This window comes from Embiotoca jacksoni, unplaced genomic scaffold, assembly GCF_022577435.1.
Source record: "Embiotoca jacksoni isolate LCO1_2020_lvr unplaced genomic scaffold, fEmbJac1.0.p SCAF_6, whole genome shotgun sequence".
NCBI lineage: Eukaryota > Metazoa > Chordata > Actinopteri > Embiotocidae > Embiotoca > Embiotoca jacksoni.
Window position 1 is genome coordinate 3,487,727 of NW_027185414.1, and position 72,089 is coordinate 3,559,815.

The 72,089-nt window shown below is 42.0% G+C and overlaps 4 protein-coding genes across 6 annotated transcripts in view; 2 read left to right on the forward strand and 2 right to left on the reverse strand.

Moving 5' to 3' along the window:
• Positions 1-17,726: 17,726 nt before the first annotated feature.
• Positions 17,727-22,737, reverse strand: LOC138213328 (lactoylglutathione lyase-like). Its single transcript, XM_069174361.1, has 6 exons — positions 22,605-22,737; positions 19,692-19,774; positions 19,446-19,586; positions 19,049-19,116; positions 18,414-18,503; positions 17,727-18,153 (listed from the first exon to the last, which is right to left on the reverse strand). The coding sequence occupies exons 1-6, from the start codon at positions 22,671-22,673 to the stop codon at positions 18,062-18,064; spliced, it is 543 nt and encodes a 180-aa protein (XP_069030462.1). The 5' UTR covers positions 22,674-22,737; the 3' UTR covers positions 17,727-18,061.
• A 1,106-nt stretch (positions 22,738-23,843) lies between these two features.
• Positions 23,844-46,228, reverse strand: eprs1 (glutamyl-prolyl-tRNA synthetase 1). Of its 3 annotated transcripts, XM_069173479.1 has the most exons (36): positions 46,067-46,228; positions 44,034-44,118; positions 43,805-43,904; positions 43,568-43,724; positions 43,319-43,455; positions 42,964-43,058; positions 42,732-42,858; positions 42,429-42,621; positions 42,148-42,319; positions 41,133-41,366; positions 40,941-41,025; positions 40,627-40,686; positions 37,725-37,745; positions 36,260-36,370; positions 35,727-35,863; positions 34,523-34,730; positions 34,259-34,371; positions 34,059-34,176; positions 33,117-33,284; positions 32,867-33,034; positions 32,396-32,626; positions 31,057-31,287; positions 30,692-30,964; positions 30,352-30,614; positions 28,224-28,275; positions 27,926-28,135; positions 27,548-27,620; positions 27,351-27,430; positions 27,136-27,237; positions 26,827-26,982; positions 26,516-26,713; positions 26,197-26,370; positions 25,888-26,048; positions 25,186-25,264; positions 25,030-25,094; positions 23,844-24,784 (listed from the first exon to the last, which is right to left on the reverse strand). In XM_069173479.1, the coding sequence occupies exons 1-36, from the start codon at positions 46,107-46,109 to the stop codon at positions 24,634-24,636; spliced, it is 5,031 nt and encodes a 1,676-aa protein (XP_069029580.1). In that variant the 5' UTR covers positions 46,110-46,228; the 3' UTR covers positions 23,844-24,633. The 3 variants fall into 3 exon arrangements, with proteins under 3 accessions (XP_069029580.1, XP_069029581.1, XP_069029582.1); XM_069173480.1 differs by lacking the exon at positions 37,725-37,745; XM_069173481.1 differs by lacking the exon at positions 32,396-32,626.
• A 2,980-nt stretch (positions 46,229-49,208) lies between these two features.
• Positions 49,209-52,279, forward strand: LOC138213382 (coiled-coil domain-containing protein 42 like-2-like). The gene is made up of 7 exons (XM_069174449.1): positions 49,209-49,384; positions 49,482-49,605; positions 50,230-50,322; positions 50,437-50,625; positions 51,596-51,817; positions 51,937-52,092; positions 52,187-52,279. Exons 1-7 carry the CDS (start codon positions 49,209-49,211, stop codon positions 52,277-52,279), a joined length of 1,053 nt encoding a protein of 350 aa, XP_069030550.1.
• Positions 52,280-70,967: 18,688 nt separating this feature from the next.
• LOC138213383 (spore coat protein SP65-like) overlaps positions 70,968-72,089 on the forward strand; it is a gene marked incomplete at its 5' end in the record, with an annotated part of 11,167 nt that continues 10,045 nt past the window's right edge. Inside the window, one exon of the mRNA XM_069174450.1 lies at positions 70,968-71,045. Coding sequence (XP_069030551.1) covers positions 70,968-71,045 — 78 coding nt within the window. The remainder of the gene's footprint in view (positions 71,046-72,089) is intronic.

Consider the following 72,089-nt stretch of genomic DNA (forward strand, 5'->3'; position numbering starts at 1 on the left):
CAATCAGGACGGGGCAGACAATCATAGAGGCAGGAAACATATGAACGCAGGAAGACTAGACTATGAAACGAGAGAAAATGTGAGTCACAAAAGGAAATAAAAATACAGAAAAATGTGAAACCACAAAAGCGTGACTTAATGTGACACCGAAGTAACATAAGAATTGTGATGTGTGCTTTATAGGCACTTGAGAAAAAACAGTATGTGCAGTCGCTGATGAAACCACAGTTAGAGGATCAAGATTTAGCAGCGAGATTTAACCGAACCCCGTCTTGTTTCCTTTTTAATGGAAATATAAAAAGTGCGAGATATGAAAAACTGCCTCAACTGAAAGAATTAATGGCCCTTTTAGAAATATTTCCTCCCTTTGCCTTTGCATTTATCTCTACAGAGCAGAGAGATGGAAATAAGGATGAGACGGGTTGACATTGTGGGAGAGGTAGTGACCTGGATTCAAACCAAGTACGCCATGACCTAGACAGCTAAGCTATCAAAATTCATCTTTGCCGCTACATGATGACGCTTAGGCATCTGGTTTTAACAGAGGAGAGAAAAGCATCTGTTCACCCCCCACTGAAAGTTGCACCTTAGCAGTAGAACAAGAACTAAAGTAGCAGGTGATGCTTTTACAGTAAGACCCACTTTGGTTTAAATCTGAAGGGACCTACAGGATACGTGCCTGCTGGTATGAAGCCTTCACTGTGCCTCAGAACAGAGAAGAGTACTGATATGTTTGTGCATCTTTGTTAACCATCAGGCAGGAAACCACATAAGGACTTTCAACATAATTTCATACATTAAACCTTCGTTAAAGTACCAAGCGGTCGTCCAAACTGTCTTTAAAAAAATCAAATGAGAGACTCGGTTATAGCGCACTGTCCCTTCATGCAGGTGGAATAAATTATTTGATATAATCACAGCAGGGCTAGATTGGAAATGTTCGTAATAAATTAGATAAATCAAAGTACATTTTAATTATCAGGGATGTTGGGCTGTCGTCAGGCATTGGACAGAACACACATATTGCTGGTACGTCATTGCCGTCTTCAGGTCTTCAGTGGATGATTATCAGCTGTTCAAAGTGATGGAACAGCTGATTGGCTTTTGGTTTATGGAGATGACAGACTCTGGGCTACTGTCCAAACGGGCCATGACCTCCACAGCTCCACAGACATCAGACTCATTTTCAGTTTAATCCACAGTGATTGTGGTGGTTGTATTGAGGTTAAGTATTATTATTATTCATTCCGTCACTGTGATCCAGCTGGAATCCATCAGCTTCCAAAATCACCTGCCGGTTTTACAAACCTGAGATAACTGTCCTCTCTCCTGTCCTGCTGCTTAACCGGGTTTCTGCAGTAAAACGGTGCAATACTGGTGGCATGGCAGCAGATGCAGACACACAACCAGAGCCATAGAACCATCTTCAGCCACAGGAATTACTGAGGTAATGACAGTTTGACTTATAATTGACTGGGATGTTCTGTGTGGATCACATGGGGAGGACATCAACAGCATGATGGACTGCATCACAGAATACATTAATTTTTGTGAACAGACCACCGTACCATCCCGGACTGTACACTGCTTCCCCAACAACAAGCCGTGGATCATCAGTGACCTGAAAGTGCTTCTTAATAAGAAGAAAGCAGCCTTCAGGTCTGGGGACAGAGACAAGCTCAGGAGAGTGCAGCGCCACCTGAAGGAGAAGCTGAGAGAGTGCAAGGACTCCTACAGGAGGAAGCTGGAGGCAAAACTCCAGCAGAACAACGTGAGGGAGGTGATGAAGGAGATTACTGGGTTCAAGGGGAGAGAGAGACAACCAGGGGTCTCCCTGGAGAGGGCCACACACCACACCTCCCAAACACCTCCGCTGCCTTCCACCCTCCCCCTCTGTCCCCCCTGGTGAGCTGCATGGACACAGAGCCCTCAACTCCAAAGGGCTTTTCCACCACTGACCCCCCCGCCCCCCTGTGACAACTGGCCAGGTTAGGAGACAGCTGAGAGACTCCACCAGAGCAAGACTGCAGGGCCTGACGACATCAGCCCCGGGGTCCTGAAGACCTGCACTGTCCAGCTGGCTGAGGTCCAACAACACCTCTTCAACCTGAGCCTGAAGCAGGAGGAGGTCCCGGTGCTGTGGAAGACATCGTGTCTGGTTCCAGTCCCCAAGAAGACGACTCCATCTGGCCTCAACGACTACCGACCGGTTGCCCTCACATCTCATGTGATGAAGGTGCTGGAGAGGCTGGTCTTGGCCCACCTCGGACCGCTGGTGAAATCTTCTCTGGACCCGCTGCAATTTGTGTACCAGCCTCGTGTGGGAGTGGACGACGCCCTCATCTACCTGCTGCAACGAGCTCAGTCTCACCTGGATGGAACCGGTGACTCTGTGAGAATCACTTTCTTTGATTTCTCCAGTGCATTTAACACCATTCAACCACTGCTGCTGAGTGAGAAGCTGCGGGTGGTGGGGGTGGAGGGGGGTGGACATGTCCACCGTCTCCTGGATCACTGACTACCTGACAGGCAGACCACAGTTTGTCCATCTGGGCAGTGTGCTGTCTGATACGGTGGTCGGTGGTACTGGAGCTCCTCAGGGAACTGTTCTGTCTCCTTCCTGTTCACCTTATACACCACTGACTTCCCAGAACAACTCAGAGTCCTGCCATCTGCAGAAGTTCTCTGATGACTCTGCAGTGGTCGGATGTATAAGGGACGGACGGGAGGATGAGTACAGGGCAGTAGTGGAGGACTTTGTGGAGTAGGCGGGAAGAAATCACCTCCTTCTGAACGTAGCCAAGACCAGAGATGGTGGTCGACTTCAGTAGGAAGACGACGGCTCCACAACCGCTGAGAGTTCTGGGAGAGGAGGTGGACATGGTGGAGGAGTACAAGTACCTGGGTGTGTCCATCAACAACAGACTGAACTGGAAGACCAACATCAACGCTGTCTACAAGAAGGTGATGAGTCGACTCTTTTTCTTGAGGAAACTTCGATCCTTCAATGTGTGCAGCGAGATGTTGGAGATGTTCTACCATCTGTTGTGGCCAGTGAACTGTACTTCGCTGGGGTCTGCTGGGGGAGCAGCGTTGGAGCCAGAGACACCAACAGACTTAACAAACTGGTTAAGAAGGCCGGCTCCATCATTGGCTGCAAACTGAACAGTCTGGAAAAGGTGGTGGAGAGGAGGACGCTGAACAAACTATTATCCATATTGGATAATCCTGACCACCCTCTCCACCACCTGCTGCAGGGACAGCAGAGCACTTTTTACAATAGACTCCTCCAGCTCTGCTGTCACAAGGACCGATACAGGAGATCATTCCTGATACAGGAGCTCATTCCTGCTGACCGCAATAAGACTGTACAATAACTCACCTCTGGTTAAATCCATCACCTAACGATATTACTGTTGGTTGTATGTTTGCTGCTAAATCTTTATTTAATTTATTTAATTTAGTTAGCACCAAATCATAACATAAGACATCTCAGGGCACTTAAGATCGGAACCCAATGATTTAACAAATTCAACATGAGCAACAGCTGCAAGTAAAAACTCAATTTTACAGGAAGAAAACCTGCTATGGTGGGAAGGAAAAAAACTCCCTTATAACATGAAGAAAAACCTCCCGAAACAGGAGGGAAAAAAATATTTGAACATGAAGAAACCTCTTACAGTGATAAGGGGAAAAAAAATCCTCTCTTGACAGCAATAAACCTCAGACAGAAGCAGGGTCAGGGGTGGGCGGTTATCTGCCTCAACTGGTTGGGAAGATCGGAGATGACTCATGAAACTGATGGTCTGAAAAGCACAAGCAGAAAGATCATTGGGCAAGTACGGTGACGACAAGATTATGAATGAGTGACTTGACATTGTGGGAAAGCGGAAGTGACAAAGAAAATGGAGCAGCAGGATAAGCAAGCCCATAGAGATGAAGATTAAATGTCAGTGAAGAGATTTTCCTGATTGAATTTACCCTTACGCTTAATTTAAATCTAATAACAACCACTCAAATTTGATGAGCTATGACTGGACACAATTGATGGTGAAAATGAAAAGTAGCTGTCACAGGAAATATAACTTATCATGTTGTGTGTAAATGATAGACTGTCTGAATGGCTGATTGTTTCAACCAGAGAGGAAAGGTTCCTCTAATGGATATTACCTGGAGGCTGTACTCAACTGACCTTTGTCCCTGATTTGCTTCTATAAAATTGTACTTTTTTTTTTTTTTTTACCTTGAGAGCACTGAAGTGACCATTCATGTTCAAGAATGCTAAACCTGATCTGATAAAGAAGCATGCTAGTGACTGAGCATTTCACTTATCTGTACACAGGCAGTTCTTCCACTGAAGGTCACCTGAATCCAACCACTTTATTGGATAATGTTACAGTCAATTTACTGCAGCAGAGTCAACCTTGACAAAAGGCTGAGCTGACATGTATGAAGACACTGAAAGCACACTCAGTGTAAACAGATTTGCTTTAGCCTGCAGTGTAATCACATTGAAGATATGACCAGCCGGGACGAGACAGATGCTGTGCTTCTGGGTAGGACCAAGAAACTGTAGGTCTGCAATCCTCTGATTGTGAACACGTCATTGTTCACAGCACTATACAAATTGTAATCTGCTGTTGGTTTCCAAAGGATGTTGTGAAAGATGTGTTTCATTTCACCACAGCCATCATTTCCTCAGATTGGTTTTATTTCAATTGGGTTCTTGTTTTCCCTTTAACAAGTCTTAATGCACTGACCTCCGACCTCTGACTACTGCTTGTTACCTGTAATGTTGGTGATTTACTGTAACCAAGGATTATAGTAGTATTTATAATGCAGCGATTTAATAATGATTTTACAGTGTTTGCCACATTGGCATCAAAGTGTCCGCTAGTTATCATAAAACAATATTGATAAAATCGTCAAAAAATTAAGACGTGTAGAAGAATCTGGTGCCTCTGCAATGATCTAATATGAACTATGTCTCCCAAATATAATGAGAATCTGACTGTTTGAGGACATAATTGTTGCAGTATTTAAATATATGGAAACATAAAACATGCTGAACAATATAATCAAAAGTATAAGAACAGCTCTGCAACAAATCTTGTTGCTACTGTTGGAAACATATTGTGTTCAGTTAATGTTAAGACTGGTGTGATCATTGAACCGTACGGTCATTTTATGAGTGTTTTTTATCAAGACAGCGCAAATGCAAACATTACATCTGGGAAATAAGTAGGATTCCCCAGACGTGAGTTTTGTCCCTTTCTTTAGGCTCCTCAAGTGAAAGATGACGTTTTTCCTTTTCTTCGACAAAAGTATAAAAGCAAACAGGCTGCTGGTAATTCTGTTTAAGTATCTGCATGTTTAAAGTGATCTGCTGTATGTGAAATACAAATCCAAGAGAGCCACACAAACATATTCCATGCATTTGCAAAGTGACAGCAGGATAATGAGAAAACAATCTAAAAGAAAACAAACAAACAAACACTTACCAGAATATTTCGTATGCAGAGAAATGTTGTATATTGTGCATTGTTGCATTTTCTTGTCAGAAGTCAAGACACTGCACAGGTGAACTAGGTCTAAGCTGTGAGCAGTCTGATGGGAATTGAAGGGTAAAGAGCAAAACACAGCTTCCACTTTCTCCAGTGAGTGCATGCTAAAAATATCTGGAGTGGCCCTCCTTAAAACTAGGTCACTAATGATGTTTCTTCTTCTAATACGTAGCAAGAGGGTTGTTCTCGACTGTCTGTCATCCTGGCCGAGTCAGCACATTTAGCACCAAGTACCTCAGGCATCCGGCAAGCCACTTAACAACGGGTAATGACAGCTCAGGACTAAATGTTTCAGTTTTTATCAGTTTTACACTGATTGATAATTAATGCCCTGTTGGTACGTGGTCCAGCACTACAGTCAGTGTTTTGAGCCACGCTAGCTGCATTTTTTTAAAAGATTGCAAAGTCTGTAGCTGTTGTCCAAATGGCATACTTATGTACTGCCATTCACTATTTTGATTGCATCAGTGCGTTCACACTGTCAAGTATGGAAACATGCAGTGCACTACAAATACCCGGATGATGCACCAAAAATTGTGTGAGTGTGAAATGCTGGACGCTTTCCACACTCAATGGTCGCCATCTTGGCCACGTAGCAGAAAAAAAGGGGAAACATTTTTTTAAATCAAGATTTCTGAGGACGCTGCAGCTGTTGCAGAACACTGTAAGTGTTTATTTTTCATTAAATACCACCATACTGATGCTGGACAGGACGCCTCTGTATTTTTATTGTGTGCGTTAAAAAGAGGGCACAAGAACACTTTCATTTATGGATGAAATAATAAAAGCCGGCAGATATGTTGGCAGGTGATTCATTCAAATGTTATTGTTATTTCCATTAAGTGCAGAACAGCAGCGTGCGGTTTGGGACAATGTTGAAATTCAAGCACTACACAAATAGGAGTCCTAACATGTAAGCGTTCCATATCTTAGTGTACTAAGGGAAGTACAACACTGGGAACACAGCCTGTATCTTTGTTTGTTCACAACTTCGGTCCTGACGAACTTATGTCAACAACTTTTGGATGGATACTCATGAAATGTTGTACAGACATCCATGGTGCCCAGAGGATGGAGCTGACTCATTTAGATGATCCTTCTACCCGTCCTTGAACGCCAACATGACATTGATGTGGTGTCGTGAAATTTGGCTCAGATATTTGTGTTGCCTACGGGATATATTGAATTCTCTGGTGATCTGGTGCCATTATCATGTAAATTTCAGCCTGTCCTAAACTTTTGCTGCGTTCAAATGGAACTCGTGAGGTTGTGATTACAAGATGGGAAGTTGGGCTCACGCTATGCTCGGCGTTCAAGTGGTTAAGTCCTGGGAACACCGGTGCTAAGCAACGGCAACATGGATGGTGTCTAGAAGCCACAGAAGCTAACAATTTAGCAAGCTAACAGCATGATGACGGAGGGAGAAGATCAGGCTGTTGTAACATCAACATTTTCCTCAGATGCATTATTTAAGATATGATGAAAAACTATACGTGACTAAAATTACAACATATTAGCTTAACATCCAAATAACTTCCACGGCCTGTGCCATTTCCCTAAACCTCAGCAAACACGTTACAACTTGTGGACTCGAGGCTTGTAGAAAGTTTCAGATAGAATCTTCTTTCTCGTGCACACGGTAAATACGACCCCATTTGAACGCAGCATTTGATTTACCTCCACCCTCAGTTGTGCTTCCAGACATAAGGGTTGATATATCTTATTTATGTATTCAGATTTTAGTAACATGATGAATGATGTAGTGTTGACCGTGCATCTAAAGTGCATGTGTGGTCTGCTTGAGGCTGTTTTAAAGTGAACTGAGAACACTGAATCACTGTTTCCACTGAATGAACCAGCAGCGTGTAGTGTGCGATGCAGAACATCGCTTCCTCATTAAACGATAGCACCAGTAACAGAAACCATCAGAATCGAATAAATCATTGGACACAATTGGCTGCTCAGCAACTCATGTTATTTACAGAGTGTGAAGCTCTGGACTGAATGGATCAGCTTTGACAAGAACTGAACTTACATCTGAAACAGCAACAGGAAGCAGTGTTTGTGCATGTATTGTTGTTTGTCCTGAAGAGCTTTGGAAAGATTATATATTCATGTTCTGATGAATGTATTTAAACTAACAGTGATGATGCAACCACCTATCCTTAGAAAAAAAAAGTGAATGAACTGGCCATGATTCTTTGAACTGAATTGAATAAAATAATTTTAAAAAATGAAGTGATAAATGATTTCCATCTTTAAAAGAGACTGCTATCCATTTATTTGTAATATGTGGAGGGAGGACAATTTATGATGTTACGACCACAAAAAATAAAAAAAAATAAAAAATAATTTGGACCCGATGGCCAATAACATAAAAGAGGACGCAAAACTGAGGATTCACAACATCTAGAATAACTTCACATTGCCAAAACTTAAGTAAAACTTTCAACAGTCAAAATGTTGACGTCAAAACTCTGAAAGAAACTAGACTGTATTCTTCTGGGCAGGATTTGAACGAGCAACCTTCAGCCTAGGGCATTTACACCCATGAAGCACTTGCTTTGACCACTTGGCTACCAGACCACTCAGCCATGTGATGATGTAGTAACCATAGTTTTTTTCTTTTTTCATTCTTATAAAAGCATATAGTTTATATTATTATATAAACTGTCCTCCGCTGCCACCCTCAGACAATTTACAGTAACTGAAGTTTGCTGCTTTATTTCATGTTAAAAGTCATTTAAAAAAAATTATTAACAGGATTTTGGGGGATAAAGTTTGTGGTAGTTCAGAGAAATCCAAGAAATTGGTAAATATTAGATAAAATGTTAATAATTTACAAGCATAAATGGTAAAAAATAAATAAATAAACAGGTTGAATCTTTTCGAAAGTAAAATAAACAATAAAGCTTATTTTAAATAGCATTTTCACTGTCAATTATCTAAAAATAGTTTCTTTAATTGTAAGGATGAACTTAGAAAAGTACCAAATAATATTATAATGTTTTTGCATCATGGGTAGCAGCCTTTCTGAATGTAACACAATGATTGTGACAGAACTAAATAATCCTGTGTGATCAATAAACTCATTTGGGTACATAATATATTATAATTTCCTGAGGTCTTATAATTGTTTTTTGTACCTCTTTTCTGTGACTTGAGGATCATTAAAGTTATTTATTTGCTGGTTGTTGTTTAATATCATTTTTGTACTTGTTTGTATCAGAGAGCTAATGAGCTAACTTTTTACCTTCATATAAAAAAATAATTAAAACATTTTTTTTATTAGGTTATTTGATTTAGGTTTTTAGGTTGTATTGTTATGTTTTAGATTTTTTGTTGTTGTTGTTGTTGTCATTTTGCTTGGTTTTAGTGCGTATGTGCATTTTGGTTTGATTTGGAAGTCTCATCTACCTTCAGCAAGACTCCAATTACCATCCTCATGTAGTCATTTCCCGCTCTGAAGCTTTGTTCGTAGACCACTGGACTATCTTCAGCGCTGAAGAACAAGTAGCGTCAGAGAAAGTGAAAGAGGACACAGAGTTCACAGAGTCCAGCACTGCAGTCGTGCAGAGGAGGAGGCAGAGGCAGATGGAGGTTTGTTATGACGAGGATTTACTACATCTGCAGTCGCAGGTAGAAAGTCAAACAGTTTGTTTTCTGCTGGAAAAGGTCACCGCCACCAGGGTCACCTTTAGGCCAACTGGTGTAATTTGTTATGCCTGAGCAGTGGGAGCAATTTGCAACCTACATTCCAAATTTGGTGAGTTTTCACCACATGGGTTTTTGCTGCACAATCACTTTAAGGGGAGAAAAATAAGAAGAAGCAGAATAATAATGGGATCAAAGACAAAAGGTCCCGTGCAGCTATGCTGCTTGGACCCCTAAATGTATAGCTCTCTATCTTGAGGTCTACCTTTTTGCCCTATTAAGTATCAGCTGGGGAGCATCTCTGCTGTGGCGAAATCACAAGACAACCCCGACAGCATGTGGTATGTTTCTGTAAGAATTCAGCAGCACAGAATTATAAAGTGACTTTCAGTGTTTGTCAGACACGTAACGCAGAAACCATGTAAATTTGCATGCGTTTTATATTCACTCATGTTTGCATATTCTCCATTGTGTTTCATTTATTTAGTTCAGCCACAAAACAAAACGATCAAGACTATGTGTTGACTGTGATGAGCTTCACAGCTTCAACCATTTAATGACGGTGACCATTTGTCCCTCTAACTCACATTATCTCCAATGAGAGAAGAAAGCTTTCTGACATCCATCCAGATAATTAACACACACTTTTCAACACTCGCCACAGTCAAGAGGCTCATCTGGGCATGAAAATCACAGAACAAAATCCAAAGGCATATGGAGTCTTTTCCATTGTGTGGCTCTCTGCTGCAGGCACACGGAGTATAAGTACTCGTTAAAAGTTTTAATCAAACTGAACCTCAAGCCTGTGATGGAGGCAAAGAGAGCCAAGTGTCAAACCCAAAAGAATCCATGATGATGATGATGATGATGAATCTCAACAGACAAACACTGAACACCATGAAAATCTGAGAGATTCAATCAGGGGAAATCTGTTTTATATTATTTATTTCACAGTCCAGACAAACACATTAATAATTCTTCTGTATAAGGTCTCGCAAGATGGACCTTCAAATATAAACACAAATGTATGTTTCTTTTCCCCTCCTCCATCACTTTTTATGTCCTCGAACTGTCTGCTACATCACCTGGTTTGTCTTTTGTAATGGTAATTCTCCGAACCATTATATTCTGTGTGATACATATATTCTCTGTTTGCTAACACATGACGTTTTGTTTTCCTTCCAGCACACCCACATATTCCCCAGATGATTCCACATACTCTTTATGTAACACAAATGTCTTCTTTGTTTCTTCATATCACATATGTTTTATCTCATTGTGACCTCGACCTGGTACAGAATGGTCCCTCCAGCAGTAGGGAGTGCAATGGGAACCAGACAGGAGGATTCTTCCCATGCAGGGGGAGTTCTCCACCTGCCATGAACAGAGACAGCGGACCTTCCCATAAAAAGCCTCCTGTTTTCTTCCTAATGGGTGTCTCACACTCACTTTCTCCAGACTGCTCATGTACTCTGTGACTGTGATACTTTCTTTGCAAAGAATAAACGACGACAAAGACATTTGGCGTCAGAACCTTTATTTCATTTTCTCACCAAGAATTAGATGAAGAGAAAATCATCCTGATGATGACGTTAAATTGTAAAAGCTTTCGGAGACATCCTGCTTCTTTGACTAACACATTAAATCATGCGGAAGAGCAAAACAAAATGTTTTCCTCCTGGGAGAATTAGAAATGCCACAGCACATATGAATCACTTCCATTTCATCAAATGGATCAGTATTAGCAGTGGTGAGAAATTAAATATTTTGCCCTGTCTTTGTTGAACACCCAATGGCACGATTCAATTCTTCTCACTTCAAATTGAATGGACAAAAGAGTGGCAACAACCCACAACACAAAGTGCACACCATCAATAAGACTTTCACATGTTGTCAAACAAGTTAAGGCCCTCTTGAAGGAAGGCTGTGTGGTATTTATGAATGGCATGAGGAAAACAATTACATTTCCCCATCGATTCTGCAGTAAAATAACTACAATTAAATATATTTCAACCCTTTCCAACCTGCAGGTGTTTGTGCTGGATCTGTTGTCAAAATGATACCTGTTCACATTTTCAAAAGGTTTGAGGTAGAGTTCTAGTTGAACAATGTCAGCAGCGTCTGTGTTTTCTGACTCATTGTTATGATGATGTTATTTAAACTCTAAAGTGCAGTTCTGAATAGGGAGAAGTACAAATATAAATCTTTGGAGGAGTTTTTCAAAAAATAGTACTGACCTGAAATCTAATTGTAATGTGTTTACAAAAGAAACTACATTACTGCATGGCTAGAATCAAATTCAAACTGATGAAATTGGTGGACACTGAAATGACTGATTACAGCTTCTGTTGTAGTGCGATGAGGTCACAGGAGACAAACTACTGAGAAATAAAATACAAAAACAGCACTGCCATCCTCTAAAATACACCATATCCTTGGCCAGTATAGAATTTACTGTCAGATTGTGAGTTCAATGACACCCAGGGAGACGGAGGCTGGTTACAGTTTGCACTTACACAAGGCAGCCAGAATGGTTTGTGAACAAAGCTTTGAAAGGCAGAGCAGATTCTGTAATAGACCAAAGAGAGGACCTGAATACATGACACCAGAGACAGCAGGGAGAAAAAAAGAAAGTCAACTTTACAGACAAGCTGCAGCAAAAACAAGAAACCAAACCGCAATGACTAAAATACACAGCAGGCAAAATTCAAACTGTCTAGTAAGTAACAGAGGCAGGAATAGTCTGTCCACCACGACAGTCTAGTCACCTGTAAATTGCAAACTGGGAGTACATATAAATGTCCACATAATCAGCAATCTGGCAGCAGGTGAGGGGGATGTGGAGGACAGGACACAAGAAAAGAGACACGTCACCAGCTGCAGCTGGGTAACTGGGGAGCATGTTGTTTGGGCGTGGCAGGCAGGAGACTGGGCATGGTGAGGGACAAGATCTGAGGACCTCTGGTGGGTGGAAGTCGTGACAACGGGGAGCAAACCGAACAACAATAAATTGCAACGGGATCAAAACTATTGCTGTGTTGCAAATTACATTCTTCCCTTAGTACACCAACAAATAGTGCTCTTACATGTTAGGACTCTGACTTGTGTAGAGCAGGAATTTTGACAGAGTAGTGTTGTTTCAATGTTAAATCACAAGCCAAAATATCTGCAGCTTTAATTATTTTTTTCCCAGGAATTAAGATGTTTTCGTGCCCTCTGTTTAACACACTCAATAAACACACTGATTATTCTGTCCATCAGCAGTCGTGAAAAAGAACCACTTTTGTGCAGTGTTTGGGAACATCTGCAGCTTCATCAGATGCTTTAATTATTTTTTTATTTTTTTAAATGTACGTCTGTGGCCCCTGCCAAGATGGCCAGTGTTTCACACTTCTATTTTGGACCGTTTTGAGTGCATCGTCCTGGGACTTGTAGTTCGCTGCATGTTTTTGTATTGACAGTGTGAACACACTTAACATTAAAAATAGTGAGTGTTACGACACAAGTAGGCATTTGGAAAACAGCACGTGACACAGCGCTGTAATCAGATTAATTTCAAAATGTGGGCAGTCATCTCGAGTCTGGAACCAGATTACACAGACGGTCTTGTGGAAGAGTTAATGTGTGTGTTCATTATCGGACAATTTTAAAACTACTCCTGAGCAAAGCACAGTTTTATCTAAAGTCCGCTAAACCTCTACATCTCTCCACATCAACAGTATTTAAATGTAAAATATGAACCTTTCTGGTTTCACTCTGCTGTAGATGAAACCGTACAGGAAGTGGTTAAGGTTTATGAATTAAGAAAAACCCTTTCAAAATATTTTTAGTCTCGTCTCACTTCCTCCAGAGTGCTGAAGCTTGTCCGGCTGTCTCCCCTCTGTGGAAATATGAAGAGCAACTCAGACAGAGGAAGTCATCTCAGGATCACCAAGACAGACAATAAACGGCTGAGCTGGACGTTTCGTATCTGGAGATGAGTCACTGCGGTCGGAGCACTGGTCATCTTTGTCATTTTGTCATATAACAAGCAGGAAGCTCAAGTCAGGCTCGACATGACTGAGGAATGTTGAGAATCCTTAGCCTGACAGGGATCCAGTTATCAGCCGGAGGAAGGGGAACAGTGATGAAAAATGTATGATGTGGCTGCTCGAGGATTCAGAGCGGACATCTGAGTTTTTTTTTTTTATTATTTTTTTTATCATCCTAATGTCAGTTAAATTAGGCACAAGCACAATTATTTTAGACTCATAAACACACACGGTCATTTGCCTGTTTGAATCATACCGACTTCAATCTTCACCTGCCTGAGAACATGAGCACATCTCTTAATAAGAGAGGTGAGCGGACAGTCACGCAGCAGGTAAATTACCGGCAGAAAAAAGTCCTCAGTAAAGAAACGGAAGATGTGGTTTCATAATTAGTTACAATATTGCATTTTGTTGTATTTTGCTTGAGAAAAAGCTGATCATGTTTTCACCTTGAAAGTATAAATCTACAACACAATAAAATGTGTAATGAGTGAAGAGGTCTGAATACTTTCTGAAGGGACTACACGTTTTGATCTACTCAATGACAGTATTTGGGTTTCACATAGCCTACTGTGGATTAATAATTCCTATTTAGTCAGTAAAAAAAAAGTAACTGGAAAGCAACCGGCTAATTTCATGGCAATCCAGCTCGTAAATGGTGGACTGACTGACCATCTGATGGTCATTGCTGCAACCATGACTGTCACATCATGGCAAAAATGCACCTGTGGAGTCAGATGGAGATGAGACTATATCCAGGTGAAATTTGCTTTAAATCACGAGCCTCACCATCTCATGTAAGAATGAAAACATTCCTATTCACACGGAAGCCAGTAAACTGATGAACTGATGAGACTTTCAGCAGAGCTCATCTCCTGCTCCAGTCCATTCACCTGTAAAGATAAGGACACACAGCCTCTCAATCAACGGGCTTCGTGGCTTCTACATGCAGGAGGAGAGTTACATACATTTAAACCTATCATTCTTCCTGTGGCACGAGAGGTCACATGGATGATAGTTGTCAGCAGCACATGAACTGAGGTATAAATGGTTTTGGGATGTCTGGATGAGGAGCTGACTGCAGAACTGATGAAGCCTATCATATGAGACGATGCTTTGAGGTTAAGGGGAGCTGCAGAGCAACTGTCTTGTGAAATGTTGACTGGATAAACGCTCTGTGTCTTTGATCTCACGATATGCTTCAGTAATTACATTGTAGAACTTTTACACTTTCATGCAGTGGAGATTTGGGCACATTTCAATCCAAATCTAAAGAGATAACATACTAAATGTATGAAGGGAGACTGAAGGGCTGATTCTTGAAGAATAGATATTCATTGTCAGAACTCTTCACTAAGCCTGTTGTTGCGTATATGAGCATATTAGAATACCATATAGATAAAGAATTGAATAGGAATCCTGGTACTGTTTGCAGAAATTAATATACATTCATAACAGTACAGCAGATCTCTGCAGCACAGTCGTGCTGTTTCTATTTGACTGAGCTTCTGTTATTTGATTAACAGTGCCCTCTAGTGACAAACAAATCAGACAGGAGATATTTGAATATAAGCAGCAGTCATTGAACCAAAAGTATCTACTTATGCTTCTATTAACACAATCATTGAACTCAGAGAACTCAATAAGAGTATACTTTGTGTAATTGACGTGTCATTTTAGACTATTTTTTTCCCAAGGTGTACTGCAGATGTTCACCATGTACACAGAGAATGAAGTTCACATGCTGTTCTGAAAGTTATTCATGAGCCATGTTGAGCGTCAGATAGCTCGAGGGTGGAGTGTGTCCAGACATCATCTCCTGCATTTCTATGTTAATGAGATCCGGGGATCCAATTGCAGCATATTATTATTTAATGTTATAAACAGGCTGAAAGTAGTCAGAGGGTATATTTTAAAAGAAAACGAAAATATACTGCTGATGTGCTGGTGTACTTATTCTTTTATTTTATGCAAGAAACCTCAATGATTTAATCTCACTGAAAGCAAAAATACATACACCCTCTTTAAAATCAGATGTTTTATTATTAAGAATTATATGCTCATGAAATCAAATAAGACTTAATTTAATTCAGGTGTAAGCAAGCACATTAACTTGTGACAAAAACAAGCAGGGCCAAATATGTGTCTCCCTCCACCTCACTTCACATCAGAGCTGTCATTAGGTCATCTTTGCCTGCACTGATCAGTCAAAACAGTGTCAAAACAACAAACAAACAACTTCCAGTCCCAGTGTGACAGTCTGAGTCATTCTCCTGTTCATCCATCACATATACAAACAAAATATTTAACAGTACTCATCCTCGTGAGTCAAATATATTCAGTGGAGCAAAGCAGAGTGAGTTCACAGTTTTGATTAATGAACAACAGAAGCATCGTGTTTTATTTCTCTTAAATTCCTGTGTAGATTTGTATTTGAATTAAAATCTTTATTTACTTGGGTGAATAACACAAGATAGAGACTCATGACAACACTTTAACACACTGGAACATTTTGGGTAGCATGAATTTTATTGTGGCTGCACCAACTGGGAGCATTGCTGTCATCAAGGAAATGAAGAAAGACTCAGAGTAAAGGCACCGCTGGGATTTGAACCCAGGATCTCCTGTTTACTAGACAGGCACTTTAACCAACCACACCTCCTGTAAGAGCAGACCTTTGAAAAGTATTTTCAGATTTAACTTTTCATTGAAAGCCCGTCTATAGCCCTGTTTATAGAACAGTTCTTAAATAATGTATCCAGAACTGACAGCAGACAAATACTGGTGTTGTAACTGTATGTACTTGAGAGGGTTTTAAAGGCAACGCCAGCAGACTATTTTCACTGCAGACGTTAATGCTTATCAAACGGAAAAACACAGATAACATTCATGATGGCTCGGTTCCATTAAAAGTCCCAGTGAGCTGAGACAGTGAAGCATTATGCACAACAGCAGCGCATCTCCTACAGGGGAGGTAGCCATCATGAATACAGCCGTGTCAAAACATCTGCAGAGAAAGAGGTCCATCAGCCCCAAAGAACATCTGAAGGCAAAACAAACATCATTAATATATAAAGTGATGTCCTATCTGTCATTACAGTTTCTCCTTGAGGCGTTGTTGGGATTTGAACCCAGTATCTGCTGACCAATTTAGCCACAGCGCCTGTTTCCGCAGAACATAAAATATAGTTTTATCACAACGTTTTGTACATAATTGTAATGCTTTACATTGTATTAATATGGCAGCTTTATCATAGATTCACAGTATCATTTATGTGGCTGTGCACTTGTCTTGTTTTAATGTATTTGCATGTGTGCCTACAGACCCGCTAGTCTACGAGAACAAACACTGCTGCAAAGCGGCGCTAACACAACGACAACAACACATGCTGTCAGGTTCAGAGAACGAAGGATTGACAGCACTGGTACAAATCCAGGGCTCGATGCAGTTCGACTGCAGTGACAACTGTGACTTCATGGTTGTCATGCTCCAACAACACACACACAGAACAATAATACAGTCACATCAATCCAGGGTGGGCTGGAATCCCAAACCTGTGACCAGCTAATATCCTCAGTGAGAGTCCTCTGGCAGGGTTCAAGTGGCTGTTAAAGATGAAGCCAAACCAGACTTCACTATGTCAAAAAAAAAAAAAAAAAAAGAGCTTTAAAAGGGCTGCAGTGGGCTTCAGCTGCAATCTGCAAGTAGAAACGAACTTCTACAGCAAAGTAAATGACATCGTCTAGTCTCTCTGGAGTAGTGGATGTAAATCAGGCCCTGACTGAGTGTTCACAATGATCACAGCATTAAAGAACAAAATCCAACCAGCATGATGAGGCCGAACATCAGCAGTTAGTTCTCTGAAAAGTGTCACTATATTTAATGAAGTCAGAATTATGGCACGTGAAACGTGTCTAAAAAGAGTCTTGATCACTGTGATAGTGCTTTGAACATTTAAAAAAATATATTGACAAATATGCCTGCTGATTAAACTCGGTGAGATGAATTCACTAAAATGTGCTTATCACTCATTATCATCCCAAAATCTAATTTTGTTCTTTTTCAACAACAGCGAGTCCAAACTCAACTGAAATTTGTTGTTTAGCATAATATGGAATTTACAATTCCCATTTTCACAGAATTGTGTGTGCATTCAGAAATGATCTAAAAAGAAAAAACACAACTTTTTAATGTGAATTTAATATTTTCAACATTTAGTGTGCATTTTTTTATGCTAATCATCAAAGGTAGTAGGAGCAGTTTAGTCTTCAATATTATTTGTAATTTTCTGAATTGATTCTGAGTATATCAGAAATATTAAATCACATGTTTGCTTTCATGACTGAACAGATAAAAAAAAACAGGTCACCTTACTGTAACTATCTGTAATCATCACTGACTGACGCTGCTTTTCCTTTTTCTTGACTGCTTTGGAAAAAAAAATCCTGTACAATACGTTTAAAAACGAAAATAAAATAAATCACAAATCCATTTTTATTTCAACTGTGGCTTTCACATTTATTACACAGTAATACCGCTTTGTTTCAGCATCACACAAACAACCCCATGATGGCAAACAAACGCAACAGCTACACAAAGTAGTTGCTTTTCATAGCAATAACTCGTGTATCTACTCGAGTTGCTCATCAGCTGTCCAATAGAAGTCCGGCTCATGCCAGGGCACACTGATTGTCATCGTGCACGTGATCCCGCTTCGTTCGCCCTCAGCTTCCCGCCGCATGATGCTAAATTCTTTGCTAAACCCTCAAACGTTCTGCACGCGCTGCAGCAGGTAGCACGTCGGTGGGTTTTTAGGACGTGATGGAAACCATGTTGTTGGGACTCAGGATCTCAATCCAGTAACCATCAGGGTCCTGAATGAAGGCCAAGCCTTTCATTTTACCTGAGAATAACAGTAACAGAAGGGAGTGAGGCTCATGAATGAAGTGTAAATACCGCAGGAATAAATCTGTAATATACAGGAAGAGAAAGTTTAGTTCTGAAATGTAGAAAATGGCAAAAATGAAGAGCACTTGGGTCTTTGAAAGAGTAAGTGTGTCTAAACCTTTGACTGGTTCAGTATATTTACTCAAAAAGGCCATCAAGACTGTAAACATTCATCTAGTAAACCCGTCTATGAGCCTCACACTCTTCACATCTTACCATCATCGGGCTTCTTGACGAACGTGACTCCTTGTTCTTCAAACAGTTTGCAGGCTGCATAGACGTCAGGAACTGCGATTCCAATGTGTCCTGTCAAGTATCAGGTCGACACACAGAGAGTTCACTGTGAATACACACTGCGGTTACACCTTTCCATCTAGTAAGCCCATACATACAGTATACATACGGGGATGCATGTATCATCAAACAGGCCTCTTTAATACATTTAATGAGTCACAGAAAGGGAAAAACAACACTGGCACTTTCTTCCTCTTTTGCACTTTTTTGCCTCTGTATTAAATTACATTTTTAGATACCAGATGGCACCGAAGCAATTCAGTTAGTCCCATAAAAGTATTGAAGTCTGGTACCCAGCCTGGAAATGACCAGAGGGAATTATTTAAAAAAGACTTTAGACTTCTGGAAAAAGTGAAAGCTAATGCTCAACATTTAAAACACAGGTCACAACAACTGAAATAGTGCTGTTTATGCATTATACACTATTATTTACTTTTATAAGTAATTTTTTTTTTTTTTTTTTTAATTTTAGCTTTTACATTTGGGGCAAGAATTTGATTAACTTAGAAACCATGACGTCCTACTGTCTGTTTGTACAACAAGTGAGCGGATCTTACCGAAGCCACGAGGATCAGAGTTTCCATTATGATAAGACTGACTCTCATCAGACTCGGAGCCCCAGTTACTGAAAGACAGGCGGGACAAGAGGAGGGAGACACGAGGTACGATGATGAGAGGAAGGAGGAAAAGATCATATTCAGAGAGATCAGATTAATGTATATACCTAAACTGGAGCTTTGAAGGTTAATAAACATTTTATATTAATCACAAAACAAACTGTGGCTCAAAAGCAAGCTTTTAACCACGAGAGGTCGTTCTGAAAAAAAAAAAAATCAAAGAGATCCTTTTAAAGATTCCAACAGTGCAGTAAAGTGATTTTGTTCGTCCTGTGACTGAACTGTAGCCGAATAAATCCAGGCATCACTTCCTGTTCTGTACGACATCCCTCCTTACTGTGTCAGCTCGATGGTGGCTCGTCTGGAAAAGGTCCAGGCCGTTTTTTCCTTCACGTCGGAGGGGATCTCCTTCTTGTCCTCGTAGCCCAAGAAGAAGAGAGAGAAGCGCATGGAGGGGAAGTCAAACTTCTGCAGGAGCCTGCGAGATATAGCACACCAGAGAGAAAGCGTTTCACCAAGTCCGGTTCATGCAAAAAAAACACACACAAAAAAAGTTTCAACTGAAGTCCTCACGGATACTCACGTCATGCCGAGGATCCTGGTGTAGAAATCCAGGGATTTAACCGGATCTTTAACCCTCAACATGGTCTGCTGCATCATGAAGTCCTGCAGCACAGAAACATAATAACAGAGCTTCACTGCTTAAAGTCAAGCAACAGCAACACTATTAACCAATCACACAGATCACAGGACGGCCAGTTATCGTTTCTTTAGAAACACTCAGCAGGATCAGAATTCAGACTTTCACTGAATATTAGATTTTGGTTGTTTAAATAGCCATTACTGATCATGACTTAACGGAGGTCCTCACAAGAGGAGGAACAACATTAGCGTGTTGAAGCGCAAATTTGAATGTGTTGCACCAGCGTTGGTTAATTTGTGGGTGTGGCAGAGGAACGGCGCTCGGAGCTGACAGGTTGCTCTGAAACACGCTGCCGCTTTCCAACAGCCAAACCTCTGTTCACAAACAAGTAAGAAAACCACCGTGTCAGCCACGATCAGTAGACTCGTGACTGGTCTTCCTTCTGTACACGTGTGCATATGTTCTGTTCACGCCAGTGAGGCGTAGACCTGCTACCGTATCAAAATATTTGAGATGTGAAGTACAGGGACAGTTAAAAGATGTTGAATCTTTCAGATAAGTATGAAGGAGTGTTTTATATTCTTCGTGTGAGAGCCTGATCATGCAGACAAAAAAAAGATCTCACTTAGGCAATAATAACAGTGTCAGGATAGAAATTCCTCTCCGCAGGGATTCAGCCAAATGGCACCTCTGTGCCACCGAACACACACACACACACACACACACACACACACACACACACACACACACACACACACACACAGTGTTACGTGTTACAATCGGATTGAGTTACATTTACTTCCTTGTTTTCTATGGAGAAATGTTGTTTCCGTGCTGTGGAAGTCACTACTTCATGGTGACGACATCACATTTCATGAACGACTGTTGCTTGTAAATTGCAGATAAAACTCCTGTACAGACGCCACAGGGTGACGAACGGGTCATAAGTGTGGCGTGTTTTGATTAAGGCCCGACTGATTTATCGATTGGTCACGGCTATCGGCCGATATCAGCTCATCACAGATAAACTGGTATCAGCATATACGTTGGTCGATAATACAACTTTTTTTTTGACAGAACATAACAGACAAAGATGCTCCAGGTGATTTAGAAATAGCTTTATTTGTGCTTTTTTTATTCGTAGTTATTTTGAATTATTACATTACCAGTGAAGTTCCTTGTTTCAATGCACCAATGTCACATTTGACAGTAAATTATAGTGTTAAACTGTAAAATATCCTGCCTCCATTATATATCTTTGTCACAAGTGTTTGATAACCAGAATTTAGTTGACAGCTGAATTTTGTTCAATCCTTAATATCGGTATGTTGGTATCAGCCCAAAACATCCAGTATGAGTCGGGGTCTGGTTTATATAAATTAAATGCATCATAACTAATGCAAGAAGAAAACATCTCTGAAAATCACAGCCTGCATGTTACAAACATGGTAAAGCTTGCGTCTGGTTTCTACCCTGAATATTGTTTTTGTTTGAAGTGTACGACAACCGAACTTCTGCTGTGTGAGTGCGTGTTTCACAGTTGGACCTTATCTCTGTTCCCCTTTCCTGCGCTCTTCCTCCTCCAGTGTCACGTTTTCACAACACATCCATAGAAACTCCTCAAACACTGCAGCAGCAGCATGAATGTCTCCACTTAGCTGTATCCATCAGTGCCGAGCATCGCCGTGTTGCCGACTAAATTCACTGCTGGAGGAGCACGACTGACGCTGGACTTTTGGGGTCAATACCAATATATGTATATACTGCAAGGCAACCTTCAACCCTCACGAAGGGTGATGTGATGACTAACACCGGGCGATATATCAATATTTGTTTGTATCGTGATACGAGACTAGATATCGTCTTAGATTTTGGATATTGTGAGAAACTACACGTGTTGTCTTTTCTTTGTTTTAAAGGCTGTATTACAGTACAATAATGTGATTTTCTGAACTTGAACTGCTCTGGCTGTTCTATTATTTACTTTTACCCACTTAAGTCATGATATCCACATCACTGATGATTATTACATTATTGCAATATCGTTGCAGCATCGATATAGTGATATTTGATATATTGATTATGCTGCATGAGGCTTTTCCACGAAAGTATTGTGAAGCTCAGGTCGAAGTTCACACCGAAACTTGGAAGCTGCCAGAATGTCCAGAGCTTTTACACTCAGTCTGGAAACACAGTCATGGAAGGACAGCCAAAACAGTAGAGTAGAGCTCACGATCGTGTGCCAATAATGAACATACACAACTCCATGCTGGAGTGTGTTTAACTTGGAGAAAGAACACAGGCAGGATATCAAATCTGAAATATGTGGGTGCATTTGACAAGACGACTGGATAAGTTAGCTCTGCCCTCCACACGAGCTAACTCCAGTCTCGCCTACAGCCTGGGAGTGTGTCCTGGTCCGACCGCGCCTAAATACCACCTCTCCGGGGCGCAGTGCAGGCAGCTCCTCCGTTACGCACAGACTTGTTCTACGCACGCTTCGCTGAATGACGTGTGCGCTTTTCCTCCACCAAGTTTGGAGCGAATTTATCTCCAGACAGTCCGGCTAAAAGAAAGTTAGCCCGTGATGAAACTAGACCGTTTTAGCGACCAGAAATGTTCATATAACGACAACAGCCGCCACTGGCATTGGAAACCGTGTAAAAATGAACCTAAGCACATGTTGCCAGGAGGAATAAACCCGGTTTTGTGGAGAGTGGTGTCCGATAATGGGCGCAGCGGGAATAGCAGGTTAACCTGTGTGGAAGTCGCTGGCCTGCTGGCTGGGATTGAAGGTTTGTCAGTCTCTTAAACTCCTAAATTAAACTTCAGGAGGAACAGCAGACACCTTACCTTAGTTATTTGGTCTCCATCTTTACAAGCTGCTGCCGCTGCCTCGTCTGACAGACCTTTGTCGCTCATTTTTGCTTGCAGACGTTACAATGCCGGACTGCAGCTCTGCGCGGCTGACGGACAGGAAGAAGGATCCGGCGGAGGGAGTTTTAACAGAAAGAACTTCCTGCACCAGCTTTCAAAATAAAAGTCACCGACTGTTGAAGAATTCACTTGATAATGCATAAAAATGTATTGGTGTAGCAATGCGTAACAATATGAAACTAAAAAGTGGTTTAAAAAAAAAAAAAAAAGTAACTATAGAAAATGAGAAAAATATAACTAACATATACATAAAATTTCATAGTACAAAAAAAGTATAAAAATATGAATCAGTTTGGTAGATTAGCAGAAAGAACAAAGAGGCATGAATACATGTACTAAGGTTGCTCATAGTTACCACAGCGATTTGAAGGAACACAAATACATAAGGATTCATTTATTCTGTTACCAGGTCAAAGTTGCTGCTGTGGTGACGTCGGGGAGCGAACACACATCCAGCATCATTATGACACGCTGAAATATGCTGTCAAAGGGACAGTTGGGTGGACACGCCTTAAAGTACAATGTACCAAGATCAAGATGATCCAGAATAAATCCTGAAACATTGTACAAGCACGCCCACTTTTTGTCTGATTCAATTGTGTCCACATCGGTATCAAAAAACACATTTTCACATTCCAAATTCATGTGCACTGTATCATGTACTCAGACATTTCAAATACATCTGATTAACTGTGAACAAAGTCTGAGGATAACATCTGTGGGCCACACTTGTATTAGCAGGCAAGACTTTCAGATGTTTTATTTTGAAAGTAAAGACAGGTAGTGTCGTTGTTCACCAGACAAGTATTATGTAAGGGAGGAAGCTCCTGTAGGGAACACAGTATGCCCTTAATAAATCAAATCAATGGGATTACTTTACATTATCTGTAGAAATTATGGTATAAAGATTCTGTTCAATGTATCATGATGCCAGATTATTGTAGTTTGGTGATGGCATATATAGGGATAATATATATTTAAATTATTACATGACCATTCAATCATTAAATTGACACAGTAGCCCTTAATTTGATATGTAGAATACTCATGCTATTTCACAATGGCAGTCCAACACAAATGATCTATAACCAACTCTTCAGGGTGGGAATCTGTCATCCCCCATTTTTATCCAGGATGCACAAACACACCAGACAGTTCGCAATGGAAATACCTTTATTACAGACAAGCTGCAGGGTCCTTTCATGGGAGAGAAGTGACAGAAGGCTACATCACCGGCAATTAACCATTATAGTAAGTAGTTCATCACAGCTGTAGGAATAACACCCCGCCTGCAAGCCTGCGGAGTTCCTGAGACAGTTTGGCTGCGAGTGAGATGGGACTGTTGGCAGACACAGTTCTTCTCCACAGATGGTCGTCGTCAGTTAAGTTTCTCAGGACATTTTATTCATCAGTATTAGTTGGTTTGTTTTTTTGAGAGTTTTGCCAGTTTTGAAAAGGCCCAAACCCACTTAAATAATAAATGCTTAACATATTAAAAAAAAAAAAAAGCTAAATTACATTTTAAGTGTTGAGTTGTACAAAAATATCAATAAAGTGGTAACCAAATCTGCCAGGTGGTATTATCATTTCACTAACCATACTAAGGACTCCGGGAGATGACATGCAGTATAACATGTTGACAAACCTTCAATCCTTGTAAATCATTTCTTCACCGACATTGCCGATTAGAGAATAATCAGCCGGGGACAATAATAATGGATCATAACATAATTCTAAGAGTAAACTATTTTTCCTCCTTTCACGTGTATTCAAATAATGTTAACGTGTTAACAAAAAATAACATTCGCATTTTGAATCCCACAGTTCAGTCGCCTCCATTAGCTTGGACACCCACACGAGATGAAGTGAAGAAATGGGTAAAGAAAAGGTGGGAGAGCCCTTTTCTACCGAGATGTTCCTTCTCCTGCTCCAGAAGAGCAGGTCTTTAGTAGCTGCGTCCGAACAGGGTGTAGTATTGGGCGGGCTCCTTGCCGCTGACGCACATCTGACCAGGCTGCACCGTCTTCAGGGGAGAGAAGGGGATACAGAGGCTCTTGGCTCCCATGGATGGGGCGCCTGGCTCCAGGTCCTGGTCCCTGTAGGAGGAAGAAGGCAAAAATAATATCTTTTAGTGGGTGAAATTTAAGCAGTTGCAGCAGAGTGAGGTGAAATCGAGAGAGAATTATTTTCATCAAAACCTAATTTGAATAAGACAAATGATAGTATTTTACAAATAATCAAAAATCCTAAATATATACATTTGAAACGACTGAACATCAAAAAAAAGTTGAGTTTTTGGGTGACTAGTTTCCCTTTAGCTCCCTCAGACGGTGGGACGTACTTGGCTGTTGTTTTCTTGATCCAGTCCTCGCATTCGATTCCTCCACAGAACGGGATCTGGACGATCTATCAAGCAAGGCAAATATATGATCAATTATTGACTCTGGTGAAGTCAGAAGTGAAGTGAAATATCTGCGTTGCGGGTCATGTGGCTCACCTTGCCCTGGTCCAAATCTTTCTGGAACTGTTCCATTGTGTCTGCAGCCACCATGTGAGTCTTCAGGTCATCTGAGGCTCTGACAAACAAACACTTTCATTAATCTTCCCGTGTCCCGTCCACAGTCTGTCACGTCACTGCTCCCTGCTAGAGGTGATCAGCAGTGACCGGCAGCAATGACCAGTCCCACCAGGATTCACGACGGTTGTTTTTGTGATCAAAGGTTCTTTGTGTAGCAGCGGCTTTTCTTAAAAATAGCGATGCATTTGGCTTCAGTTTCATGACATTCTTTTTGCTGTAAAATTGTGGCAGTTGGCAAAAAAGACAAGTTGCAAAAAAATGTATCAAATGTGACGGATGCGTGTGGCTGTAATATCAAATAAATCTTATGTAAAAAGTAAGTGCTTTGAATGCATTTAAAATAACAAATTTAACACATACTGTAGGCACAAAGACAACGTGTGAAATAATAAACACCTTATGATTAGACTGATGCAGAGACACCTGGTGCTCTAACTTTCATGAGAAGACAACATTACCCATAAACCTGTCACTTCCTGTTTTGATGTGTTTCTGGTCAACCAGCATCAGCAACACGTCTTGCTGTGTTGTTGTTGCAAACAGCTGATGTGTCCATTTTTAACAAAAGCCAAACACCCTACCAAATCAAACCCGACCCTGATGTGGAGCAGCATGTCTTACTTCTTGAACAGGCTGTTCTGGATGTCCTCCAACATGGTGACCAGCTTCTTCTCCACCTCGGCCTCTGGTATTGTCACCTTTGCGCCCGAGTCTCTCCTCACTGCGACACACTGACGCTGCTGCATGTCTTTAGGGCCGACTTCCAGGCGGATGGGGACTCCCTGGACAAGACAAAGACACACAACAAAAAAAAGACAGAGACAAAGAAAGTGTTATTTTGTTATAAAGTGATCACAGATTCGTCTCCATTTCATTGTTTACTATTCTTAATTAAGTTAGAATTACTACTAGTATGATTTTATTAATGACCTTGAGCTCCCAGTGGTTGAACTTCCACCCTGGGGAGTAGTTGTCTCGGAGGTCACTCTTCACCCTGATGCCAGCGCCCTGCAGCCTGCTCAGGTATTTGGAGCACTGGGCCATCAGCACCTCCTTCTCTGCCTCTGGCAGGGATGCAGTGATCCCACATGGGATGATGACAACCTGGGAAAAGGGAAAGAGACATGTTAGACTGGTTGTTTACTTAAAGCAGTGGTTTGTCAATATAAAAACAAAGTAGTATAAAAAAGCAGATGTCTTGTTTTATGTAACAAATTTAATATGTGTGTGAGAATATGTGAGTGTGTACCTGCAGGCAGGCCACTCTGGGTGGCAGCACGAGGCCCATGTTGTCTCCGTGGACCATGGTGAGGACGCCGATGGTCCTGGTTGTGATTCCCCAAGAGTTCTGGAAAGCCAGCTGCTTCTCGCCCGGCCTCTTGGGATCCTCAAACACGATCTCAAACATCCTGGAGAAGTTCTGACCCAGGTGGTGGGATGTAGCTCCCTGAGGAGGACATCACTGTTCAGTACAAGGTCTACTTGCCTCATTACACTTCATATTCTGCTTGACTGATGTGAATGAATGAGCAGATCAAGTGAATAAACCCGTTGTGTTACCTGAATAGCTCGGCCACTGGCAGAGATGTATGCCTCCACCGTAGTTGTGTAATCTCCTCCTGCAAACTTCTCCTTCTCCGTCTTCCTCCCCTTCACTACAGGGATGGCCATCAGCTCTTCATACACCTTGGTGTACAGATCCAGGATCTGCAGCACCTATGTACACAAAATCCAACAAAAACAACTCCCTTTAGGATTTTAAATGTACCACATGTACTGCACTGTCTCAGTACTGCTCAGTTTGAGTCATTAAATGTGGTGGATAAAGGTCTGTTTGTAGATGTCAGGCGGTGTTGTCAGGTTCGTTACCTCTTCAGCTGCCTCCTCCTTTGTGGCAAACGCTGTATGTCCCTCCTGCCACAGGAACTCTCTTGTCCTCAGGAACGGCTGGGGGTGTTTGAACTCCCACCTCTAAAAGGAGAGAGTGGAAGAGAGAAAGAGTTAAGAAGTGAGAGCAGGACTGAAACAGGGCACCAGTCCATTCAGTAAAAAGGAGAAAGGAAGATGTGAATTTGAACACCGACCACAACGTTACACCACTGGTTGAGTTTGATTGGCAGGTCTCTGTGGGACTGGACCCATTTAGCGAAGGCCGGATACATCACTGAAGAAAACAGAAAACAGGTTGATGACGGCAGCCTCATTAAAAACAATGATTTAAAAGCTACATGTTGAGCGTTGATCTTTAAATCAGACTCCATCAAAGATGTGTGGTGCAGACCTGTCTCACTGGTGGGTCTCACAGCAATGGGCTCTGCCAGCTCAGTCTTTCCTGACCGGGTTACCCAGGCAACCTGGAAAAAAAAAAAAAGGGGGACATCAGCACCATTAAAGGGGGAATTAGCTGTATGTTTCAATATCTTTATTCTGGGGTTTTCTTTGCACATTTTTGTATGACTATTTATTTTATTTACAGTATAGCTTATAGTTAAGCACCCTCAGCTCAACTTCTGTGTGGAGGGCGCCTTTTAGCTTCTCTTCTGTTTGGCCAGCTCTGATTGGCCGTTTTGACCTCCAGGGAAACTTAACTGATCCACATTGTGCAGTCACACTCTGCATCGCTTCATGAGAAGATGCTGTGAAAAGGGTTCATATTTACCTCTGGAGCGAAGTCTGCAATGTGGGACTTCTCCTTCTCCAGGGCGGCCTGAGAGACGAACATGGGGAAGTAGCAGTTCTCCACACCCAGTTTCTTAATTTCCCGGTCGAAGAACTCCTTAATGGCCTCCCAGATGGAGAAAGCCCAGGGCCGCAGCACGTAGCAGCCGCTCACGTCGTAGTACTCTATCATCTCTGCTTTAGTGATGACCTGAAGGGGAGGGTCAACATTAAAAAAGACATTTTAGGAGGCTGGACTACTAGATGTAGAGACAAGTTTCATTAGAGTGAAGGCTCACCTGAGAATACCAGTCAGCCAGGTTCTCCTCTTTCTTGGCCTCTAAGCCCAACCTGACAGGAGACACATGAATGAGTTAGCGTAACGCCATCGCTGAGAGGAGGAGGTCATAATTACATGTGAACCACAAATTTAGTTCAATCGCAAATCATTTTGTTTGCAGTAAACTGTCTGTTTTACAGTGTTGCAGTGTTGTCAACCAAAGTTGTTTTATCGCATCACTTAAAAGAGCTCCTAAAGTAAGATTTATTTATCAGATTTAAGGCGGTGGCGATGAAGCTCTGCTCAGATTCAATGGCAGAGCAACCTGGGAAACAACACACACACACACACACACACACACTGATGTGTCAGCTCATGCTCGGTTCGTTAGTTCAACCCACAGAAATATCAAAGTGCAGGTTCAGTGATCATTACTCCTGAGTGCACCAACACACAGGAGTAATGACTACGACTTCCAGTCCAATCAATCATGCAACTGAGTCTCTCCTCACTGCGACACACTGTCGCTGCTGCATGTCAAGCAAACCAGTTTTCTGCTGCTGACTGATAAAACATAGCGCTGCACCAGGAGGACAAAATGATAATCACCTGTTTTTTTAGCAGAGTATAAAAATGGATCCGAGGAACAAAAGTTTTTTTTTGTTGTTGTTTTTTTTACTTTTTTGCATCTTATATGAACATATTATCATTTAAAACCCCAATCTTCTCTCAGCAGGTCTTCAAATGAAAGTTTTAAGAGTGGCTCGGTGAGGCTGCACCATGCTGACATGCTCACAATGACAATGATAACATGCTAATGTGAAGGAGGTACGATATTAAGCAAGTTAGTTTAATCATTAAATTCTTTAAAATCCTTTATGCCAATTAGCAAATGTTGGCATGCTAAGACACGAAACACAAAATACAGCTGAGGCTGATGGGAATGTCATCTTTGTAGGTCATCCACCAAAACATCAGACATTCGGCCATATCCAAAATCACCTCCCCTAACCCTTGTTGATTCTTTCATGACTCCCTATACATTTTTGAGTGCATAATATACTGGATGAATTTAGTTAGAATACCCGCACACAAAAACGGCAGGTCGTAGATGTAGTACATTATATTGTAAATAATGGATCCAACTTGTGAATATGTCCCCAAAATCCATAACAATTCACTCAGTAATTGTCAGGAAATTTTCCTAAAGGCCAAACAACCACATGGTGCTGATAGAGGAAATGTCAGGGGATGTCCATCCTCTGGGGAGCATGAATGTATTCCTCTTGATTCATCCAATAGCTGTTCTTATATATTAGTCAGGACCAACCAGACCAACATTGCCATCCCTCAAGCCGTAACCACAAGTATGACTAAAAACATAAATAAGCACAAGCAGCAGCGTAGTGCTCCCATGAAGCCAACAATCTCAAGACTGACGGCAAACAACGAGCAGATGAAAACCACATCAATCATTCAGACTCACCAAATCTGATTTTAAAAACCGTCCTCAGCCGTTAAAGCCACAGCAGCGTACAGTCTTGGCTACAGATGATCCATCTTCAGAGTCCAAATCAACCCGACCCTTTACCAACGTGTGTTTCAGCACTGATCTAACGCCGGGCACTAAAACTGGAGTTTTATTCATTCATATCATCACGACAACAATCCTGCTAAAATGTACAGCGAATGGAACTGTAACGTCCACCAGCTGCCAATGACTTCCCACCAAACAATGAAGTTTACTCCATTCACGATAATGTGCTCAAAACAGAAATCTGACAATGTGACTCAGCATGAAGGCTTTTTATTGGCTCGGACATTCTAACCCTCCATTTCCTCCAAATACCACATTATTTATCCACATATCTGCAGTACATTTTGTTTTCTTTCGCCGCTAACACCTCCAGCAGTCAGTGCAGTTAGAAATACCAAAATACAACTGAAAACAGGCTGATGTTTGGAAAATGCTGATGTGAGAGGATACATTTGCACTTGTGGATGCAAAAAGTAAAAACATTTTGTTCCTCAATATTCTTCTAAGAATATTCACATTATTTGTAGGGATAAAGATTATCATTTTGCCTAAAATCCAACCGTAACGCAAAGCTAAAGCTTTCAGCTCTCCTCTGTTCCCGGTCTCTCACCGTGTCTGTTTCTTGGGTCCTTGACCCTCTCCTGAGCCTCCTGCTCCTCCTGACGACTCCTTGCCCTGACCGGCCTTGTCTCCTTTACCCTTCTTCCCTCCTCCTCCTCCCTGTTTCTCAGTCTTGTTCTCCCTCTCCTTGCGGTTTTTGTCCTCTCCTCCAGTGGCTCCGGCGGCAGCTACTGGTTTGTAGTCCACTCCGGTGAGAGACTTGTACTTGTTCTTCAGGTCCAGTAGAGTCTTAATGGCTTCGTCCACCTGGTCCTGAAATACAACACGTGTTATTTTTCCCCTCGTCATTACGAGCTGTATTTAATTCCTTTCTGTGATTGGTTCCTTACCTTGGGGGCCTTCTCAGACTTTAACTTTCTCACCAGATCTCCCTGCAGGGCCACCTGAGAGAACAGCTCATGGGTTTGTGGGGAAGAGCTGGACTGGGTGGAGGCAGGGCTGGACTGGGTGGAGGCAGGGCTGGACTGGGTGGAGGCACGGCTGGACTGGGTCTGGGCAGGGTGAGCTGGGGCTTGTGATCCTGGTTTGTAATCCTGTCCAGTCTGCTGTTTGTACTCGGCCTTCACAGCCAACAGCTGCTTCACTGCAGCATCTACCTGATCCTGATGAACAGCCAGGAAGAGGAAAACCTTTAGTCAAGGCAGCACGAACAGTTGAACGACAACTGAATGCTTAATAAGACTCAAAATCTCACTTTAGGGGCTTTTTCAGTCTTCAGCTTCCTGACCACTTCTCCCTGTTCAGCGACCTTCTCGTAGAGGCCGGTGGCAGCGGGGGCGGAGCTGGGGCTGTTCTGGACTGGGGCGGGGGCGGGGGCGGGGGCTTTCTGAGCTGGAGCCGCTCCAGGCTTGTACTCCTGGCCTGTGACCTGTTTGTACTCCACCTTCAGGGTAAGCAGCTGTTTCACTGCTGCATCGACCTGGTCCTGGAGAGATGCAATGAAGGGAACCGGTACTCAATTCATGAAGGTTTTTATAATCAAATAAACAGCTGAACATTTTTGTTATGACATATGTACATAATTAACATCAGAATTACTTTTACTGATGAAAGAACTCCATCAAAGTGTTGAGTTAACAATAATTAAATTTCACTGGTCATTCAATAATATCATTGGTGTTAAATGTATTTCCAGATGAAATTTAACTGCACATATGGTAGTTTTGTCTTTAGTCTGGGGTCATTCATCATAAGGATCCATAAAGTCCCACTCTTGGCTGACCATTATTGAAGTGTAGAAGATTTAAAATGCGAACCAAACCAAGTAATAAAGTAAAATACAATACATGCTGAATGTATTTCTTATTTATATATGTGTTGTAATCGGGAGAAACAAATATGTTAAGCACATGTCAAATTTCTCTTTCAGTTTTTCATAACTGTATTGACTGTCTTTCAATGTGATATGACGTTTTTGAGTTTCATTTATAAATCTGATACTGATACCTTGACTTTGTTACCACTAGATGCTACGATTGCTATCGGTAGATGCTAGCTAGCCAGCTTTGCGAAATGAAGCTTCCAGTTACTGCAGCGCTTAGAAAATGTACTCCTGCGTAAACAAGGCAGCGGTTGTTTGAGGCCTCGAAATTTGGTACCAAATGAGGTATTTTCTTCTAATAGTAGATACTATTGAAGAAGTTGGATACCCAGCTCTGTAGCACACTAAACAAAGTTAACAGGCGCAGCAAAGACCCGCCAACACTGTTTACAAAGCAATGTCGTTAGTATTCATGTGAAGGTGCCCTTTCTTTTTTAAAGTACTAATGCATCAAATATGAAAACACAATATATAATCAAGCAAGCGGGCTAGTCACAGTTCGGGAGCAGGGTGGGCATTCAGGCTAGACGGCTATGTTAACATGAAAAACTGTCTGTTCTTCCCCAAAGTTTTTCGCTTTCATTTTGATTGATTGATGACGCGGCTTCGAACGAAGATGAAGGAAGCTTTTTTTCTTAATTACTATTAGTCAGCTAAGAATTTGTGTTTTGTTCAGGACAACTTCACAGTCTGCATAATTCCATCTAAATACCTTGGGGGCTTTTTCAGACTTCAGTTTCCTCACAATCTCCCCTTGTTGTGCAACACGCTCATACAGGCCCGAAGGAGAAGAAGAAGAGAGGGGGGTGGAGGAGGTGGATGTCACAGGAGAAGGAGCAGAGGAGGCGGGCGTGGCCATTCCTGGTTTGTAATCCTGACCGGTCATCTTTTTAAACTCTGCCTTGAGAGCGAGGAGCTGCTTCACCGCAGCGTCAACCTGGTCCTGGTTCCGGCGACAAATCATCTCACAGTTGGGGGTATTTTAGAATAAACTCATCATGCACATGGGATGGGAACGGACAAGCGAATGGCGACTGGACAGATACTATAAGACGCAAGAATTCAGTGGCCAACGAATGAGAACATGAAAAGTGACGGGACAAATCGAACGGACAGATGAATTGGGACGTGCGCAAAGACAAACAGATGTGGACACGATTATAACTTGAAAAGATGTTTGTACCTTTGGTGCCTGCTCTGCCTTCAGTTTCCTGACCAGCTCGCCCTGTTGGGAAACACGGGTGAATGGGCAGGAGGCGGAGTCTGATGAAGGGGTGGGTGGGGCTGGAGCAGAAGTGGGAGGAGCCATGCCTGGCTTGTAGTCCATCCCTGTCTGCTGCTTAAACTGCGCCTACAAAGAAAGGATGAGATTACAAATCATTTGATTTAAATATCTTTATCTTTTAAACAGCTTTAAGCTGAGGCTGACTTACCTTCAGAGAAAGCAGCTGCTGAACTGCCTTGTCCACCTCGTCCTTGGGAGCTTTGGCAGCCTTTAGCAGGCGGACAGCTTCCCCTTGTGCTACAATGCTGGAGAACAGGCCAGTTGCTGAGGTTGAGGCAGGCGCAGAGGCTGAATGAGTCTTGGTCGGGTTGGCGGGCTAAGAGAGCAGAGAAGAGCAAGAAATTGAAAGGTTTATCCCAGAAGTCTAAGAGATGACGGCACATTTTTCTTTGAAACGGTTTCCTTCTTGTAATTAAAGACTGGGGCTCCCTGGTGTCTTTAAATCTGGGTTCGGCCCTTTTCTAACCTCAGTCTCTATTATTTGTCCAACCTTTGTATTACTGGTTAAACCAGTGAACAATTACCATGTTAGGCTGCTGCTATTGCTGCTGATGTCCCAATACAGTGCTGTTTGAATATGTGATGTTATGTTTGCCCACTGCGAGCCTGAACACCATTATAGGTGGGAACATCTTCTCCATTACTTCATTAATATAGCGGCTGCAATATTTTGAATTCTCTGGAAAACTCGATTAATGTCAACCCACAAAACAACGCCGTCATAACTGCAGATGTTTCTCTGTTTGGTTGCCAATAAAAGGATCCAGTGAGTGTGTGTCATGTTGTAAATGATAGTTTCATGTAGCGTCTCTAAGACAACCAGCTACAGTGAGAGCATATTATCTGCATTGGAAAATGAAAATGTACCTGGTTCAAAAAGCATGGGGTGTCGAGTTGAGTTGAGCTGTACCACGTGGTGGAAAAACATCAGTAGTATAAATAATTAACAAGCTGACTTGAGGTGAATGGCAACGCTTTCGTAGTGAGTGAGTGCTGTTATTTAATCAATGTTACACACTTATTAAAACATAAGCAGATAATACTGAGGATGAAAGCAGCTGGTATATAATTACAAAACAAAAGCACTCACTGTTTTGCTGGAGGCCTGGCTCTTGTTCTTGTCTTTGGACCCGGCAGTCGGCATCTCCTTAGTATGACCGTCAGGGATGTAGAGCAGGACACAAGGACTCTCTTTACAGCTGTTAGGACTGCACACACACCCACAGTTAGACACAAACAGTATAACAATAAAACTGGCTAGAGAGCAGATTCAGGTGTTGTTTCCTTCACCTGACTGGCTCGTAGGGCTGGTCGCAGATGTAGAAACCCCGCCTCTGGAGCTGGATGACGTCTCCTTTCTTCAGGCTCTTCAGACAGGGATCACCGAGCATCTTCTCCTCCAACTGAAGCACAAGACATTATAGGAATAAACACAGGGAATCTCTCACACACACACACACACACACACACACACACACACACGCAGCCTCAAACACGCAACCTCAAACACACAACCTCAAACACACAACCTCAAACACAGCGCAAAGAGCTGACCTTGCTGTTTTTATTGATGTAGTCTTTGAAGTCGTCCTCTTTGGTGATGATGGCTTTGGAGATGAGGGGCTGGTAGTTGATGCAGATGGTGGGCAGCAGGGGGGCGCTGTTGGTGTCAGCCAGCCACGTGATCTTGGTTGTCTTCTTGTAGTCCTTGTTGTCGAGGTTCAGACGAGCCTCCATGGACACAACCTTACCATCTGCCCCTCTGAGTGGCAAGAAAGGATGAGAACGTGAACAGATGAGAAGGTATATCACTACTTTAACCCAACACTGCATGATTCAGCATGAAGTCCTCTTCCACTCTATAGTTCATGTCTACCTTTACTTGTGATGATAAACACAAACTTTCTCAGCCTAGAGGATGTCAGTGTCGCACAGATTTCTTGAGACATATTTTGGCACTCTTCAATTTGTTTTAGTTACTCTTTACTGAAGGGCTTCTGTCTGCGTTTCTTTTTAAAATACCCCAAAAGGTATCATACTGGATTTAAGTCAGGCAATGCAAAATACTTGTTCAGGTAATAGTTTGTATTTTCTTTGCTTTGGATCCTTATCATGCTTGAATACTCCTCTTCTGCCATTGCTCTAATCACTAAGCGTTTTTTGTATTTTGGTATATCCACATACAATTATAAATGTCGTCTCCCCAGCACCTCTTGCACTCACATAGCCACATATCACACTCCCACCTCCTTGGTTTACTGTTAGCACAATGCATTTACTTGGTCTTAAAGATTCTGCTTCCAATATTCATCCGGCCTCTTTTCATGTTTCACAGCAAAATTGTATCTTTTGTTCCAAAGAGCAAGCAAGTTTTTTTTTTTTTTTTTCTCAAACGCTGCTCGTAGAGGTTGACGTCCTTCACATTGTCTGATTTGTCAGACAGTGAAACGCTGTTTTCCATTGATAACCTATTTGTTTAATTTGTTTTATTCATAACAGGAAGTATCCCCCTGTCAGCTTAGAAATAATGTGATTATTAAGAGGTGATGCACTTTTTAATCATTTGACAACACAGGAGTGATGTCACTTCTGTTGGATATTCTAACTTTAAGAAGTTTAACAAATGAATTGTACTTTTTTGTGGACAAACCAAATCAGACACATTAGTGCTCCAAGCAGAATATTATTGTATGTCTTAAAATGCGTCTGGAGGGGATGTTTAACAATGTAGGATAGCTGATCAATGATCAATACACACTTGTTGATCTTGGTGATGATGAGGTTGCCCCAGTTGATGAAGGTGACTATCTCTCCCTCAGTAAAAGTCTCAGCATCGGCTCCTTCAACCAGAACTTTTGGTCCGTACCAAACGTCTTTCATCCCAACCTCTGCGTTCTGGAAGGGCACAGAAATTATGAGAGATTATGATGACTAATCAAAAAAGTAGATGTTTCCAACAGCATAGTCTGTGACTAAGAATCATTAAACAAAATTGTGGGTTCATCCTGGAAGGACAGAAAACACTATTTCCCCAGAGAACGTGTTTTTGAGGCCAAGAGTACAAAGTAAAAGTAGAGAAAGTTGTTGAACCCTTTTAGAGTGGTGTCCTTCATAGAAGAAATGTACACCACCGCCATGAAAAGTAGCCAGTGGATAAAAGATTGTTTTACAAACTGAGTTATAAATGACAGGTGTTTTAATGGGCGAAACAATGAACAACATCAACATTTGTTTTGCCTAAATAACTCAGCAAAACATGAGAAAAGTTCAAATCAACAACGAACTGCTAACCTTAGGATGTCTGGCCACCTCCTTCATCTCCTCTGTAGCCTCTGGGACGGAAACAGGAACCACGTAGGAGCTGGACAGAGCTGTGTACCTGGGAGCTACCGGGTCAATCACCTAAAACACCAACAACGGAAAAGACACGCACACGTACACACAGAGGTCAGTGAGAGAAACGGTGGACTAGCACTTTGCAACAATCTCCATGGACAAAATGCTGAGTAATGAAAGGACAAAGCAGAAAATGATGCAACTTCATTCAAAAAGAGGTTTCTCTGAAACCAAACCAAAAACTCTGAACAAAGGCACCTCGGCTCAGTAAGTGACAAATAAAGAAAGAAAGCCATTCGGGGAGAAAGAAAAGCAGATTTCATGACTGAATCATGACTGTATGCAGGTCAGTGACACAAGCTTTTGTTCAGCTGCTTATTCAGTCCCCATCCACATCCACTATTTTACCAGCCAGTGAGTGTAGATGGATAAACTACAGGGGGAAAATGTTGTTTCCAGCAGATTATACTAGAAAATGACTAATAACTGTTGGCAAATGCTTTTCTGCAAACCAATGTATTAAAACAATATGTAACCTATTTATTTCAGCAGAATCTAAACATGGAATTATCATAACAAAATGGGACCAGTATATACAGTATGCTAAAAATTTCTCACCACAAATCAGCTTTCAAAAGCAGCTCTCTGGAATATTAACACTTAGATTTGATTTGTATGAATTCCACAAAATCTGTAAGTATCTTTCAAAAGGAATTGTTTTTTTCTAGAGTTAATACCAAAAGTACTTCCCTTTAGTTTAGATGTTTAATCTTTTAAGTGGCAGTAGTTTCAGATATACATGAACAAGTCAATATATAAACAAGCTGGAGGGGCATTTTCACACTGCTCTATTAGACCTCCTTAGTAACTGATGTTTGTCATGTTAGACATTTTAGGAAATGAGACTCATCTAAGAACAATGAACATATCAGAATACATTTAACATACGAGAGGACGACGTCTCAAAAGCTTCGACCAAAATCTGCAGTGCGGTGAGCGATGAAGGGGAACAGATGGAGAGGAAGAGAGGGAGGGACGTTTGAGTGTGTACAGTAGGTGGTTGTAAACTTGCTCTTTAAGTGGTACAGTTAATATGGTTTAAATTAAGCTGATGATTTTGTCAAGACACATTAACATCTTGACGTTTTTTTTTTACCTAATTTCCTGCATCAATGTCACCATTAACAGCTTGTTTTAGGAACTGAAGTTCTCGATATGCCTAATTCATAATATTACAGAATCTAACCTGAAAACTACTTTCCAAACATCATCTTTGCGAACCTACGATTTAGAGTCCTGATTGGCTGGTAAAATAGCTCAGGCTGTTGGTGGACGTTCAGGTAAACCGGCACATGATGAAAGCAGGGAGGGTGAAAATGAGGAAGAGGAAGAAGAGGAAGAGGAGGAGGTGGAGGAGTACCTTCAGACAGCTAACTGGCAGCTTGGAAACAGAAGAGTGAGATGCTGTTTAATGTCAGATACAAGGAGGGAGGAAGAGAGAGAGGAAGGAGGTAGACACATTTACATAGAATGGACCAGTCACATAATTTCTCCTCGCCGCTTTGACCTCTGTAAAGCCGTTACACCTTCCGCCTGTTGTTTGTCTCTTACCTCAACCTCTAACTAAGCCCCACTTTGTGCCCTGTGCTCTTTTCTGAGCATCCCTGACTTAATAATGCAGCCTCTTCGACGTCATCAGCAACGTCACGAGGAGCGATCAAAAAGTTGACAGGTGGTTCCTGATGAGTGCGAATGGTGAGCAGCTCAGTGATGTAAGTGCAGCCGGGGGAAGCTATAACTGTCACTGAATTCGGGAAATCTACAACAGAGACCCTTGAAGTGCATCAAACAGCAATGAAGCAGTGAGCCTGGGTGAGGTGTGGTGAGTGCTAATTGAGTTTCAAGAGTGGCAGAGCCTCATTGTCCCAGACAGGGTGGTGGTTCAGGTTAGGAGCACAAGCAGGTTCGTTTTCTTGGACCAGGGGTTGTGCACCATGAATTCTTCCCCCATGGTCAGACTGTCAACACCAAGTTGCACTGTGATGTTCTGAGATTAAACACTCTGTGCAATGGCTGATCGGTTCTCCATCATGACAACGCGCCCTCTCTTAACACGTACAAAACGATCACATTTCTCACCCACAACAACACAATCGTTGCTCCCCATCACACCTAATTGCGCATCACTGTTAAAATTGCACTTGAGTACACGGGGAATCAAAAGAGGAGCAAGTGGAAGCTGAATCAATACTAAATAAACTTTGATAAAATTCCTTAGCATTGGCTGAAGTGGACTACGATTTAGTTCACTAAGATTTCAACAAACTAAGCCTGTATATCAAGTTCATATAAATAGTATGAATTTTTTGCCTGATGTGAAAAAAAAAAAAAAGAGAAAAAACCTTAATCGACAGTAGATTTCTAGAGTCATGATTGTACCGAAATATGTGCAAATAGCAGTCAAACACACTGAAGAGAGGTAATCACGATGCTTCAGTGATTTGGAAATAGTTTGATTTTGCAAAGTCAGGTGTCAAAAACAGCACAGTGCTGTTTGAAGCTTGTAAAAATGTTGAACTCAAAATGGCAGCACGACAAACCTGTTCTTGACCCTGACACCAATGAAACACGCGGTGGAATGAGAGCAATGTGCGTCTCTTTCACATTCAAATGCCAACTCCTGTCCCAATTTAAAAACATATATAAGACCGAGCTAATATTAGCTACGCCCGTATTCCAAACAGAGCACTAACACTAAAGCCTGGCTTTACAAGGACACAGAAAACAATCGATCCTAAATATAAACCTTCCAGACACAAATCTCAAATTTGTATTTACAATGTTTTCAGTTTATAAAAGGATAATAGCTCTCTTCGTGGTGCTTTTCTTTTATCGGTGTGGCACATAGAGCCCTGGTTACAGTGTACGGGCATATAGTTCATGATATTGAAAATCTGAATCATCACCACAGAAAACAGAGATTTAACGAGAAGGCCGTTTACCCTCAAACATCTGGAATTGCAAATATGCTGAGGTGTTTAGGAGCAACTCTATGAGACAATAGTGAGAAAAGTCTCCTTTAAAAGACCACACAGATACAAAATGTAAAACTTCCCAGGTAGAACTGAACACGTGTGAGGAACGCTGGCAACCACATTTAAACATACAGAAGCTTTACATATACCCAAGTTCACATGAAGGAAGTTTAGGGGCATGAAACTGTCAGAGGGCAGGGAGGAGCGGGTTAGTTACACATGCAGATGAATGGACAGAGCTGTTTGTTTTTAAGTCTCATCCTAACTATAACTGATCACTACACTTGGTTGCTGTTAAATGTGTCTTATCCACCTCCATCAGTCAGAACCTGTCCAATGGACTTCTAAATAAAACTGAGCTCCCTGTGTTTGTGTACATGTTTCACACCTTCTACCTAACCCTGGGATGAAGCAGCAAGTGCCAGCAAGGAAAACCACACAGAGGAAGCAACACTGATGAAGTCCAGACGGATGAAAATGGGAACAACAAATCATGAATCCAAACTAATGTGGTTTTTGAGGCCGTCATTATAATTAGAGTTAATAAAAAGTGTGAGGAAGGGATAATGAGGCAGAGGAGAGGAGGTGGAAGCAAATGAAAGCATTTAACAGAATGAGAACAGACAAGCAGATCGAAGCCATGCCAGCAGTGAAGAACACAGGCAATTCTCTGAACCCGTGTCAACGACAGGCGTCAGTCTGAGAGGTTTGTGTCCTGTTCATTCATTACATATGATTTATTCTGGTTCATTAAAAGCCCTTAAACTTCAAAGAGCCCTTAAACTTCAAAGAGCTAGTTCATTAGATAGAAGTTAATTCATCAAAATGACCTGCCGTTGTATTTTAACAATACAAAGAGCCGTCAGCCAATAACAGTTAACTCTGTCACTAACTCAGTTTGCCATGCTTGCATGCTGACATTTGTTAATTAGCATGAAACATAAATTACAGCAAATATTTCAGTCTGAATTAAATTAAATTAAAAAAGCATCACCAGCAGGCTAAAAAGAGAGTCACTATTTTTGCATGAACCATAACTGATTTATAAAATGGGAAAAGTAAATGTGTTTTATTTGTGTAATTAACAATTCACACGTCTGTCCTCCGTGCTCTTTTAAGAGATGTCCAGTGAGACAAATCTAAATGTTTTGGGTGTTTTTTGTACTGCCGCAGCAAACCTGAACAGCTTTTAATGGCAACTGATTAAAATTCATGATCAGAATCATCTTCATCACTAGGTTCAGACAATCAGACCGAAGTTTGAGATGACAACGTTTATAAATGTACCTTCTTATTGAAGGCCCAGATCTTGTCCCACTCCATGTTCACCACAGACCTCGATCCACCCTGGAAAGAGGAAGAGACAAGAAAAGACTTAAATTAATTCATGACATTGACATTGGCACAGACTACAGAGTCCTGTTGTTTAAAAAGTATCCTGAACATTTACAGCAAATAGAAAACTGAAAAATATGACATTATAATGTGGTCTATGCCTATAAAGAGACATCACATGGTATATAATATTTGACACAACCTTTCGTGTGATCTGCGAAAACAGGTCTTTCTCCTGTTCCTTTTTAACCGGCTGACAGATGTACCTGTGCTGCTATGAACTGTTTCAGACCCTCCACTGTCATCCCTCTCCTCAGGACTCCTCTGACAGTTGGGAAGCGGGGATCATCCCTGAAGGACGAGATGAGAAAGAGTGAAAATAAATCTTCGGGGTGGAGAGGAAAAAAAAAAAAAAGGCACACTACAACGCATCACATCAGATACACAAAGAAACTCACCATCCATCGACGTATCCCTGCTCGACGAACCAGGTGAGCTTCCTCTTGGACAGCACTGTGTTGTTGAGGTTGAGTCTGGCGTACTCCCAGATGTAGGGCTTCCTGAGGCGCAGAGCATTGATTATCCAGTAGAACTGCTCGTCACGATCGTGGTACTCGGTAGTTCTGAGAGCGTGGGTCACTCCCTCCAAACTGTCCACGATGGGGCAGGCGAAGTCGTATGTAGGGTAGACTCTGGAGGGGGAGAACAATCAATACCTGAATATTTACAATATTTGACACAAACACTTCTTGGGGCTGTTATTTGGACAAATCAGTCATTTACATTCACTCTCAGTAGCGCCGTCATTAAATTTTCAGTTCACATTCTACAACTATTGTAGTATAAGACTAATAATAGTTTAATAACACACATACATACTTACGAAGACAGAGCCCTTTATTGGCTGGGGTTTTTGGTTTTGCGACTAAATCCATGTTCATCTAAATGCCGTAGATTGAATTTTAAAGATGTTTTAAGATAAACAGTAGGTGACGCTACTTGTCCACTCATGTCACATTGACCCACAGCAGAAAGAGAGGGCGCAATTAAATGACGCAATAATAATAATAATAATAATAATAAAAAAAAAACGTCAGTAAAACCTGAAACTGGAAAATGACATGGAAATAGTGATGAAACATGACAGCCTAAATAACCGCGATCATGTTAAAATTCTGACAGGACTAAATAGGAGAAGCACCGGCATAACATGATGCTACCACCACGCTGCACTGTAGGGGTGATCTATCAGGACATAATGGGATTCAGACTGTTACGCTACCAGATGGTATGTCATCACATCAACAAAACTCAAAATGTAATAGTTTTTTTAAATATTTTTTTATCATATTAAAAATAACAGGATTATTCTGAACAATACAATAAGACACACCCCTACTGTCATAAATGCCTTAAAACGTTGCTGTCAAATCAAATCTATTGTGCCCGTCCCTGGTTCCATCAGCCGAGTACCTGTAGGTGCTTCCAGTGCGAGGGTGGGGGGTGTTCTTGCAGCGGTACAAGGTGGGGTCTCTCAGACAGCCGTTGTTGGAGTTCATGTCAATCTTGGCCCTCATGCAGCAGGTTTGACCGCGCGCTGTCCCCGATTTCATCTCCGACCACATCTTCATGTTCTGCTCCACAGCTACAGAGTAGAAATGGAGAAGTTGTGGAAAAAAATTGCATGTTGTAGAGCTTCAATATTCACAGACTGGTAATTGTTGTGGGTTTCCCCAGGGAACTGAGAGGCGTACTGTTGCTTCTGCATTTGGACTCGGCACGCTGCTCCCTCTCCTGTTTCATCTGCTCAGGAGGGGTGTCGTCGATGTAGGCTTTGCCCTCGGAAAGCAGCTGCTCTCCAAATTTCATTATGATGGGAAAATGGTCACTGGTGTAGGTGAACTGGTCGGGATGGATCTGGAGCATGGAAACATCTTCCAGGATCACCTGAGGAGGAGCAAAGAAATGTCGAAATAAGAACACAAAACTAACTTTTCTCGTATTTTTTTTTCCGATCTGATCAGTTTTCATATGCTCTGAAACCACAGATAACTCACCTTCTCAAAGTCCTCCTTCTCCTTCTCAGGGTTGGTGTCATCAAAGCGCATGATGAGCTTTCCCTTAAATGTGACCTGGTAGTGCTGGTTGAGCAGGGCGGCCTTGGCATGGCCGATGTGCAGGTATCTGGTTACAGACAGGCAGAGCAATGGTTAAGAAAAGTACTAAACTCTAAAGGCACGATCGTCATTTATAATCAGTCGATCTCCTAACGGTCAGTTCAACACTTACCCACTGGCCTCAGGAGGGAATCGAACCACCACCTTTCCCATTTCAGCTTCTGGCAAATCAACAAACTTCCCGACATCCTGCTTCTTCTCATCTGACTGTCGAACAGACACACAAACAGTCGGAAATATGACAAAAAATATGCAATTATGTCATAACCTTATCCTGGCCACTTATGTTTTAATCTAAGGAGCCAATCAATCTGTGAAGATCAAGGTTTGGTATAAAATAAAGATATTGATCGTCAGTTTAGTGACTCTGTGTAAGTCCCTGGGTCAACCTCGCAGAGTTTTACATTCATTTTGATGACCTGAATTTTTTAAAGAAACTATTTGTTTAAACCTGAAATGACACTTACACTGGATTTGTTCAGTGGAGCTTTCTTACTGGCGTACTTGTTGCCAACAGCAGAGAAAGGAACCTGGGAGCTCAGGAAAGAGAACCAGCGACTAACGTGGTGGAAGGATTTGTCTTTGCTCGGCCATTCCCCATGACCTGCAGGGAAACAGCCACGACATGCAGCGCTGCATTTTACCTGTTTAACCACAAAAGTGTAATAATAAAGGCAGACAGACAGGAAAACTGGCACGTCCTGGACATTACTGACCTTTGAGGGCGGCCCAGACAGACAGGTCAGCCAGGGTCAGGGCATGTCCGACCAGGAAGGTCCGCAGAGAGAGGGCCTTGTCCAGGTCACCGAGTGCAGCGGTCAAACCGGACTGATCACACAGACGCCGAGCACTGAACTCCAGCCAGTGGTCGACCTGAAAACACAGAATCTCAAATGTGGACGACGAATCCAAAGCTGTTACAAAACATCTCGCACACACAGAAACATACACACCTCAGTCTGCTCCATTGTGTTGGCTCCATAAAGGCCGAGAGCGGGAGCCACCCGGGCCAAGTAGCGACTGATGGAGTTGGCATCATTGAACTGGATCGAACTGAGGGACGAAAAGATGAGCAATAAGTCAAAAACTAAAATAACAAATTCCAAATCCTGTATGTTCACACGCTCTTTACACATTCTGCAATTTAAACGGGAAAAGCAGTTTGAGAAGTGTGTCACCCACTCTGAGATGTGAAGCCGGGTGTCTTTGCCCTCCTCCACTGATACCTGCACGCTGCTCTTCACATGCTCAGCTGCTAGAAGTGCTCCTGCAGGACAGAGAGGAGAATACACTGTTTGTTAGTGGTCGGGTTGTTTTTACCTCATTACTGGATAGGAGTCTTAACCTGGCGTTACCAGACAACTGCTCACAGTTTAAGGAGGTTTTTTTTGTTGTTGCAGTGATTATAGTCTGGAAACCCTGTTAGCATTAAGGCTCGCAAAGCCACTCTGAAGGGCGAAACAATCAGTTGATGGCTAAGTGCGATGACACAGAAATCAAGCGTTTTTATCTAAATGTAGTTGAAGTGGTGGAGTTTCAGCACATATGCTGGTCAGAGCTGATTAGTCAAAGGCTCTTCTAATAGTTTCAAAATCAACCCGAGGTCTACAGCAGGTAGGAGACGATGACTGTAATTAATGCTCGATGGAGGGTGGCAGTCATATATTCATGCAGTGATTTTGGGTCTGTGCAACTAAGAGTCTCACAAAATATGTCTGAAAACAGCTTCAGAAAGCAGTCAGCTTTGATAAGTTAATCGAGAAGTGCTTTATTAAGGCCAGCTGGAATCGCCACAGATTTGACAACCAGTTGAAATGGTCCTGTGATATAAAGCACGCAAACTCCAGTGTTTCCTGAAGCTCTGCCAAACCAACCATCCTTAAATTAGCTTACATGGCAAAACACTCAGTAATTTCATGCAGTGGCTTTTATTATGTAAACATTGAGCGAGTGTTGAGTAGAAAACTCATAATCTCATGGACGATGTCAATACACGTAAACCGTTTGGGACTACGCTGCTTGTAAGTGACATCAGGGTAGTTTCTAATGCAAAACGTTTAAAATGGAGTGCAAATTCTGATCAAGTAATCAATCTCCTCATTCTGTAAGCATCTCTAACTCTCTGTCTGTCTCGTACGAAGTCATATTCAAGTTGCTTGATGAAAAGCTGCAGACATGGTTTAGTCAGGTTCATCTCTACAGAGAAATACCACTTTCCAGTAAGAGTGCCAGTGTGAAGCAAACGAAACAGAAATCAGTGGGAAACTGTCCAGTCCGTCCATGGAGTCCACGTTTCAGGGTGCTTGCATCAGCCTGCAGTACTCCGTCCAAACCTAACAGCGGCGCTGTTTAGTGACTGCGCATTTCAGCAGCTCACCTTCACGCAAACACCAACTGTGTGGGTGCAACGCTTGTTCACAATAACCATCGCAAAGCCCTTTATTGAACACGACAGAGCGAGCTGCCACGTGGAGATACGATCAGTGACGTACGACGTCGTAAATAAAACCTTCAGCCACGCGGACATGAACCGACCCGGGTCACTTCACGCTCCCGGATCCTGTCATTTGTCAAGGAGACATTTCCAAGTTCTTCTTCCACGTATTTAAACAACGTGTTTATCGACCCTCACCGTGACGGTGGACACGTTACGTGTGAGACTGAACTAAAAGGACATGTCCACCAACCGTCCACGTGTGGTCTTCTCAGTGCCACGACTACACGCTAGTTAGCATTAGCTTATCGTTGCTACCGGGGGGGGGGGGGGGGGTCCTCGTGACGTCAGAGAACAGCGACCACAACACGCAGCCCGACCAGCTCTCATTCATTTACGGGCCAAGTTACAGTCTTTGTTCCGGGAGAAACAAACTACGAAGCTGCGTGCTAAGTCACGTTATTTCCTGAGTTCTCCCGAACCTGCTCTTTAATTCGTCTGGTTTCAGAGAACAACATCAGACGATCTCAACTAAATAAACACAACTTTTTAGTGTTTTACATTTAATTGTCTTCCAATCCAGTCGCATTATCCACATCACCCTAAAGACCGGTCCGCTCTCCTCATTTCGACAGGCAGCCATCCAGTGTTGATAATACACAAATAAACTGGAATAATTTTCCCCCAAAATATGTAAAGATGACACGTAGCGAGGCTACGCGCTACAGCTAGCTCAGCAGCTGCCGTAGAAGAAGCCCCGACGGGTTCATTCAGGACTCACCGAGAGGCGGGTTGCTTGTATTGATGGTGAGATTTAACGCCATACTGCGAAATCCTTCTTTCACACAGGTGGTCAAAGCCTTCACACTGGTCGAGGAACCCGCCGGGAGTGTGCAGACATGCAGGACGACTCTCCACCGATTGTTTTACGGCGTGTTGGCATCCAGCGCGTTTGGTGCATTAGCGCCACCTTCCGCTCCGGAGTGTGAATCGGACGACACACAATCCACCACTTCTTTCATCCAAATCCACCCCAGCACTGATACCCCATCATATCCTATAAAAAGATGAGCTCTGCGTGCTCAATACACCTTTCCATGTAAATTCCCAGACCTCTGTTCCACCTTTCTTGCCACATTTGGTTGATTTTTTTTTTTCTCATATTACAGGCTACATTTGACCTCTGCATTACTGCTCCACAGTAAACCCCGAATTTATCCAATGTTCTTCTATTAACCCCGTAGCCCTCTTGCTGTATACTGCCACCCCAAATCCTGTCACTCCTGTCTTTGTTTTGTTTTTTGCACCATTTGTGTATATACAGTGGAGGAAATAATTATTTCATCCCTTGCCGATTTTGTACATTTTCCCACTGACAAAGAAATGAACGGTCTATAATTGTAATGGAGGTTTATTTTAACAGTGAGAGAGAATATTAATTTATTTATTTTTTAAAATCCAGAAAATCACATCATATAAAAGTTATAAATTGATTTGCATTTGATTGTGTGAAATAAGTATTTGATCCTCTACCAACCAGAAAGAATTCTGTCTCCCACAGACCGGTTAGATTAGTCCTCTCGCTTGAGGGAAGTACTCCGAATCTCAACTCGTTACCTGTATAAAAGACACCTGTCCAAAGAATCAATCAATCAGATTCCAACCTCTCCAACATAGGCGAGACCAAAGAGCTGTCTAAGGACGTCAGGGACAGATTGTAGACCTGCCCAAGGCTGGAATGGGTTACAAGACCATCGGCAAGCAGCTCGGTGAGAAGAAGACAACTGTTGGTGCGATTATTTGGAAATGGAAGAAACACAAAATGACCATTGATTGCCTTCGGTCTGGAGCTCCGCGCGAGATCTAGCCTCGTGGGGTATCGATGATCATGAGAAAGACGAGGGATCAGCCCAGAACTACTCAGGAAGAACTTGTTAATGATCTGAAGACAGCTGGGACCCCAGTCACCAAGACAACCATCGGTAACACACGACACCATAATGGATTAAAATCCTGCAGCGCTGCAAGGTCCCCCTGCTCAAGAAGACACATGTACAGGCCCGTCTGAAGTCGGCCAATGAACACCTGAATGATTCAGAGAAGTTTTGGGAGAAGGTGATGTGGTCAGATGAGACCTAAATCAAACTCTTTGGCATCAACTGGACTCGCCGTGTTTGGAGGAAGAGAAATGCTGACGATAACCCCGAGAACACCGTCCCCACTGTCAAGCATGGAGGTGGACACATTATGCTTTGGGGGTGTTTCTCTGCTAAGGGGACAGGACGACTTCACCGCATCGAGGGGACGATGGACGGGGCCACGTACCGTGAAATCTTGGACGCCAACCTCCTTCCCTCAGCCAGGACACTGAAGACGGGTCGTGGACGGTCTTCCAGCTCGACAATGACCCAAAACATACGACCAAGGCAACAAAGGAGCGACTCAGGAAGAAGCACATTCAGGTCATGGAGTGGCCGAGCCGGTCTCCGGACCTTCATCCCATAGGACATCTGTGGAGGGAGCTGAAGCTTCGAGTTGCCAAGCGACAGCCTCGAAACCTTCTCACATCCTGAGATGTGTTCAAACCTGGTGAACAACTACAAGAAACATCTGACCTCTGTGCTTGACAACAACGGTTTCTCCACCAAGTACTGAGTCATGTTTTTCTAGGGGATCAAATACTTATTTCACACAATCAAATGCAAATCAATTTATAACTTTTATATGATGTGATTTTCTGGATTTTTTTTTTTTGGGGGGGGGGTATTCTGTCTCACTGTTAAAATAAACCTCCATTACAATTATAGACCGTTCATTTCTTTGTCAGTGGGCAAATTTACAAAATTGTCAAGGGATCAAATAATTATTTCCTCGAGTGTATGTATAAAATCCCCATATTGTCTTATTGCATGATCCTGGAATGCCCTAATGAAGTTTTTATCTTTTTCTTTTCTTTCAATCTCCAAAGTTATCCATCTGTTATTACCACCATTTTCTCATTACACCTTTTGTGAGGTGACAATCACTGTCGCTGCAGACTAGGCCAGTAGTTTGCCATCAGTTGTATTCTTCTAAATTCCCACGGCATTTCTCCCATTTCTACCTGTAGGACTGGTACCGGTGATTATTTAACTGCACACTCCAATAACTTTATCTGTTATCTGTGAAAGTTTCTTAAATTTACTCATTTAAACAGTAATAATCGACTAACATGCTCTAATGGGCTCGTTCGTTTGATTGGCTGACTGCCCTCAACACACACACACACACACACACACACACACACACACACACACACACACACACACACACACACACACACACGTCATAAATAACACTCTCAGAAATAGAATAAGTAACACTGAAGTTAATCTAAATAAATTGAATGTAAAAAAATAAATGATAATACAAAGCTGATATGTTTTATGTTTTACAAAATGTCTTTGGGGAGAGGAGGGACGGGAGTTTCTTCCAATCAAAGTAGTTGCCAATTCATTCCATCAATCGATTTATAAACTAAATAAAATATAATTTAAGAGATGGTTTATAGGTTAAATTAAGTAAAAAATAAATTGTGTTTTTGAAGCTTTTTGTGGGACACTGCTTTCCAATGAGCCGACATTTAAATCTCCAGTTGTTAATTAATTCATATAAAACTGATTTATTACACGAATCATACATTAGTTTGATTTAAATGAAATAAATGTCCTGGTGTGCGTTGCCACATCAACGACGGGGATGAACGCCAGTTTGAAAATAAGCAAAACCGGAGGAGTCGTAAAAAAAACCCCTGTGACGTCGCTGGTCGCTGCCTCCGTCTGAAGAGCTTCAAAGGTCAGTTCATGAGCCTTTATCCCCGTTTGAGCCCGTGAAGCTGGACGAACGACGCCAACGACGTCCTTCTGTGTTTGTGTGCGAAAAGGATGTCGACCCGCAGGAAGAAATACGTGACTGCAGCAGCACGTGACGGCGGCGGTGTCCTCTATAAAAGACAGTTGGACGAGTTGGAGAAGGATTCGCTCGAGGCGACGCTGAAGGAGCGCAAACAGGTGCTGAATCAGCTGTTCGCGGGGATGTCCGGCTCAGCAGTGGGACGGAGGTGTGGGGGGGGGGGGGGTTCTTGCCACACTTTGGGTCAGACATGGTCTGGTGCCGCTGCCCCGTTTTGTTCCTGTTCATGTGCATCCCTTCATAAGTGCAATTATTACCAGCATGATGACTCGTGTCAAGAAGCAAATGTCTTCACAAGCTGGTTTGATGGACCTGACTGAGATCAGCGGCCTCCGCAGTCACCAGATCTCCAAACATCTTTTGGATTTGGTAGAACAGGAGAAAAACATTTTTTAGCTGCACATTTGACATTTTTCTGCTTATTTAATAAGCAGAAATAATGTGAGGAATCATGTTAACATGAAGCATAAACTCAAAGTAAATGAGGCTGTTGTAACTATTGTTAGCATGCTGTTCCTAAAAAAGAGGCAATATAATATATGAACTGAGTTTATTTGTTATATTATCAGACTGGTATCGTAGAGGTGGGCCTCATTTGTAACTATTTTTTTTAGAGGACTCTGACTAACGATCATTTTTATATCAGTGTGCTGATTATTTTCTTGATGAACTGAAAGATCCTTGAGATGAGATCACAGATACCCAGAGCCAAAAGTGACACCATCTCATCGCCAAGCCAATCCAACAAACCTCAATGCATCGACTAAGCGTTCAGCTCTGCTTGTGTCGAGTAGTGTAATTTACAACGAAGCAATTTATAATTACGTATATGTGAAAATATGAATTTCATAAAGCAACTAATATCCAGATCTGTCAGAAAAACATCATGGAGTAAAAAAAAATACAACATTTACAACTGTCTTGAAAGTCCATGCTTCATAAATGTTCCTCAGTAATCTTTCCTTTTTTTCTGCGTTGTGTGGTTTTCTGTAGACTTTGGAGGGTTGGGCTCAGCGTGAAGAGGAGCTGAACAAGAGCATTAAGAAAACACAGGACTTAATCTTTAAGTTCGAGGAGTTCCTCGAGGTACGATCAGAGTCCACTTCACATCCGCTCCTCTTGGACTGTACACGTTGGATTTCAATTTTATGGCTGGACCAGGAACAACAAACCCACTAAAGCTCCGTTTCCCTCTCGCAGACAGAGCTTGATAAAGTCTTCCAGAAAGTAGAGAGGGCGGAGGAAGAAAGGCTTCGACAGGAGGCAACGATAAAGGAGCTGCAGGACCAGCATGCTGAGCTGACTGAGAGGAAGGAGGAGCTGCAGCGTGAGGAGCAGAGGCTCTCTTTGTACAGTGACTACATGAAGCAGTGGTGCCAAAGTACACAGGTACTGCTGGCCTCCTTTTTGTACATGGCAAGAAACACATGTGACTAAAACCAATTTCTCCATACATTTAATAATTTGTCATAAAAAGATGTTTATCTGTTGAAGAATCATTGGAAAGTCTTTTTGAAACATGGGAGCTTCCTTAGTTCCCAAACTGTTAAAAAAAATAATAATAATAATAATAATACTAATTTGCACCAAGAGCCCAAAGTTCATGTTGAGACCTGTAAATTGTTCAGCTGTTCATCAAATGTTCCTGATGGATTGATGTCCTTCAGCCTTTGGTTTTCCTCCCTCCTGGTGAGCTTGCGATCTTTTTTCTGCCTGGTTTGTTGTCACGCTGGGATTCATCCTCAGCGTCCGGCACTGATGACAATTCGAGGAGCACATTCACTGCGTCTTGTTTCTTTTTCTCCGTCATCCTCTTGAAAAAAAAAAAAAACAACAACCATGAAAGCGTAAAAAAAAAAAAAAAAGTGTCACCAAAAAAGACAAACATCTGAATCTGAAGATTGACATTAAAAAACACATCATAATAAGATAGCGGGATTATAGGATTGTAGTTTTTTTTAATGATGGTGTTTTATTTTTCAGAGAATGTGTTTTCAATGCCAATGATTCCTTTTTCAGTTTCAGGTATTGTTTTTATGTCCACTCTGATTTTCAATGAGAAACTATACTGTCACTATTCTGGCCCCATACTAACGATGGGCAGCCATACGTCTGAAATCATCCTGTCTCTTGATGATGCCCTAAACATTGCTCTTTGAAATAGTTTCTTTGGCTTATTCTCTTCACAGGTGAATGTTTTCATCGGAAAAGTGTTATGATTTTACTCATAATTAAGGATGTTATCAGGGGCTTTATTGCTCCAGGTGCCAAACACACTGCAGATCATTCTGACTTGGTTTGAGTCGATGAGACTTTGACTTTTACACCCTGAATGCACGTGTGCAATTGTGTGTTACAGTTCAAAGATGCGGAGGCGCTCAGTAATCACTTGCAGAATCTTCTGTACTTTCAAGACAAGCTCTATCAGAGCCAGGTTCAGAGGCAGGAGCAGGTGGACCAGATGAAAAAAGAACTGCTCGGGTTGGAGGACAAGCATAACTTTCTCCGTCTGCAGAAGAACAACGAGCTGTCCAGGCTCCAGGATGAGCTGGAGAAGAATCGCTCCGAGTCTCTGATATGGGTACCAGACGTGATCTTAAGTGTCTAAGTCCAGCATCAGAGCAAAGGCCAGATCAAATGTTCTTCAAGCGTCAAACTACCACCTTTTGAATAACACTCATTTGTCCCGTCTTCACACAGGAAATGAAGTGGGGCGTCATTCAGGAAACGGCTACAAAGAAAACACTCATGCTGGGACGGATCAAGATGGCGACCCTCAGCCTCTATGAGATGACAAATAGCATCGACGGAGAGGGAGACGTGGACATGAACGACACAGAGAAACAGCTGGAGCACGTACGTACCCTCACAGAGCAGAGATGATAAGAAACAGCGAGAGCAACAGAGATAGATCAGTGTAACTCACCATCCCCTGCTGTCTCCCGTTTAGATCAAGACGTTCGACAAGGAACACACTGAAATAGTGAAAAAAACCTCAAGAAAATCCTCAAAAGCACAATCCTTTGACCTGAAACAACGATGATCGCGCTGTATGCCTCGCACGTTAAGATGAACATATTTTAATGTCATTAAATAGTTTATTGCAAGTTAACTCTTTGAGCTAGTTTAAACTTGTAAATCTGAAGTCAGTGAATTTCGGTTTGTTTCAGATTTTGAATAAAGAGCCATGTGATTAAATGAGATGTAATTTACCTTATAGGCTGTGAACTATGCTACTGATATCACAATGTAGCCTACACCTCATGAGTTTACCAGTACTTATCAGAAGCAGAAAAAACAGGAAGTGTATGTCAGATCATGTGAAAGTGTCCAATCTGCTGTATGTTAAAGGTCACAGGTTACTCAGTTAGATCTTCTCAACATTAGATCTCTTGCAAACAAGTTTTATCCCGTCAGTGATTCTATTATAACCCACAGGCCTGATTTTATGCTTTTAACAGAGACACGGCTCAATGAATCTAATTCTTAAACCATATTATTGGCTCAGTCCACCAAGTTTAACTTTTTTAAGGCAGGCAGAGCGGCTCTGTAATTTGCTCCAATGTAAGCAGCCATCTCTTAGTGACTTTGCATCTTTTGCGTATCTCTGTGCTAGTTTGAAAGGGACACCAAGAATATTACAAGTGATTTTCTACAAGTCTCCAAAGTACAAAGCTAATTTTTGATGAATTTACAGAGTTGTTATCTTTTATTTCCACAAATTTTGATTGTTTTTTGTTTTTTTTATTATCTGTTATTGCCGGGGATTTTAACATGCATATTGATAAGTCCGAAGACATTTATGCCAAGGATTTCTCTGTTTGTGTCGCTCTGTCTGCGTCCTCCTACTGCCCTCACCCTCCCAGCCTTCGAGGACTTCTTCATTTGTAATGACATGGCTCTTGCTCTTGAACTATCGTGCTCTTAAAATGCATATTGGCTGGCTCCCGATTGGTTTTAGAATTGATTTTAAGATTCTGTTGATCACTTTTAAGGCCCGCCTGGGTCTGGCCCCGAGCTACATTGTTGAAATGTTAGCCCCATATGAGCCAACTCGCAGCCTTAGATCCTCCGGTGGGGACCTTCTGGCCGTTCCAAAGTCGAGACTTAAATCAAAGGGTCACCGTGCTTTTTCCATTAGGACCCCTCGACTTTGGAACGACCTACCTGAGGAGATAAGGCAACTTCTTTTAAATCACTTCTTAAAACACATTTTTTATAGAATTGCTTTTAAGTGATGTCGTCCTTTTATGTCCTTTTATGCAGTTCTTTTGTTCCCCTGTTTTTGTTTGTTTATTTTATTCATTTATTTATTTGTTTTCGATTACATTTGCTCGTTTTGGTTATTTTTTTTGTTTTTGTTGTATTCATTACCTTCATGGTTTGGTCTTTTTCGCCTGCTGTTTTCTTAAATGTTTACCGGTATTGACGTGATGTATGACTATGCTTTGATTCTCTGTAGAGCACTTTGTAAACTCTGTTTTTAAAGGTGCTATATATTATGCTTATTGTAAGTCGCTTTGGATAAAAGCGTCAGCTAAATGAAATGTAATGTAATATAAATAAAGTTATTATTATTATTGCTTATTTTATATTTTAACTCTATTTGTATTTAATTTGATGCATTTTAGCTGTTCTTATTCATCTAATTTCTTATCTATATTTTTAATTGTTCATTTATATCTATTTTTATGTGAAACACTGTATGCAATTGTCTTACTGTAAAGCGCATTGAGCTGCAATTCTTGTATGAAAGGTGCTATACAAGAAAATATTATTGTTATTATTATTATTATTATCATCATTATGTCAAGTACCAAGAGGTGCAACACTGCCACCTTCTGTAGAGAAGTATAAATGTATGTAGATTGGGTTAGATGTGCAGTACCCTGTGGCTCAAGGTTTTCTTAATTATTTTGTTGAAAACAAATTTACTTTCCAAATATTGAAGATGAATTCACAAAAAATGTATATCTTGAAAACTAAAATTTGACAGAGGGACCCACACAAGAAAGGGCCTGAAAATCAGGTGATAAATCAGGACCCACCTTAAAGCCCTTATTATGTCAGGAGAAACGTACTTTACTGATCCATGTCCAAAAACTACATCACCAAAAGCCATATTTTACAGACTGCACCTTTAAATGCAGACAGATGTAGTAAGAGGTGAGCAAATCTACTGGAGGACTAAAACACGTTACACAGCACGTGTTTGAAAGAATATATTTTTGGGCCAGAAATTGGTAAAAAAAAAAAAAAGAAAGAAAATTCTTTCAAATCTTATTGAAACTCAGTAAAAGTAGTTCTTATCACACTCACAGTAGATTATGTTTATAATTGGACATATATAAGATATACGTTCTACTTTTTATCCAAATTGCACTTAAACCAACATAATACTGACATTTAGTTAAACTAAGTGAAATTATTTCATTTTTTGATTTGTTTTCTAATTTTTTCTCAATACTTTTTTCTCATTAAAACAAAAATACCTAAACCAACAATGTATTTAATTAAAAAAAAATGTGCATGACACGCACACATGGAGTTCCTTCATTTATATTCAAGATTAATTATGCAACATCAATAATTGATTTAATAAAAGACCAATAATTAATTAATACATTTTAAGGAATATTATTTATCGGTCTAACATTTATCGGTCTAACAGTGTTATATCTACAAACACATTAAGTTAGGTATTCATATTTTATATTTAGTATAAATTTGTATTCAAATATTGCAATAGCTTTGATTTGTTTTCGTGTGGTTTTCAGGCAGGATATCAGTCTCCACATGTATAAAACAACAACAGTCATTTCAAAACAGGTGAGCAGTATCGGGGAAACAATGAACAACTGTGTGCTATATTTAAGAAAAGGCTTAACAAAAAAATTAATCTATTTTAAGAAGTGATTTAAAAGATGTCGCCACTCCTACCTGAGATTCTCAAGCAGGAGTTTGTCACTGTTGAATGTCATTAACCTTGTGTCTTCTCTTGTGCAGCTTCTACTTTTCCCCCTCTGTCCTCTCTTCCCTTCCTCTGGAGCAGCATGTTTCTGATCTATGGTGACTGGTCACACCAACCAGCCCACTATTTAGTCTATAAAAACTAATAATGTAGTCTGGAAATAAGAGTCGGGGCAGACCTCCATGGAAACACACTTAAGTGGTTTAATTAAATATATTTTACAACGGACATGATTGATTATGATTTGCAGAAGTAAAGCAGCCTCAGTGGAGGTATGTTTTAACAGCTCAGTGAATCAACTGTTAAAAACAGTACAAGGAGGAAAAGAACTGCCAACAGTAAAAGTACACAGTGTGCTATGAAAACATGCAAATGACAAGCTGAGACTTGTCTTTGTGTTGCTGTTATGAGTGAACATAATGAGTTAAATTTCACACGCAGAACAAAAAATAAACAACACTGCTTTGCTCTCTACTTTAATTTCATAAATTAAAGCAGTAAGAATTTTATCTAATGGAGGTGTGTGTGTGTGTGTGTGTGTGTGTGTGTGGGGAGGGGGCGGGGGGCATTTTAACATTGCTTCAGCTGGTTGGAGCAATAATTTGTCAGTTGGATCTCAATGCCCATCTTTTCTCTCCTCGTTCTCTCTGAACTCCAGTGGACCCTGGAGCAGGCGGCCTCCACCTCCGTCTGGTTCTATCAGAGGAGACTGACCTGCTTCAAAAAATGAGCCTATGTAGGTCTTTCACACAAGAAGTTTATAACAACTCACAGTCACGTTTTAAAGTTAAGTGACCTTTAGTGGTTGTAGAAATAATCTGGTGTCCAGGAAAAGCAACGCAATTCAGACAACATCTATATAATGTGAGTTTTTCTTTTAAGAGGGGATTTTTCGATACAACAAAGGACTTGGGTGCAGACAGTGTTTTTAACAACATTTAATATTGCCATGACAACAAAGGATGCATTACTTTAAGAAAACGCATAACACACAATGCTGTTCAAGTGATCATTTTAACCCAAACCATTATCTTTCCTTAACCCTACCAGAGGCTCTAATTTAAGAAGCACTCCTGTGGGTTGTATTTGATGGTTGGAGCAGATGAACTGCAGCCACATATGGGTTTGAGGAGTTGTTCCTTCCTGTCAAAGGGGATTTTCTCTCCCCACTGCCGCTCACATGGTCATTGTTGAATTGTTGGGTTTCTCTCTATAATATAGTAAGTTCTCAGCTTTACTATCTAAAGTGCCCTGACATGGTTTGTGTTTTGATTTGACGTTATTTACTGTAAATCAAATTAAACTGTAAAAATGACGCTTGAAATCAAATGAAAATGTCTTGTGTATCAGTTTTCAACACAACATCTTTGTAATCACAGTAAATGTAAGTGTCATTTACAGTATTAGGTGATCTGTCTTTCTGATCACTAATCTGATCTAATCACGTGCAAAAACTCATGTGGTCAATTGTGACTATAAACACATGTGAAACATGTATTTTGCTGGTGGGAAATGTGTTTTTTGAAAATGTTCATGGTGTAATGTGTGAAACCCATATAGATTCCCATGTGAAAACCTTTCCACATATTTACTCCATGTTATCTTATACGTATCTTATGTGGTAAACATGTGTCATACAGGTGATCTCATGTCCCATTTGGAAAACGTAGGAAACTCATGAGTTTTTTCTGTAAGGGTTCTCAGTTTAAGCTGCTTTTTCAAGAACTACAGGGACAACAGATGTAAAAGAGCCTGTTGGTTCATTTACCGTTAATTGTTCTGTTGATCAGTGAGCACTGTACCTGTCGAATAAATGAATCATTTAAATAAAATTAAAAAAAAGTGGGTGACATGATTTTAAAAATGTAATCATCAACTGATTTAAAAGTTTCACTCTTTATTTCTGTTCATTTCATTTTCATTTGGTCAGTTGTACTGGTTCTGTCATTTTTGAATTGCAATGACTCAGTCATTTGATATACGCCTCATGTTATTTTCACTGCTTATTTTGTGCATCCAAAGGGGTTTGTCTTTAACATAGGTTTTGAAAAGCAAAATGATGATTTTGATTGGAAAGGTTGTCAAACAACACAGAACTGAACAATCATAACATTTTATACACATTTAAGCATATTGAATGTTACAGAGAAAACAAACAGGAAGAACTGCAGTCCTGCAGCACCTGATAGTCATCTCTATATTTATCTATTTTAAATGTAGTGAAGACAGGGAGCAACGGGATCAACACCTTTATTTCCCTAAAGCTATGAACAGAGACAGAAGATAAAAATAACTTTATAACCAGTCTGGACCGTCATGATGACCTGCGTGCTTCATCCAGCTCTGAGGAGCATTTGTGTGCACTGGGTGTGTGCAGGTGTGTTACTGTTTACTTGCATCCTCAGACATGCAGAATTCAAAAACTCTACAGTTCGTCAGCATGTTGGTATCCACCTGCTGTTATGGTCAGCTGCTCTGATGTCAGAAGCTGCTGGATACGATGAACCACCCTGCAGTGTCTCATCTCTCTGCAATGTAACATTAAAGCTTTGTTCACTGGGAGACAGAAAAGCAGCTTCCTCACAGATGAAAAATTACTGAATAAAAAAGACAACCCTCCAATGGACCTTTTTCACAGCAGACATTTTGACCTGTCATTGTTGGGAAAGCAGGTGTATTATTGATGCCTCAGTTACATTAAATGTCCCAGTTAGCCATGAGCGTGAACCAACATCCACAAAAGCAGCACCTCCCCTGAGTGGAATGCAGTAATCAATCATACACCTGTCGTAAAAAAAGGTTTATCAGCTTGAGTCCTGTCATTGGACAACTGCAGTGAATCGACTCCACCGTGACAGAGAAGAAGTAAATATGCTCCACCCTCTGGTCTGACCTTTGGTGAGGGATTTATCATGCAGCAGGACAATAAACCCAAACACACGTCAACGCTTTCAAGAACTAAAGAAAACCCAAGAAGACAAAAGAGGACTGACAGGCACCTAACGTCAAACCCACCACATATTCATGGCGTAGGCAGAGAAAGACAAACATTCCTGACATTACAAGAAGCTCCTTGGAACATTGTCACATAACGCTAGAATAACAGGTCATCAAGTTTTGTACAAAGAGTATTTGAATGGAAATTTAGCATGTGAGAGAACTGTTTCCTCATGGCTAACAGTTGCACCTTGAGAGACGGGCAGAGAAATGCCCCACATCCTGTCCACAGTTGATAAATGTTATCAATCAAATAATCAGACCTTATCTGTATAGCACTTTTCATGCATATACCATGTAACACAAAGTATTTCACAGTAAAAACACCCCCACTGCTGATGAGACGCTGTCTATTACGCAGATCTGCAATGAGGAATCACCATAAGCAGGACAAATAAGTAAAATCCTAAAATACAGGGTAAATTTGTGCAAACTAGTAAAACCAATAAATTATATTATCAATATAATTCAATTAAAATCTAAATAGACCAAAAAGTAAAACCAGATAAAATGTACAGATAAAAAGACAATTGAATAAAAACATAAAATAAATAAAATTCTATTCAGGCCACATAAGTCTCGAGTTTGCTCAAGACATTGATTCATCACATCACTCTATTCAGCTGTGTAGTAATTGTTGTTTCATATGTTTCTTTTAATGCTCAGTAGCAAGACTACTCAAACCCAGGCCCGTGGGCCAGATGTGGCCCGTTGGAGACTTTCTATGGCCCAAAAGAAGAAGCCTGTCTAGATACAGTTTCACTGTTTTCAACTTCAACAACCATAGACCTGCTATAAGCACCTTATGTCTGCTTCGTATCATAGACAGGTCAGTACTGTTTTACTATGTTCATCTTGTATTTTGCTGTCTGACATCTCATACCATATGCACGTGATTAGCTTTTTTTTTTTTTTTTATTAACATTAAGAGTTTTCTGTAGCCTTTGATTTATAACGTATCCCTCGACCCTCCAATCAATTCATGATATTTAAAGAATTAAATAAGTAATATTTCTGTTGTAGGCTTGAACTGTCCAACTACCTGTTATTTCAGAAACTGATTCTGTCAAGACAAAAAAACTTTGACAGTGGAAAATTAAACTAATTGACTCTAAATCATTGCAAAAAAACAGAAGAATTTATATATGTTGCGCTAACATACAGTGGTGTGAAAAAGTGTTTGCCCCCTTCCTGATTTCTTATTTTTTTGCATGTCTGTCACGCTTAAATGTTTCAGATCATCAAACAAATTTAAATATTAGTCAAAGATAACACAAGTAAACACAAAATGCAGTTTTTAAATGAAGGTTTTTATTATTAAGGGAGAAAAACAATCCAAACCCACATAGCCCTGTGTGAAAAAGTGTTTGCCCCCTAAACCTAATAACTGGTTGGGCCACCCTTAGCAGCAACAACTGCAATCAAGCGTTTGCGATAACTTGCAATGAGTCTTTTACAGCGCTGTGGAGGAATGTTGGCCGACTCATCTTTACAGAGTTGTTGTAATTCAGCCACATTGGAGGGTTTTCCAGCACAAACCTCCTTTTTAAGGTCATGCCACAGCATCTCAATAGGATTCAGGTCAGGACTTTGACGAGGCCACTCCAAAGTCTTCATTTTGTTTTTCTTCAGCCATTCAGAGGTGGACTTGCTGGTGTGTTTTGGATCATTGCCCTGCTGCAGAACCCAAGTTGGCTTCAGCTTGAGGTCACGAACAGATGGCCGGACGTTCTCCTTCAGGATTTTTTGGTGGACGGTAGAATTCATGGTTCCATTTATCACAGCAAGTCTTCCAGGTCCTGAAGCAGCAGAACAGCCCCAGACCATCACACTACCACCACCATATTTTACTGTTGGTATGATGTTCTTGTTCTGAAATGCAGTGTTACTTTTACGCCAGATGTAACGGGACACACACCTTCCAAGTTCAACTTTTGTCTCGTCGGTCCACAGAGTATTTTCCCAAAAGTCTCAGGGATCATCAAGATGTTTTCTGGCAAAAATGAGACGAGCCTTAATGTTCTTTTTGCTCAGCGGTGGTTTTGGTCTTGGAACTCTGCCATGCAGCCATTTCTGCCGAGTCTCTTTCTTATGGTGGTCATGAACACTGACCTTAACTGAGGCCAGTGAGGCCTGCAGTTCTTTGGATGTTGTCGTGGGGTCTTTTGTGACCTCTCGGAAGAGTCGTCGCTGCTCTCTCGGGGTAATTTTGGTCGGCCGACCACTCCTGGGAAGGTTCACCACTGTTCCATGTTTTCTCCATTTGTGGATAATGGCTCTCACTGTGGTTCTCTGGAGTCCCAAAACTTTAGAAATGGCTTTATAACCTTTTCCAGACTGAGAGATCTCAATTACTTTCTTTCTCATTTGTTCCTGAATTTCTTTGGATCTCGGCATGATGTCTATCTTTTGAGGACCTTTTGGTCTGCTTCACTTTGTCAGGCAGGTCCTATTTAAGTGGTTTCTTGATTGAGAACAGGTGTGGCAGTAGTCAGGCCTGGGTGTGGCTCGAGAAATTGAACTCAGGTGTGATAAACCACAGTTAAGTTATGTTTTAACAGGAGGGGGCAAACACTTTTCCACACAGGGCCATGTGGGTTTGGATTTTTTTTTCCTCCCTTAATAATAAAAACCTTCATTTAAAAACTGGATTTTGTGTTTACTTGTGTTATCTTTGACTAATATTTAAATTTGTTTGATGATCTGAAACATTTAAGTGTGACAGACATGCAAAACAAAATTGGAAATCAGGAAGGGGGCAAACACTTTTTCACACCACTGTATAGACCAATCAGCTGCTGGATGAGAGGACAAGCAGGTGTTTCCCATCATGCCCTGAGGTTTTGCAGTTGGTGGAAGCAGCTGGTTTGACCTTGTGAGGTCAACACGGGGGTGAACATGTTTCTTTGTCTCCCGGTAAATCGTCTCAAGATCCACACCTAACTCCTTCAACAAGGCTCCCAAACCTGTTCGTGATGAAGATTAAAAGTTTCCCACACCAACGTCTCACTTCTGGTGCAGCATCAACATTAAAAAGCAAGACCCACATTTCAATTTCATATTAATTGGTGTTTACACTCACTTTTTAAAATCTCCGATGGTGTCAAAATTAACCCAAACCTCATACCCTGATCCCTGACAGCTAATTCACAGCAGAGCGGTTGAGTTATTAATGCTCAGTATGAGTACAATATTAAAAAAAAGACACACCAGTTGGTTTGGGCGGTTCCTGTTAACAATACCTTAATTGCCCAGTCAAGCTGTCAGCTGGTCTGCAGGAAAACAACAGAGTACCTGTGTACAAACACAGAGCAGCTCCTCTCAGTCCTTCCTGGTCACCTCCAGTAAACACGGCTGGAGGACAGTTAAAGCTACAGGAACTGAAACAGGTAAAGACTCAGCAGGTGTAACTTGTTTGAAGAAGAGTGAAAGGATGAAGGACAGGAGGAAGAAAAGAAAGATGCAGAGGATTACTGACAGCACAAATGATGGGTGGAAATAAATACTCAAAGAATGAACACAAAAAGACAACCACAGCTGAGGACATTATGTTCTCGGGTCCGCCCGTCTCATTGTCATGAACACGACATCTCAGTAATGTCATCAAACTTGACACAAATGTTCTCTGACCTCACAAATCACATTTGTGGCCATAACTCAATAATTCAAACGCTAATTATGACAGAATTTCACACAAAGGAAGTGATGATATTTTATATCCATAACTCGGGAACAGAAGGGGAGCTTGTGACCTTGTTTCCCATTTGCTGAATACTGAACATGCTGATTGTATTGATCTTCTGTGCTGTTGGGTTCAAGATTTATGTGAGGCATCCATGTTTTAGCATTTGTAGCTTTTGCAGCAACATCCACATTTGAAGTATTGTCTACGGTCATGGCTACAACTTTGTGTTCTACCAGAATCAGCTCGACCTCACCACATACATGAGTCTGGACAGACATGGATGTAAACTGGAACTTGACTGGTTGGTGGAGGCAGACAACCATGAGGAGCTCCCTGATCTCAGACTCATGCAGGAGTCCATCTCTCCTCAAAACAACTCATTTATTCATGCCGACTATCAAAACTGTACAACAACACACAAGTGCATGTAAACAGTGTAACAACATTCACACTTAAATAAGACAAATATGTCACCAAAAACAACACAATGAACATGAGTTGAGTGGAGAGAGCAGCTCGTCAGTACGGTTTAAATTGTGTCACGTTTCCCTCTTGAAGGCTTTAGAGTATATCCTAGCTGCATGTCTGTAGACTATACTGTGTGTTTATGCATCATTTCAGATAACTGTTCTGAGGTATTGTTGCTTGTATCCTCCCACAGGAGAACTCTATGAGAGCAAAAGTTTTATTGATGAAGGATGCAGAACATCCAGAAGAGGACATTTTTACGAGGTCAATTTTGTAGGTTTTTATTCACAGAACAGCAGCAAAGTCCATTTTTGCCTTAAGAAACAGTGCGTTACCAACTAGAGGCCGGCTCACTGGCTTTCCCTCCTCTCATGCTTCATTATAAGCATTTGAAGCCCTAAAGCACTGTGGAATTTAAACTACAGCTACAATACTTTACAAAGATTAATTTCCGCCGGGCAACAGGGTAAGAAAGAGTTTCAGTCTCCACCTATTCAGTGAGCAAGACGCTTCCTGCCTCAGCATGGCACAAAAACCAACAATGGACATGATAATATGATACAAACAATTGGAGTTGCAGTCATGGTACTTAGTCTTATAGGGTGGTTTACAGCATGAACAATGAAAAAACAATACAAAACCTTCACTGTGAAAACATATTTCAGTTGCAGGTTTGGCATCTTCTTTGGTATGTGTGCAAAACAAACTAAGATGCTAATATTGCTTCAAGGCACAAATACATACATGTAAAGGTTTAACTCAGTGATACACATGTACAGTAATCTGATTTATAGAGCTTTTAATTCCAGTAAGCTGCTGTTTAGATTTGATCTCTTTATTGCACTTTGTATAGAGTTAATTATAGATATAGTAGACAATCAGGTATGTTCTAACATGACTTAGCGTGGTGTAGATGTCTCCTGATGTCACAGTCTGGTGTGCTGCGTCAGATTCTTTACATTCCTCTACAGTGATGCAGAGCAGCGTGCAGCGTCACACAGATACGTCTGAGTCCTCTCTGACTTCACACAGGTTGCAATATCAAGTGGGTTGGTACATTTCGAGAGCTGAATTGAGCCTTACGCCCCAAACACGGTGTGAAAACTGTGACTTCATGTGAATGTCATACAGCAGCTCTGTGACAAAGGAGTCAAAACTGCTGTTTTTCCTATGACTCGTTCTTTCTTTGTTACTTTGAGATTTAGGGAAATTGTTTTCTTGGTAAAGCACCACAGGTCAGCTTATAAGAAAGCAGAAAGTGATAAATATACGTATATATATTTATGAATGAAAAGGAGCAGATAATCAAAACAGACACAGAGCCAGTAACAGGCGGGAATCTGGCTCTGTGCTTTCAGGTTTATACCAAGGCCAGTCAGTATTCAGGGTGTTATAGAAAATGTTCCAATTTTCTGAACTTCATGGGGACTTTAGTAAATTTGGGGATTGTGGGGACTCTTTGGAGACTGCCAGTCATATAATAATAGCGGTCGTTTCTTTACACCAATTTGAAAAAAGAAATGAACAAATAAACATCTGATTTGTCATCATGAATCCCTCATGATGTCTTTATGAAAATAGGTCAGATTTCCAATCATCTATGACAAGTTTGTGAAACTGACCAACTGGAGCACAGAGCGTTCTTTAACCGTAAACACCGAGCAGAGAAAGATGACTCAGATTTTATTCGATTGCAGTTTAATCCTTTGATTCTCACGTGAACAGGAGCATAATATAAAAATTAATTTCACTTGTTTACACCCATTACACACATAGATAGTCAATGTGCTGCTCATCTACAAATACAATTTAAATGCAACAAACTTTCGCAAAATTTAGACTGAGTTTATCTAACTTTGATTTGTTTTACTTTTTCAACAGATTATAAACAAAAATTTTACTTTTGACCGTAATCCACTGCGTGTTGGGAAGTGTGTGGGATTAAGGTAAGTGTTTCTAAATAACTTAATTTGATGAGTCAAAGAAATGATCAATTACACATTCAGTCAGCTAAACTCGTAATGTTAAATCCTGAATATGATCAACAAATTATATGAAGTTGAAAATAAAAGTTCATTTCGATTTATATATTTTTCACATAAACCCAAAGTAAAAGAACTTTCATTCTTTGTAATGAATTACCGATTCAGATTCAAAAGGATCAGGATTCACTTTCATTAAAACAAGAAAATATATTGATTTGCTGACACAAACCGGTTTAAACTGTTGTTCACAAGCAAGGATGGATTAGGTGGTGACAAGGCTTCCCCTTTTATCTTATTACTATAAAAAAAAAAAAAAAGATCTCAACAGGATGAAAAGAAGAACAGTAATTCGGGCTGCGCTCGACACAATGCTGAGTTCAAGCCTGAGTGTTTAAACCTACATCAGTTTGGGTCATTTTTAACAGTTAAACTTCATGTGACGAGGGTCAGATAATGAAAAATGATCCACGGTTTACATTTGGAGTAATGTCACAGTAAGTATGGTAAGTAAATCCTTATAAAGGTCTCGTCCCCAAAAGACTGACTTTCTAATTGTTTATAAAGGGGTATACATTTATACACTCAATTTATAACTATAAGGCAATGTAAATAAAAATACTTTTTATTAGCTATAGAAGTATGCAGCAGTACCTGATGAAGAACTGGATGAAGTATAGTACTCAATAATAACGTGATAAAGAAGAAAGGCCTTTCAGAAGTCCAGAAGCAAGAATCAGTTTTAAGGTAGCGCACGAATCGCACAACCACAAATGTTTCGGCTCCATATTACCAAGACGTGTCCGAATCAACATGTAACCACATGCAAAGTTCGCTTGTGCTGGACACTGAGGGTGAATCAATAGCATCAATTCACTTGAAAAATCTGAGCATCTGATACCTCACAGACCTCATATCAGTTCAACATGACCTCTAACACACCAATAAAACCTAGAATTCAAGGATTTGTTAAAATTAGTGACTAAAATACAGTAAACTATTCAATTATTGATAAATACAATTCACATCCCACTGTGTGTTACAGATTTTTCTTTGCAATGAGGCTGCAGGAACTCAGAACTTGATGTAAAGAACAATTATTTATTTTCTTCGGGTGCAATTTAGACTGAAGTAAGAATATTTAAGCTGATCCCACTGTTAAAACTATGATTGCCCTCATTAGAGTGGATATATTCTCTTCAATAGGTGTATTGGTTCCAGTGCGAAACTCTTGTTTAAAATAAAGACAACGAAAAACATGATCATGAGCTGCAAAATATGAATTATGTACTGTAACATCACCCCACACCCCCTTCACATACACACATACACACACACACACACACACACACACACACACACACACACACACACACACACACACACACAAACAAACATAAAAGCAAAAAATAAATATCATATTATGTCCAACAAGACAAGAAAAGTTGCTCAACCAGTTTAATATACAAAGCATGACACACCTCATTTAAGGGCGGTGGACACACCTCAAATACAGAAAACATTACTCAGAGAATATATGTCTTTGTTCGGAGCCTGATGTCATATTTTATGATTTGCATGGCTATAAAAGTCTGTCAGTCACGAAAGAACATCAGAGAACGGACAGGTGGAATTATTGAGCATCACAACTTAAATCACTGAACTGAAGACAACTCAACAGCACACGAAACCTGTAAGTAATTTAATCCTGAATATTTGACCAAATTCAATCAGTGCGAGATGGAGTTTCTGCCTTTTCTTCTTCTACAATATTGAAGAAATATTACATATTTATTTGTTAGACTTACACAGTGTTGTGTTTACTGCTTGTGCATAATTTCTAGAAAAAAAACAAGGTTTAGAAAATTGTTATACTTATTTAAAAATTGAATAAAAGCGTTTTCAGACAAATCTATGAAGGTATTTGACACGATTTACACTTTTATATACAAATATTAAAATAATGAACGAAATATACCTGTTATATCGAAGAAACTGTGTTGAAGCATGAAATGAAGTATTTCATGTGACCTAAAATATATATTTCTTTCAAAAACAAAGAACCATTTACGGTATTTAATAATTAATAATATTATACAGAAGACAAAGAGTTTATAGGTGACATTAAATATGATGTTTTGATGTAATAAAAATACAAAATATTTAAACGTTCACCATAAAAATTACTCTACTTTGGTAATTCAGCAATTTACAGTAATGGATGCACGTCAGGAGGAAGTTAAATAACAGATTTTATGTAATACGTGTAAATGCAGTAATTAGTCAATTGTCGGTATGAAATTGAATGTAATTAAATAATCAATGAATATGTGTTTTAAACAGCGAAGCAAATTTCTCAAAATGAAGATGAAGGTCTGTCTCATCCTACTTCTGTTCACTGGTAAGTTTAATTAACAAACTCCATGCAAATCATGTGCTGTCAACTGATGTGAAAAAAAAGAAAGTATCAAAATTGGACTGTAATAATGATGAATCAATGTTTCTGCAAACAGCCTCATGCAATGCAGAGACAACAATTATATCTGCTACAACAACAATGACAACTGCCACAACATCAACCACAGCTGCGCCAGCAAAAACCACAACTGCGCAAACAACTACTACAGCTGCTCCATCAACAACCACGACTGCTCAAACAACTACCGCAGCTGCACCAGCAACAACCACAACTACCGCAACAACTACCACAGCTGCACCAGCAACAACCACAACTGCCGCAACAACTACCACAGCTGCCCCAGCAACAACCACAACTGTCGCGAAAACTACCACAGCCGCCCCAGCAACAACCACAACTGCCGCAACAACTACCACAGCTGCACCAGCAACAACCACAACTGTTGCAACAACTACCACAGCTGCAACAACTACCACAGCTGCCCCAGCAACAACCACAACTGCCGCAACAACTACCACAGCTGCTCCAGCAACTACCACAGCTGCCCCAGCAACAACCACAACTGCCGCAACAACTACCACAGCTACACCAGCAACAACCACAACTGCCGCAACAACTACCACAGCTGCCCCAGCAACAACCACAACTGCCGCAACAACTACCACAGCTGCACCAGCAACAACCACAACTGCCGCAACAACTACCACAGCTGCTCCAGCAACTACCACAGCTGCACCAGCAACAACCACATCTGCCGCAACAACTACCACAGCTGCACCAGCAACAACCACAACTGCCGCAACAACTACCACAGCTGCTCCAGCAACTACCACAGCTGCCCCAGCAACAACCACAACTGCCGCAACAACGACCACAGCTGCCCCAGCAACAACCACAACTGCCGCAACAACTACCACAGCTGCACCAGCAACAACCACAACTGCTGCAACAACTACCACAGCTGCCCCAGCAACAACCACAACTGCAGCCACAACTACTACAGCTGCTCCAGCAACAACCACAACTGCCGCAACAACTACCACAGCTGCACAAGCAACAACCACAACTGCCGCAACAACTACCACAGCTGCTCAAGCAACTACCACAGCTGCCCCAGCAACAACCACAACTGCCGCAACAACTACCACAGCTGCCCCAGCAACAACCACAACTGCCGCAACAACTACCACAGCTGCACCAGCAACAACGACAACTGCAGCCACAACAACCACAGCTGCACCAGCCACAACTACCACAGCTGCACCAGCAACAACTACCACGGCTGCACCAGCAACAACCACAACTGCCGCAACAACTACCACAGCTGCACCAGCAACAACCACAACTGTTGCAACAACTACCACAGCTGCAACAACTACCACAGCTGCCCCAGCAACAACCACAACTGCCGCAACAACTACCACAGCTGCTCCAGCAACAACCACAACTGCCGCAACAACTACCACAGCTGCCCCAGCAACAACCACAACTGCCGCAACAACTACCACAGCTGCTCCAGCAACTACCACAGCTGCCCCAGCAACAACCACAACTGCCGCAACAACTACCACAGCTGCCCCAGCAACAACCACAACTGCCGCAACAACTACCACAGCTACACCAGCAACAACCACAACTGCCGCAACAACTACCACAGCTGCCCCAGCAACAACCACAACTGCCGCAACAACTACCACAGCTGCACCAGCAACAACCACAACTGCCGCAACAACTACCACAGCTGCTCCAGCAACTACCACAGCTGCATCAGCAACAACCACATCTGCCGCAACAACTACCACAGCTGCACCAGCAACAACCACAACTGCCGCAACAACTACCACAGCTGCTCCAGCAACTACCACAGCTGCCCCAGCAACAACCACAACTGCCGCAACAACGACCACAGCTGCCGCAGCAACAACCACAACTGCCGCAACAACTACCACAGCTGCACCAGCAACAACCACAACTGCCGCAACAACTACCACAGCTGCACCAGCAACAACCACAACTGTTGCAACAACTACCACAGCTGCAACAACTACCACAGCTGCCCCAGCAACAACCACAACTGCCGCAACAACTACCACAGCTGCTCCAGCAACAACCACAACTGCCACAACAACTACCACAGCTGCCCCAGCAACAACCACAACTGCCGCAACAACTACCACAGCTGCTCCAGCAACTACCACAGCTGCCCCAGCAACAACCACAACTGCCGCAACAACTACCACAGCTGCCCCAGCAACAACCACAACTGCCGCAACAACTACCACAGCTACACCAGCAACAACCACAACTGCCGCAACAACTACCACAGCTGCCCCAGCAACAACCACAACTGCCGCAACAACTACCACAGCTGCACCAGCAACAACCACAACTGCCGCAACAACTACCACAGCTGCTCCAGCAACTACCACAGCTGCACCAGCAACAACCACATCTGCCGCAACAACTACCACAGCTGCACCAGCAACAACCACAACTGCCGCAACAACTACCACAGCTGCTCCAGCAACTACCACAGCTGCCCCAGCAACAACCACAACTGCCGCAACAACGACCACAGCTGCCGCAGCAACAACCACAACTGCCGCAACAACTACCACAGCTGCACCAGCAACAACCACAACTGCTGCAACAACTACCACAGCTGCCCCAGCAACAACCACAACTGCAGCCACAACTACTACAGCTGCTCCAGCAACAACCACAACTGCCGCAACAACTACCACAGCTGCTCCAGCAACAACCACAACTGCCGCAACAACTACCACAGCTGCACCAGCAACAACCACAACTGCCGCAACAACTACCACAGCTGCACCAGCAACAACCACAACTGCCGCAACAACTACCACAGCTGCTCCAGCAACTACCACAGCTGCCCCAGCAACAACCACAACTGCCGCAACAACTACCACAGCTGCCCCAGCAACAACCACAACTGCTGCAACAACTACCACAGCTGCCCCAGCAACAACCACAACTGCCGCAACAACTACTACAGCTGCTCCAACAACAACCACAACTGCAGCCACAACTACCACAGCTGCACCAGCAACAACTACCACAGCTGCACCAGCAACAACCACAACTGCCGCAACAACTACCACAGCTGCTCCAGCAACTACCACAGCTGCCCCAGCAACAACCACAACTGCCGCAACAACGACCACAGCTGCCCCAGCAACAACCACAACTGGAGCCACAACTACCACAGCTGCCCCAGCAACAACCACAACTGCCGCAACAACTACCACAGCTGCACCAGCCACAACTACCACAGCAGCACCAGCAACAACTACCACAGCTGCACCAGCAACAACCACATCTGCCGCAACAACTACCACAGCTGCTCCAGCAATAACCACAACTGCCGCAACAACTACCACAGCTGCTCCAGCAACTACCACAGCTGCCCCAGCAACAACCACAACTGCCGCAACAACGACCACAGCTGCACCAGCACCAACCACAACTGCTGCAACAACTACCACAGCTGCCCCAGCAACAACCACAACTGCCGCAACAACTACCACAGCTGCCCCAGCAACAACCACAACTGCCGCAACAACTACCACAGCTGCACCAGCAACAACCACAACTGCCGCAACAACTACCACAGCTACACCAGCAACAACCACAACTGCCGCAACAACTACCACAGCTACACCAGCAACAACCACAACTGCCGCAACAACTACCACAGCAGCTCCAGCAACTACCACAGCTGCTCCAGCAACTACCACAGCTGCCCGAGCAACAACCACAACTGCCGCAACAACTACCACAGCTACACCAGCAACAACCACAACTGCCGCAACAACTACCACAGCTGCCCCAGCAACAACCACAACTGCCGCAACAACTACCACAGCTGCACCAGCAACAACCACAACTGCCGCAACAACTACCACAGCTGCACCAGCAACAACCACAACTGCCGCAACAACTACCACAGCTGCCCCAGCAACAACCACAACTGCCACAACAACTACTACAGCTGCTCCACCAACAACCACAACTGCAGCCACAACTACCACAGCTGCACCAGCAACAACTACCACAGCTGCACCAGCAACAACCACAACTGCCGCAACAACTACCACAGCTGCTCCAGCAACTACCACAGCTGCCCCAGCAACAACCACAACTGCCGCAACAAGTACCACAGCTGCTCCAGCAACTACCACAGCTGCCCCAGCAACAACCACAACTGCCGCAACAACTACCACAGCTGCCCCAGCAACAACCACAACTGCCGCAACAACTACCACAGCTGCACCAGCAACAACCACAACTGCCGCAACAACTACCACAGCTGCCCCAGCAACAACCACAACTGCCGCAATAACTACCACAGCTGCACCAGCAACAACCACAACTGCCGCAACAACTACCACAGCTGCTCCAGCAACTACCACAGCTGCCCCAGCAACAACCACAACTGCCGCAACAACTACCACAGCTGCACCAGCAACAACCACAACTGCCGCAACAACTACCACAGCTGCTCCAGCAACTACCACAGCTGCACCAGCAACAACCACATCTGCCGCAACAACTACCACAGCTGCACCAGCAACAACCACAACTGCCGCAACAACTACCACAGCTGCTCCAGCAACTACCACAGCTGCCCCAGCAACAACCACAACTGCCGCAACAACTACTACAGCTGCTCCAGCAACAACCACAACTGCCGCAACAACGACCACAGCTGCCCCAGCAACAACCACAACTGCCGCAACAACTACCACAGCTGCCCCAGCAACAACCACAACTGCCGCAACAACTACCACAGCTGCCCCAGCAACAACGACAACTGCAGCCACAACAACCACGGCTGCACCAGCCACAACTACCACAGCTGCACCAGCAACAACTACCACAGCTGCCCCAGCAACAACCACAACTGCCGCAACAACTACCACAGCTGCCCCAGCAACAACCACAACTGCCGCAACAACTACCACAGCTGCCCCAGCAACAACCACAACTGCCGCAACAACTACCACAGCTGCCCCAGCAACAACCACAACTGCCGCTATAACTACCACAGCTGCACCAGCAACAACCACAACTGCCGCAACAACTACCACAGCTGCTCCAGCAACTACCACAGCTGCCCCAGCAACAACCACAACTGCCGCAACTACTACCACAGCTGCACCAGCAACAACTACCACAGCTGCACCAGCAACAACCACAACTGCCGCAACAACTACCAGAGCTGCTCCAGCAACTACCACAGCTACACCAGCAACAACCACAACTGCCGCAACAACTACCACAGCTGCCCCAGCAACAACCACAACT

What these genes read in the sequence shown, in the direction of transcription:
- LOC138213328 (XM_069174361.1), bottom strand. Translation starts at nt 22,673, where the DNA reads ATGAGCGACAAAGGTCTGTCAGACGAGGCAGCGGCAGCAGCTTGTAAA. An exon ending in ATGGAGACCAAATAACTAAG is followed by an intron (nt 19,775 to 22,604) that starts GTAAGGTGTCTG and finishes TCTGTGCTGCAG; the next exon opens with GACTTCATGATGCAGCAGAC. An exon ending in CTCTGATCCTCGTGGCTTCG is followed by an intron (nt 18,504 to 19,048) that starts GTAAGATCCGCT and finishes GATACTTGACAG; the next exon opens with GACACATTGGAATCGCAGTT.
- eprs1 (XM_069173479.1), bottom strand. Translation starts at nt 46,109, where the DNA reads ATGGCGTTAAATCTCACCATCAATACAAGCAACCCGCCTCTCG. An exon ending in TACAAGCAACCCGCCTCTCG is followed by an intron (nt 44,119 to 46,066) that starts GTGAGTCCTGAA and finishes TCTGTCCTGCAG; the next exon opens with GAGCACTTCTAGCAGCTGAG. An exon ending in CAGCCCTACGAGCCAGTCAG is followed by an intron (nt 34,177 to 34,258) that starts GTGAAGGAAACA and finishes GTGTGTGTGCAG; the next exon opens with TCCTAACAGCTGTAAAGAGA.
- LOC138213382 (XM_069174449.1), top strand. Translation starts at nt 49,209, where the DNA reads ATGTCGACCCGCAGGAAGAAATACGTGACTGCAGCAGCACGTGACGGC. An exon ending in CCAAACATCTTTTGGATTTG is followed by an intron (nt 49,606 to 50,229) that starts GTAGAACAGGAG and finishes GGTTTTCTGTAG; the next exon opens with ACTTTGGAGGGTTGGGCTCA. An exon ending in GCTCCGAGTCTCTGATATGG is followed by an intron (nt 51,818 to 51,936) that starts GTACCAGACGTG and finishes GTCTTCACACAG; the next exon opens with GAAATGAAGTGGGGCGTCAT.